We start from the raw sequence: 70,743 nt of genomic DNA on the forward strand, positions 1-70,743 counted from the left end.
GCATTTTGGTCGCCTTAATTTTGCGCTTCGAGATCAAGGTAAATGAACCATCACGAGTCCATCATTGAATGGACCGTGACATTAAATTGGTGTCACGGACAGGATTCTGAGAATACAGAGGAGTGCAGGTGCTGTGTGGTCTGTAATAGGGGAAGAAAGTTTCGCTCCAGCCACACCTGGCCCTACACCCGATAAGGTGATAGGTGTCCAGAAAGTAAGGGGGGCGATTCAGTCTTTTTGCACACCACACATGCCTTGGTGTTGAGCACTCCAAGCTTGAGTTGAGGGCTCTGTCTCTGGGATCTCAAAGTGCAAAAATGGGTGTTGTTCTCATGTTGATGAGAATTGTCCGCTAGGGAGAGTGAAGGGGCAATCCTGTGTGTTTGCGTAACTAAGTTGAGCCTGCCCGTAGCAGATTTTTGTCCCCTCCAACCACTCGGGAAAGAGAAGGGTGACACAGCAGTTGCTGTGCTTTTGTATAACTAACTTGTGCCTTCCCGACGTGGGTTTGGTCCCTTCATAATAAGAATGACTGAAAAGGTTGATAATCAAGATTTTTGGTTAGGGAAAGATCGAGACTCATTCTACACACTTTTAGCAAAGTATGGGGCTCGACCCTCCATACCCAGAGAGGACTGGGCTTGTGATAATAGGGCTAATTTACAGAGTGTAGTTGTGGATAACTTTTTAGGAGACATAACATGTATGTGTGGTAAGCAATCCAGGGCTCCACATGGCCGCGGTTTAGGTTTAGGCTGACGCTTGCCGTCCTCTGCCAGCAGAGACATGGAACGTCACGGCACGTGGACAGTGGCTGATCACCAATAGCAAATGGGGATGGGACGCGTGATCAGCGCATTGTAGCCAATCATTACCGTTTCTTTAGCGCGTGCTCAGGGAAAAAGTTCTATCTAGTCTTTGTTGTTATGTTGAATAAAGGAGAACGATTTAACCCACATTGGGATGCTGTCGTTATTCTGGCCAACTCTTTCCGTCCAACGAGGCTCATCCTAAGGATCCACTCCGACATGTAGTGGACCGAGTGATTTCTCTACAGACTAAGTCTAAGTTCAGATCAGATAAGAACAAAGCTATGGTCTGTGCTGTCCTAGGCCAGCCTAGTAGCAGCGATTGAAGATCACCTCAGGCAACGTAGTAATGAAAGCAAAATTATAGAATCCCTTGAAAATCTGGTGCAGATTTCGCAAAAAACGATCTCCAATTTAGAACAATTAGAAAATTCTTCACAATGATTCGAAAAAGAGAGGGAAGAAAACCGCTCATTAAAAGCTACTCTAAAGGAGGAATGTTTAAAAAGCACAGGAGTGCTGAGGGAGCGGCAGCTAGAGGAGAAAAGTATCTAAGAAATAAATCAAATTTACCCTCAGAAAGAATTGGAGGAGATGAGAAAACGTGATGAGGAATACCCACACGTGAGACCCTTAGTGAAAACAGAATATTTTCATGCAAATGAAGAGGATACTGACCCTCACATTACAACTAAGCAAACACCTGACACTGCCACCGAGCTGGCCAAGCTAAAGAGAGAGTATGGGCGCCTCCCTAAAGAATCTGAAATGGAGCACGTGTGGCACATATCCCTAACTGGGGGAGACCAAATTCAGTGAAGTGAACAGGAAGCTCATGGTTACTGGGGGCATGGAGTTTTCTTAACAACTGGTGACAGACGTGCCCCATGGTCCCTAACCCAGCGAGCTGCTTATTGGGCTGGAGGGCTGAACCCTTTAGATAGAGGAGAGCCCTGGCAATCACTGGCACACCTCATCAATTGCTAGAAAGTGCACACAAAGCAGCCTGCTTGCAAATGGTACATGAAAGAAAATTGATTCCTGAATGCGAATCCTCAATGATGCTGGCAGTGAGTCCTGACATGATGACTCCCTTGATAAGGGGACTTCAGGAATCACTTAAACCTTCAAAGGACAATCGCATTGATGAGCCCAGTAGGTTGGAAGGTTTGATTAGAAGCCAGGGTACCAGAAGTGGGAGCCAGAGAGGTGGACCTGACACTACCATTGATTCACTCTTTACCCCTGCCCCGACTTCCCCCAACCAACTAAATACTAAAAAGGTGTGGACGTGGGGGGAAGCAGCACAAGAATTGATACATTATATAATAGGAAATATGGCCCTGTAAAAATCTTAGATGAAAGGTCAAGAGCAATCCATCATATTGAAGGAAAGAATCTGCCCCTCTCTACTGGTACTGCTGCTGCTACCAGTGCTGCGAGAAAGCAGCATCCGCATATTAAAAGAGGAAAGGGAGAACAACCTAAGATCTGACAACAATGGTGGTTTTTAGGAATTAAAAAGGGAGTTCCCAGAGATATAATAAAGGGCTTACCCCTTGATAAACTGAGTAAACTGGTATCAAGGTGGCGTAATCCAAAAGAACATTCACAGAGCATGAAAGAAGTCCTACCCGTTATACCTTCAGCTCCCTCCTCCACCGAGCATGAAAGTCTCTCCCAGAAACAGGAAAACTAGAACCTCCATTCCCTCCATTCCGCACTCGTACCTGAGGGCAGGATGTGACAGGCTGTGGATATTACAACATAGTCCAGGAGCTTCTCAGTCTCTCTGGGCACCTCCTTTGCTGAGGACCCTGTCAACTGACTGAGGGTCCCACCCCTCCTGCCCCCCAGCTGGTGCAGGTGAAGTCACCCTGCCCGGGGCAGGGGAGGATGTGACTGTCAGCACCTTGGTACCACCCTGGTGTGTACGTGGGGACAGGCACAGTGGGGCACAAAAGGTGCGAAGGAGCCATCGACTGCCCCATTGAAGCCTCTGGATCTCAGGGGGATGTGCAACTGCCACAGTGGGGCATTGTGATGTCACTGGTGATGTCACAAAGGGCCCCACCCAGGCACCCCTTTAAAAGCGGGGCAGGGGCAGCAGAGCTGCACCCTCTGGCAGGACAGGGACGTGGCCACCCCACTGTGGCCCGGTCCTGGTGAAAGAGGAGACGTGGTGGCAGCCAGACACGCTGCCATGGCTGGGACTGCTACCGGAGCCGCTCTCGCTGCTGCTATGTCCCATCCCTGGAAACTGTGAGGCCACTAAGAGCCAAAATCTCCCATCCCTGGACACCTTGGGCCGCTCAGGGTTAAATTTCCTGTCCGTGGACCCATTAGGGCCCCAAAACTTAAAATGTCGCGTCCCTGGACAACTTGGGCCACTGAGAGCCAGAATGTCCCATGCCAGACCCCGGATATCCCATCCCTAGAGACTTTGGGACCAAGACCTAAAATGTCCCATCCCTGGATCCAAGATGTCCCATCCCTAGACACTTTAGGCCACCCAGGCCCAGATATCCCATCTCTGGACCCCATGAAGCCTCCGAGACCCAGGATGACCCATTCCTGGACACTTTGGGCCACCAAGACCTAAAATGTCCCATCCCTGGATCAAAGATGTCTCATGCCTGGAGACTTTGGGCCACCAAGACGCAGGATGTCCCATCCTGGGACCCAAGATGTCCCATCTCCAGCCCCCTTGGACCATCCAGGCCAAGATGTCCCAACCCTAGACACTGTGAGGCCATGAAGACCCAAGAAGTCTCATCCCTGCACCCTTTGGGGACACCAAGTTGTAAGATGTCCCATCTCCAGCCCCCTTGAGCCATCCAGGCCAAGATGTCCCATCTCGGGACCCCTTAGGCCACCAAAAGACCTAAAATGTTCCTTTCCTGGACCCACTGAGCCACCAAAACCCAGGAAGTCCCATCCCAGACTACAGATGTCCCATCCCTGGACACTTTGGGCCAATCAGACCCAAAATGTCCCATCCTTGGAACACCCAGGGAAAGATGTCCCATCCCTGAACACCTTGGGCCACCAAGACCTAAAATGTACCATACCTGGACTCTTTGGAACACCCAGGCCAAGATGTCCCATCCCTGGACAGTTTGGGGCCACCAAGACCCAGGTTGTCCCATCTCAGGACCCAAGATGTCTCATCTGCAGCCATCTTGGGCCACCAAGACCTTAAATGTCCCAACCTTTGGACCCCTTGGAGCACCCAGGCCAAGGTGTCCCATCCCTGAACACTGTGAGGACACCAAGACCCAGGATGTCTCATCCCTAGACCCTTTGGGGACACCAAGTCCTAAGATGTCCCATGTCCAGCCCCCTTGGACCACCCAGACCAAGATTTCCCATCTCTGGACAACTTTGGCCACAAAGACATAAAATGTCCAATCCCAGACCCCGAATGTACCATCCCTGGAGACTTTGGGTGATCAAGACCTAAAATGTCCCATCTCTGGACCCCTCAGACCACCAAGACCAAAAACGTCCTATCCCTGGACCCCTTGGGCCACAGAGAGCAAGGGTGTCTCATCCCAGACCCCGGATGTCCCTTTCCTGGACATTTGGGCGAACCAGAGCCAAGATGTCCCATCCCTGGACCCCTTAGGCCAAAGAGACCGAGATGTCTCATCCCTGGACACTTTGGGCCAACAAGACCAAGGATGTCCCATCTCTGGACACAATATGTCCCATCTCCAGCCCCCTTGAGCCACCAATACCTAAATGCCCTAAACCATGGACCACCCAGGCCAAGATGCCAATTCCCTGGACACTTTGAACCACCAAGACCCAGGATGTCCCTTTTCTGGACCCCTTAGGCCACCAAGATAAAAAATGTCCAATCCCAGACCCCTGGACACATTTGGCCACCAAGACCTAAAACGTCCCATCCCTGGACACTTTGGGACACCCAGGCATAGATGTCCCATCCCTGGACACTGTGAGGCCACCAAGACCCAGGATGTCTCATCCCTAGACCCTTTGGGGACACCAAGTCCTAAGATGTCCCACGTCCAGCCATCTTGGGCAACCAAGACCAAGATGTCCCATCTTTGGATTCCTTGGGCCACTGTGAACCAAAATGACCCATCTTGGAGCTCCGATGCCCCATCTCTGGAAACTTTGGGCCACTGAGACCAAGATGTCCCATCCCTAGATCCAAGACGTCCCATCTCTGGACACAAAATGTCCTATCCCTGGACACTTTGGGCCATCAAGATGCAGAATGTCCCATCTCTGGAACTTTTAAGCCACCAAGACCCAAAATGTCCCATCTCCAGGCATCTTGGGCCACCAAGTCCTACAGTGTCCCAACCCTTGGGCCCATTGGACCACCCAGGCCAAGATGTCCCATTCCTGAACACAAGAAGTCCCATCCCTGCACACTTTGGGCCACCAAGACGAGGATGTACCACCTCCAGTCATCTTGGTCCACCAAGACCAAGATATCGCATCACTGGACCCCTTGGGTCACCGAGACCAAGATGTCCCTTTCCTGGAGCGAAGATGTCCCATCTCTGGACCCCAAATGTCCCATCCCTGGACTCTTGGGGCCACCAAGACCCAGGATGTCCCAACCCTTGGACCCCTGGAGCTCCCGGGCCAAGATGTCCAAATCTTGCACCGAAGATTTCCCATCGCTGGACACTTTGGGCCACCAAGATGCAGAATGCCCAATCTCCAGCCCCCTTGGTCCACCAAGACCAAGGTTGTGCCATCTCTGGACCCAAAATGTCCCATCTCCAGCGCCCTTGGGCCGTCAAGAGCCAAAATTTCCCATCCCTGGATATCTTGGGCAACTCAGCGCAAGATGTGCCATCCCTGGAACCCTTAGGCCACCGGGACATAAAATGTCCCATATCTGGACACTTTGGGCCACCAATACAGAAAATGTTCTATCCTGGGACCCCTTAGACCACCAAGACCCAAGATGTCCCATCCTTGGACAATTTGGGGACAATAAGACCAAGGACGTCCCTTCTCTGTACTCAAGATGTCCCATTTGCAGCCATCTTGAGCCATCGAGATGTTAAATGCACCAACCCATGGACCACCCAGGCCAGGATGTCCCATCCCTGGACACTTTGGGCCACCAAGACCTAAACTGTCCCATCCCTGGACACTTTGGGACACCCAGGCCTAGATGTCCCATCCCTGGACACTGTGAGGCCACCAAGACCCAGGATATCCCGTCTCTGGACCCTTTCGGCTACCGAGATCAGGATGTCCCATGTCCAACCATCTTCGGACATCAAGACCAAGATGTCCCACCCTGGACCACCTGGGACACCCAGACCCAGAATATCTCATCCCTGGACTCAAATTATCCCATCTCCAGCCCCCTTGGGCCATCAAGAGCCAAAATTTCCCATCCCTGTATCCTCTGGGCTACGCAGAGCAGGATGTCCCATCTCTGGACCCCTTAGGCCAAAAAGACCTAGAATGTCCCATCCTCAGACACTTCGGGCCACCCAGGCCAAGATGTCCCATCCCTGGACCCTGTGAAGCCATCAAGACTCAGGATGTCCTATTCGTGGACACTTTGGGGACACTAAGACTTATGATGTCCCATCTCCAGCTCCATTGTGCCACCCAGGCCCCGATGTCCCATGTCTGGACCCCTTGGGCCAACCAGAACCTCAACATCTCCCCTAACTTCATCCCACCTTACGTGGAGAGTATTGAACTCCAAGACCTCAAAACTTCTCCCCAAACTTACCCCCTCCTCACCTGGGGATGTTCAACCCCAACCATCTCCCTAACTTCACCGCACCTCATCTAGAGGATGTTGGACCCCCAGACCAAACATCTCCCCCAACTTCACCCCACCTCACATGGAGGAGGTTGAACTCCAGCTGAGACCAAACATCTCCTCCAATGTTGTCCCATCTGGGGAATAGTGAACCCAAGACCCCAAACACCTCTCCAACTTTGTCCTACCTCATCTAGCCGGTGGAGAATCTCAAGACCCCAACCACCTCCCCAAATTCACCCCACCTCATATGGAGCATGTTGAACCCCAACCAAGACCCCAAACATCTCTCCAACATTGTCCCACCTCATCTAGAGGGTGGAGAACCCCAAGACAACAAACGTCTCCCACGGTGTTGTCCCACGTCATCCAGAGGATGTTGAACCCCAGCATCTCACTCAATTTTGTCCCACCTGGAGGATATTGAACCCCAAGACCCCAAACACCTCCCCAACTTCATGCCTTCTTCACCTGGAGGATGTTGAACCCCAACCAAGACTCCAAACATCTTTGCCAATTTTGTCCTACCTCATCTGGAATGTGGAGAACCCAGGACTCCAAAACATCTCCCGCAGTGTTGTCCCACCTGGGGGATGGAGTACCCAAGACCCAACCATCTCCCCCAACTTCATCTCTCCTCATCTAGCCGGTGGAGAACTCCAAGACCCCCAACATCTCCCTCAGTGTTGTCCCACCCAGAGGATGTTGAACCCCAACTAAGACCCGCAAACATCTCCCCAACTTCATCCATCTTCCCCTGGGAGGATGGAGAACCCAAGACATGAACCATCTCCCCCAATGTTGTCCCACCTCACGCTGACAATGTTGAACTCCAAGACTCCAAGATCTCCCCAACTTTGTCCCACCTGGAGGATGTTGAATCCCAACTGAGACCCCCAAACATCTTCCCAACTTCATCCAATCTCATCTGGTGGATGGAAAACACAAGACCCTAACATCTCCCACGAAATCCTCCTGATTGGTGAGTGGAGGGGGTGGGGCCTGTGGGTGGGGTCTGTGGGCAGGGCCTGCCAGGGGCAGTGGCCACTGCTGCTCTCCCAGGGAAGTTCATCTGGATCCATTTTGGGGCCACCAGGAAGTTGGTGTCACCCAACAAGACGTGTGAGTGGGCGGAGGGCCCAGCAGGGGCCATCTAGTTGGCCGGCGTCTACTTGTCCATCATCCATCTGTCCATCCATCCGTCCCTCCACATGGCCATCCCTCCATCTCCTCATCCCACCACCCACCTGACCCTCATTCTCCATCTCCTGGTGTCTCCACCCTCATCTGTCCATATGTCCATCCCCATCTTCTCACCCATCTCCTGGTCCCTCCGTCTCCATCCCCTGGTGTCTCCATCACCTCATGTCTCTGTCCATCTGTCCATCCCGAGCTCCTCACCCACCACCCACCCGACCCTCCCTCTCTTGGTGTGTCTATCTCCTCATCCATCCATCTCCTCACATCTCCCTCTCCTGGCCCCTCCATCTCACAGAATCACAGAAATCAGGGATTGGAAGGTATAAGAGTCGGTCCGAAGAACAGTACTTGCCTGAACATCACCATCAGGGACTTGGAGAACAGATGTCCTGATAGAAAGAATTGGACAACGACTTGGAGAGAGGCCTGACGAAAAAGGTTCTGTTATACAGGTCTCTCTGACCCGGGGGCTACAGGTAACAATGGCTGCTGTACGGATTCCACCTGCTGCCGCAGCCAGACTTGCCCCCACCTCCTAAAAGGAATGGTGTTCTACAGGTCTCTCCCACCTGGGGACAATAACTGCTGTCCAGAAGATGGATTTTCACCTGCTGCCTCAGCCAAACTTGCCCCCACCTCCTCCCTGCTACTAAGGCCAGTGAAGAAGAGCATGCGCAGAGGCTTGACAAAGGTCTTGAGGTCACCCAGCGGACCAGTAAGAGACCCCTGAACCGAGGTGATGCAGGCACAGACGGGTTCTGGCAAGCGAAGCGGGGACTCTTCAGGCCTGCGCAGTTCAGCCTGGATTGCGAAACAAAGGCAGAGATTGGCCTCAATCCATGGGAGCAAAGCGGGGTGAAGAAGCATGAAAGACGATTCCCGACGGGACATCGCTGAGCTCTCCCCACCAAAGGATCATGGATCACAACGGAGAACCGGCAGGACTCTTCTCACGACACCTGAGACCAGAGGGACGCCTTTGGATCTCGTAGTGGTAGCCAACCCTTTTTTTTCCCCCTTTCTTTCCTTTCCTTTTTCTCCACTCTCTCTATCACGTGCCGCTTTACGGGCAAAATAAATAAAGAAATATTGATGATTGAATTACAACCTCTTGGCTTTTTGATTGCCTTAATTTTGCGCTTCAAGATCAAGGTAAATGAAGCATCACGAGTCCATCACCAAATGGACAGTGACAGGCCTGGATCACAAGTCTTATGAGGAGCAGCTGGGGGACATGAGGCTGTTTAGCCTGGAAAAAAAGAGACTGAGGGGAGACCTTATTGGTCTCTACAACTACCTGACAGGAGGTTGTAGCGTGGTGGGTGTTGGTCTCTTCTCCCAAGTAGCAAGTGATAGGACGAGAGGAAATGGTCTCAAGTTGTGCCAGGGAAGGTTCAGGTTGGATATTAGGAGACATTTCTTCATGGAAAAAGTTGTGAAGCAGTGGAACAGGCTGCCCAGGGAAGTGGTGGAGTCACCATTCCTGGAGGTGTTTAGAAGACATTTAATTGGGTTTCTTAGGGACATGGTTTAGTGCTAGAGTTGGGTTATGGTTGGACTCGATGATCCTGAGGGTCTCTTCCAGCTGAAATTTTTCTATAATTCTATTGACAAATCAAATTCAGGGCAGTTATTCCCTTTAATGCCAGTTACAGGCCTGCAGTGTTACGTGAGGTGCCAAGGCTCTCACACACCCCTACATGCACTGGGCAGGGACAGCGATGGTCCTGTCCAGGGCAGCCATCCCCATCCACAGAGAGTGTGGGACAGACACCCCAGACAGCATTGCAGACAGATTCGGTGCCTTTGTGCAAGAAACTCATTCCCACCTCTGAAGCATCGCAAGATCTGTCCCTTCTCTATCCAGTAGATGTAGGTCAGCCCAGGAAGAGGAAGAGCTTCACACCGCGGTTTCCATGCGTATATCAACACTTCCAAATCTCCTTTTTTTCTTTTCACCACCCTGTTCTCACCCCCTTGATAACACAATCAAGGAACAGACAAACCGTTGTCACATTGGGCCTGTCAGCAGCACCTTGTCATTCCTAGAGGTCAGTGACACGTCTGCCCAAGTACCTCAGGGGCAGCAGAGACGCCACTGACAAAACACACGTTTCCTTCCAGGTCTGTCATTGCCAGCCCTGTTTCTCTCTGGCCTTGGGGACAGCAGGGCTTGCTCACTCTCCTGTTGCCCAATTTCAGCCCTAACTTTCCATCTGCCCACCACTGTGACATTGCTCTGCTCTGAAGTCAAAACTTTGCACACATGGGGACCTGGATTCTTGAGACCAACCAGATTTCCCTAAGACTCTCAGAGCTTGGCCGGGTGCTACAGCTGAGGTGCCACAGCCCAACCGTGCACTGATGCCCTGAGCCAAGGGCACAGCCAGGACAAGCTGCAGCCTGTGCTGTTTGACACCCATGGAGTCACCGCCAGGCGTGGTGGGACAAGTCACACAGCTTGGGGTGCTGCAATGGCTGGGTAAGGGCGTTTCAGGAGAGACGGGCTGGAAGGGTCAGCAGTGGGATTCCCTCAGAGTGAAGAAGTTGCTTGGATGTATGGAGCTCCTCTATGTGGAGAGTGACCAGATGGGTTTTCCCTTGTGAGTGAGGGCACCAATGACAAAGCCCTGGGGCTGTGGGGGCACATGGCCATGGCCCCCAACAATCTGGTGCCACCGAAAGTGGGGCACAGCAGTCAGGGAGAGGCACCAGCATAAGGAGGAGAAAGCAGCACTGCAAGACTCTGCTAGGGAAATTGGAAATTATTTCTTTTTGCTTGAATAAACTCTGGATGGAACCCTGCTACTGCTGCCATTTTAGTGGCCACTTTCTGGGCTCAGGAGAGTCCTGGAGGCTGAGGCCCCTTTTCTTTAGGGGGCACCGGGGGCTCCCCGGGCGGGTGGTCCCTGCACTGGCTGGAATTGGAGGGACTGCGGCTGCAGCAGCCCAGGGAGAGTCCAGACCTGGAGAAACTTTGGGGTTCTACCACCAGGAATCTCCTGAGTTTCAAAAGGAGAAGCGGCCAGTCCTGTATCGGGGCAGGAGAATAACCCCATCCATCAGGACAGAGCAGGACCTGACATGCTGAGCAGGGACCCTGAGGAGAAGGGCCTGGGCACTACAAGGGCCGCCACACAAGCCCGTGCTGCACGCTCACCATGAACAAGGCAGCTGCACACGGGGCTGCATGAGGAGGAGCGTGGGCACCCAGACACCTGGAGTTCTCATCCCATTCGGTTCAGCACTGGTGTGACCCCACACACACGGGTGTGTGCCAGTGTGCGGCTCCCAGTTTGGAGAAGCAGGGAGGAACTGGAGAGTGCAGGGCTGTGCCAAGGCAGGGGTCAGGACCTTGTGCACATGGTGTGGGATGCTGAGGGACCTGGGCTGCTCTGGCCCAGCAGCGCTGGGGAGGCTGCAGCAGTGTAGGAGTAGCCTGAGAGTGCTGGAAGGGTGGTTTCAGAGATGGTGGAGGTTTTCTTCATAGTGGGAAAGCGCATGAGAAAGAGATAATGGCACACAGTGCAGGTGGGGAGGTCCAGGCTGGACATGAGCAGGAAGGAATGTGAGTGGAAGGGCAGTGCTGTGCTGGAGCAGGTCACCCAGAGGCAGTCTGCATCAGCCCAAGGCTTTGTGCTTCAAGGAACAGCTGGGGAGGATGGAGAGAGATCAGCAAAGGAAGGAAGATGCTCAGACAAGAGCAAGGTGGGGCAGCAGGGGGGATGTCTCCAGCCTGCAGGGAAAGAGGTGCAGGGGATGCCACAGCATAGGACAGGCTGTCGTGGAGATGACCAAGGGATGTAAAAAGGCTGAAAGCCCCCAACAGACATGAGCTCCTTCTCCCCTTGGCTGTGGCTGTTGTCTCCAGCTCTGATGCCTGTGAGGAGACACCTTGTCCTTACAGCACAGGAGCCTCATGGCCTCCTTGTCCCCAGCCAGGAACCTGGGAGGTGTGGGACCATAGTCCTGCCCTTGGCCTGGCACAGCCCCACATCACACTGTCCCAGGAAGGGCCCTGGGCAACGTGGGAGGGACAGGATCTGCCTTCCCAGGGCTGGGGGTCAGGGCTTGGCCCTTTGATTAATGAAACACATCCAGCTTTACTCAGCATCAGAGAGACCTTCACCTTGCTTGTCCTGACCTGCCATCTCTGCCTCCAGTTTTCTTCTCTAACCAGACCCTGGGATCCGTTCCTCAGTAGTGTTCCTCAGTGGGACCCATTAACATTACAAGAAACTTTGGAGTTTGAATCTGACTTTTGACTTCTTGAGAGGTTTCTTCTACTTCCCCTCAGGGTTGATGTTCATGGACTCAGCAGAAAACCCACCAGAGGGGTCATTAAAGCGCCTTGGGCTGCTCCTGTGCTGCTGAGCTGGGCTGGGCTCCTGGGACAGAGGGAGCTCATGGCAAGCGGCAGCGCTGCAGAGAGACAGCTCTGCCCAGGAGCAGCTCCTCTGCAAAGCGCAGCAGGGCTGAGGGCTCTGCCTGGGGATCTCAGGGAGACGAGCAAGGCAGAGAGAGATGAAAGGTGGTCAGGATTGGGAGGATGACTGAGAGCTCACTGGAGGAGAAATCTTTGCAGCCCTTGACCCGGTAAGTCTCTGGGTGCAGGGCAATGCAGCTGTAGCTCCTGGAGGCATCTCCTCAAGTTAGTACAGGCACAGCTTGAGGGATCTGTAAGGAGGGGGCTGTTAATAGGCAATTTTGAACAGCTGTGAAGCTGGGTGAGCACCCAGGGGTGCCCAGGGCTGTCCTGCAGAGCAGGGTCCCTGCACCCCAGGGCTGTGCCGGGGCAGGGACTCTGCCGCCTGCCAGGGTCAGCGCTCAGCCTGCCCGGGGAGATCCCCACGGTGCTGTGGGGAGAAGCTGTGGGGGGAAGGAGCAAGATCTGGTTGGTCAGGATTCTGCTATGGAGAGGGTGCTGCCTGGGTCAGGGCTGCTCCCAGCTCCAGATCACCAAAGGAGATTCCAAGGGGACCTTTTAAAAAGTACAGCAAGGCAGTGGGTACCTGAAAGGGAAAGAATCTGTTATTTCAGTCTCTTACTCTGGGTTGTTAGGGTGGGCACTGGGACATAGCAACTCATCTCTTGGCTCAGGAGGAGGCACTGAAATTCCAGGTCCATTTCTCTTAGACGTGAATAAACCTGGGAGTATAAGAAATCAACACACTGTGGCTTACAAACAGCATCAGGATGACCTTTCCAGCCTCATCAGGGCTGGTCTGATGTTCTGATCAGAGCCGGCCCACACAGAGCTGCCCCTGGGCAGTGCCGGCTGCTGGGAGGGGTCTGCAGGGCAGAGCTGAGCACACAGCGGCTGGGATGGGGTCTGTGACACTGACAGGAGGAGACCTGGGCACAGAGACACAGCTTCAGGCAGGGACAGCTCCAGGCAGCAGAGCAGGGGCTGGTCAGGAGCTCTTCTGCTCCTGCTCTGCAGGTGGCTGCTGGGGGTTGTCTGCTGGGCAATGATCGGACTGTCCCTTTAGCACATCCCATCTCCAGGAGCCCTGACTCTGCTCTGCCTGTCCTGCTGGGCTCACCAGCTGCCCCCAGAAAGGCCCAGCTCTGCTGTAGGATGCCAGGAGTGCTGAGCCTTTCCTTGGGTCCGCACTCTCCTGCCAGAGTCCTTTGCTTCTCTGGGTGAGGGGTCGTGTCCTGCTCTCTCCATCACATCTCCACCTCTGGGATGGCACAGAATTTGCAGATCTGCCCTTTCTAAAAGGCTCTCCTGCTCCAGTGTAAGTCCAATTGTTTGGATTAATGTGTTATAATTTGAATTTGAAGTCATTTTCATGGCAGCACAAAATGAAGCACAGGACAGATGAGTAAAATCCTGATGGCCACTTCTGCTGTCTGACTCTGCACTGAGCCAGACAAAGCTGAGCCTTTTTGCCTGTCCTGTCTCAAGACTCGTCACATTTTAAATCACAGAATAGAGGATTTCTCCCCCTAAAAAACCCCTGCTCACCTGATGTGGTGGTGGAAAATAAAAAAGCACAGATAAAATATTTGAAAAGACATGGTAATTGTCTCCTCTGCAGCCCAAGCCCTTGACAGTCATGAGCACGGATATTAAACTTTTTCATTGAAGGTGGATTACATCTGTCCATGTGAACATGGGAGCTGTCACAATCCAGCTCCCCTGTCTCCCCTGCAGCAGATCAAAGCTGGCTGCTTGCAGCACACAGGCAGAGGTCCCGCTGCGCACAGCACACTCAGCCAGCACACAACAGAGAAAGGAAATGCATTTCAGTTGGGCTGATATCAATGAAAAATGGTGTGGCTTTGCTAAGAGGAGTCTGTCCTAATTTAAAGTTGCTTTTTCTTTTTTTGAACAGAGCCCACATGCCAACAAACAGCAAATGTCCAACAGCAGCTCCATCACCCAGTTCCTCCTCCTGGCATTCACAGACACACGGGAGCTGCAGCTCTTGCACTTCTGGCTCTTCCTGGGCATCTACCTGGCTGCCCTCCTGGGCAACGGCCTCATCATCACCACCATAGCCTGTGACCAGCACCTCCACACCCCCATGTACTTCTTCCTGCTCAACCTCTCCCTCCTTGACCTGGGCTCCATCTCCATCACTGTCCCCAAATCCATGGCCAGCTCACTCTGGGATACCAGCGTCATTTCCTTTGCAGGATGTGCTGCCCAGGTCTTCTTTGTATGTTTCTTGTTTGGTGCAGAGTATTCTCTTCTCACCATCATGTCCTACGACCGCTACGTTGCCATCTGCAAACCCCTGCACTACGGGACCCTCCTGGGCAGCAGAGCTTGTGTCCACATGGCAGCAGCTGCCTGGGCCACTGGGTTTCTCACTGCTCTGCTGCACACGGCCAATACATTTTCACTGCCACTCTGCCATGGTAATACTGTGGATCAGTTCTTCTGTGAAATCCCCCAGATCCTCAAGCTCTCCTGCTTGAACTCCTACCTCAGCGAACTTGGGCTTCTTGTGGTTACTCTCTTAGCAGTATTTGGGTGTTTTATTTTCATTCTTTTCTCCTATGTGCAGATCTTGAGGGCCGTGCTGAGGATCCCCTCTGAGCAGGGACGGCACAAAGCCTTTTCCACGTGCCTCCCTCACCTGGCCGTGGTTTCCCTCTATGTCAGCACTGGCATGTTTGCCTACCTGAAACCCCCCTCCATCTCCTCCCCATCCCTGGACCTGGTGGTGTCTGTTCTGTACTCAGTGGTGCCTCCAGCAGTGAACCCCCTCATCTACAGCATGAGGAACCAGGAGCTCAAGGATGCCCTGTGGAAACTCATACCTTAGTGTTTTCTGAAGCAGGAAACTACCCATCTGCTACTACATAGCAGTTTTAATGTAACTAGTTACAGGTCCAGTCTCTCATCTGTATTTTCTGTTGTTATTGATGTTTTCTTTATTGTGATAATGTCATCCCCTCTCTAAATCACTTTCTGCTTTTCTTTTATAACTAATGGCTGTGTAAATGAGGAGCCGTGATCTGTGTGTATTTAAATAAAATAAAGGGTCCTGTAGTGACCTTTTTTTCACTATATCCTTCCTGCAAAGCCTATTTGGAGCTGCAGGGACAGTTCCTGTGTGCATGGGAGGAGGGGAAAAGAGTCCAGCCTGGCAGCCCTGCCAGGGAGTACCAGCGCTTGGCCTTCCAGAGCTGTTCTCGTTCCACTCCCACACTCTCCTTCTCATCCCTTGTGTTGGTGCAAGGCCTGAGTGCTCTGGCAGCCTGGTCACCGTCCTGCTGTGTGTCAGTCCTGTGAGCGCAGGCAGGGACAGGCAATGGGCACTGCTGTGACAGAGCTGGCCTCACAACAGCCTTTCCAGAAAGAAAGGTGATCTGCTATGGGCAGGCCCTCAAGGTTTAGGTCTTTTTACAAATATTCTCTCTAAAAACTTGCCCACGAAAGTGGCCACAGATGCAAACACCAGGTTACAGCTGCACAGTGTGTGTGTGCAGGGCTGGGCACACAGCAGTGTCCTCTCACAGCCAGGCCTCCTGCCAGAGACCTGCAGGACCAGCAGAGCAGGGGCTGGGCTGTGCCCCTGTGCACTGGACACCCCGCCAAAGTTGCCCCAGGGCATCGTCATTGACTGGCCCCTCACAACCACCATTGCCAGCCCTGTCCTCTCTCCCCAGCTCACAGAGGTTGTCTTCCCTCCATGGAGGGACACTGAATGAGTAGCTCAGCAGTCCAAGTTTGCATTGTACAGATGAGATGTGAGCATGCACATAATGTACACGAGTTGACATGAACCCAAGTGAGCACAAACGCCATCAGTTATTCCAGGGGGTTCCATAAAGGCCCATGGGACAGACAGTGTCTCGAGGTCACTTCATGTTGAGAGTAACATCCCATGGGAAACCACCAGAATGCAGCACTGGGATGTGCTTCCTTGAACTAAGATCCCTCCCTGTGTCCATTCCACGTGACATGGGACATCTCAGACGAATACAGAGCAGGGGGACACACCTTAGGGCTGAGGTACCTCCCATCCCTTCGGAGTGGCAACAGGAGGTTTTCATTGAACAGATGAGCTGTGAGCATGTACGTCATGTATGTGAGGTGAGAGGAACCTCAGGTGAGATGAGCCCAGGTGAAAACAAACAGCCATTCCTTGAGGTTCCATGAAGGCCTGTGGGGCAGACAGTGTCTAGAGCTCGCTTCATGTTGGATGTTACATACCAGAGAAATCAGCCTAGATGCAGCACTGGGATATTTCCCCACTTAAATCGTTAGTAGGAAATATATTTGATAAGTTTAATAGAAGAGACATACATTCATCTGGTCAGGTCCTGGGCCATAGGCGTTTTACGGATGGGTATGGTGTGTTATGACATCAGCTGTGCCTCAGACACTCATAATCCAGTAAGCAGTATGTGACTGTGAAGGGGACAGTGAGGTTAGTTCTGTCTCTGGAGGTGACAGCCCGGCAGCAGGAACGTGGCTGGGAATGAACCTCTGCATAAGTACCCACAGCCCCTACCCAGGAAGAGGCCTTGGAGACAGGTTGTCATGTCCATCCCACCTGAGAACATGATGGGACAGAAACAGGGACATGCTCATGTCTATCAGAGAAGCTGAAGGTCCAGCAGCAGTCATGGTGAGGTTACTTCTCTCTGGTCTAGTGGAAGACCACAAGAAGACTAACAGGTAGGGTTCCCTGCTTGATGGGCAGTTTCTGAGGTGGTATAGCTTTCCCAAGTAGTAGGAACAACCAGGAGAGGAAAAAAAAGCTACCAAGTGCAGACTGGGAAGTGGAGACTGGATATCAGGAGGAAAGGTCACTGGAAGGGCAGTGCTGTGGTGCAAGAGGTCACCCAGAGGGAGCTGGATCAGCCCATGGTTTGTGTTCCAAAGAACAGGCAGGGAGGGTGCAGACACATCAGTGAAGGGACAGAAATGCTGGGGTGAGAGCAGGTGGGGAAGCAGATGGGTGTGTGCAGCCTGCAGGGAAAGAGGGGCAGGTGTAGGACTGTGTAGAACAGCCTGTGATGGAGATGGGAAAGGGCACTGGAGGGGCTCAAGGCATCAAGAGAACCCAGGTCTCTGTCCCCTTGGCCATGGCAGTTGTCTCTGCCACTGAGGCCCAGGAGAAGACATGTTGTCCTCATGGCACTGGGGCCTCGTTGCCTCCTTGCAGCCCCATGGGGAAGCTGGAAGTTGCTGTACCAGTGTTGTCCTTCCCTCGGCCTTGCACACCCACATCCCATGGTCTCAGGAAGAGCCCTGAGCCGTGTGTGAGGGGCAGGATCCCCCTTCCCATTGCCTGGAGGTCGTGGCTTCTCCTTTCTGCTCCAGAAAGCAAACCAAGGGGTTTCTCAGCATCAGAGCTGAGGAAAACACTAAAAGGAGACCGCATGGTGGGTACAGCTTCCTCACAAGGGGAGAAGGAAGAATAGGTACTGATCTCTTCTCTCTGGTGACCAGTGACAGAACCCAAGGGAATGGCAGGAGGATGTGCTAGGGGAGGGTCAGTTGGACATGAGGAAAAGGTTCTTCACCCAAAGGGTGCTGGGCACTGGAACAGGCTCCCCAGGGAGGTGTCACAGCCCCAACCTGACAGTGTTCAAGAAGAGACTGGCCAGCGTCCTCAGACACACGGTGTGGACTGTGGGGTGTGCAGTGCAGGGACAGCAGTTGGACTCGATGATCCATGTTGGTCCCTTCCAGCTCAGGACATTCTATGATTCTATGAAATACTAGGTTAAAAATCCATGTTTTCATTGTGCAGATGAGTTGTAAACATACACATCATGTGCATGTCCACTGCGCGCATGTGGTGAGATGAACCCAAGGGAGCACAAATGCTATCAGCTATTCATTAGAGTGCCATAAATGACAGTTGGACAGAGGTGGTGTTCAGGGATCTCTTCTAACCTGTGTTATTGTAGGATTCCATGAATCTTTTCCTTGGAGAGCTCTTTCATGTCAGAATAGACAGAGGAAGAGGAAGAATGGAAAAAAAGAGGCAGAAGCAGAGATATAAAATGCCCCAGTGCAAATACAGCAGCTCCTCTGAGGAACGTTTCTCTACTCAAACCCTTGATAGGAAATCTATTAGATAAATTTGATGAAACCAGCTTAGTTTTACCTGCTCACACACTGGAGCGCAAGGAGGGCGATGGCTGGGTACGATGTCATGTGCTCAGCTGTGTCTCAGGAACTCACAGTCCAGTAGGAAGCCAATGGCTGTGGAGGGGACTGTGAGTCACTTGTGCCCCTGCAGGGGACAGGCCAACAGCAGGAACAGGGCTGGGAAAGGGACTGGGAGGTCACACATACGAGACGAGCAATCGGGCCCAATCAGCATGGCTTTATGAAAGGCAGGTCCTGCTTGACCAACCTGATCTCCTCCTGTGACAAGGTGACTTAGCAGATGAGGGAAAGTCTGTCGTGGGGGAGTGAATCCGCCACAGAGGCTGTGGATGTTGTGCACTTAGACTTCAGTAAAGCCTTTGACACCGTATCCCACAGCATCTCCTGGAGAAGCTGCAGCTCATGGCCTGGATGGTGTATCTGCGATGGATAAAGAACTGGCTGGAGGGCCGGGCCCAAAGAGTTGTGGTGAACAGAAACAAACTCAGTTGGTGGTCGGTCACGAGTGGTGTCCCCAGGGCTCAGTATTGGGGCCAGTTCTGTTTAATCTCTTTACCAATGATCGGTATGAAGGGATCAAGTGCACCCTCAGTAAGTCTGCAGATGACACCAAACTGGGTGGGAGTGTTGATCTGCTGGAGGGTGGGAAGGCCACACAGAGGGACGTTGGCTGACTGAGGCCAATTGTCTGAGATTCAACAAGGCCAAGTGCCGGGTCCTGCACTTGGTTTATAACAATCCCCCGCAACAATACAGGCTTGGGGAAGAGTGGCTGGAAAGCTGCCTGGCGGAAAAAGACCTGGGGGTGTTGATCGACAGCAGCTGAACGTGAGCCAGCGTGTGCCCAGGTGGCCAAAAAGGCCAATGGACTCCTGGTGTGCATCAAGAATAGTGTAGTGGGCAGAACCAGGGCAGCAATCATTCCCTTGTACTCAGCGCTGGTGAGGCCACAACTCGAATCCTCAGTTCGTTTTTGGGTTCCTCACTGTAGGAAAGACCTTGAGGTGCTGGAGTGAGTGCAGAGGACGGGACAAGGCTGTTGAGGGTCTGGAGCACAAGTCTTCTGAGGAGCAGCTGAGGGACCTGGGGGTGTTTAGCCTGGAGAAAAGGAGACTGAAGGGAGACCTTTTCACTCTCTACAACTACCTGAAAAGAGGTTGTAGCATGGAGGGTGTTGTTGTTCTCCTGAGTAGCAAGTGATAGGGTGAGAGGAAATGGCCTCAGCTTGTGCCAGGGAAGGTTCAGAATTGATATTAGGAGACATTTCTTCATGGGAAAGGTTGTGAAGCAGTGGAACAGGCTGCCCAGAGAACTGGTTGAGTCACCATTCCTTGTTCCTTAGCCGAGCTTCTAGGAGGATCTGTTCCATGATCTTCCCAGGCACAGGTCAGAGGCTGACAGGTCAGTAGTTTTCAGGATCCTCCTTTCTCCAGCAGAGAGAAACACGGCCACACAGCGCAGCTTGGAATGGACATGAGGAGGAAGAAATGTCACTCAAAGGGTGGTGCTGCGATATGAGAAATCATCCAGAAGGAGCATGAGATCAGTCCACCTCCTTGTGTTTCAAGGAACAGAGCATGAGAGTGGAGACACATCAGCCAATGTATGGAAATACCAGGGTGAGAGCAAGGGGAGGGAGCGAGATGGGTGTCTACAGCCTGCAGGGAAACAGAAGCAGCTGTGGGACAGTGGAGGACAACCCGTGGTGGAGATGGCAAAGGGCACTGGCAAGGCTGGATGTCGCCAAGAGAACCCAAGTCTTTGTCCCCTTGCCTATGGCAATCGTCTCTGCCACCAAGGCCTATGAGGAGCCATGTTGTCCTCAGGCACTGGGGCACCCCATGGCCTCCTTGCACACCCCAGTAAGGCTGGGAACTGTCACACCATTGTCCTTCACTCAGCATCACACAGCCCACATCCCCCTGCCCCAGGAGGAGCCCTGAGCAACGGGTGAGGGACAGGATCTGCCTTCCCAGGGGCTGGGGGTCAGGCCTTGGCCTCTCTGCTTCGTCCAACAAAACCAGGGTTTTCTCAGCACCTCAGCTGCCTGCACATGACCCTTTGTTTATCTGCCAGCATGGCCTCCAGTTCTCTGCTCTAACGAGCCCCTGGGGAGGCTTTGCTGGTACTTGCCCTCAGTGGAACTCATTAATACTTCAAGGGACTTTGTACTTTTTTCCTCTGACTTCTAGAAAGGTTTGTGCAATCTCCTCTCAGCACCTGAGGTTCAAGGATTTAGCACCAAATGCACCATGGGGCTCATCACACTGAAGAAAGCTCTAAGAAACCATGTCTCGTAATATTCTTCTAGTCTAGTACAATTAATTAGAGACATTTCCTACTGTAGTTATGGAGAGTGATTTCAAAAACATTCTAATAAAACTGACTTTTTTTTTTAATTTCATAAAGGATATAGTTTATTGTATTTCAGTGTGGAGAAGAGGTGATTGCAGCATTATCTGATATTGACCCAGGGTCTCTCCTAAGGAGGTCTGGACTGGTTGGAGAAGCTGTCCCTTGAGCTCTGACACCGTGTGGACAACCTTGCTCCTCACCTCCCCAACCCCATCATTTCTCTCATTGGCCACCTGGCACTTGCATCCCTTTTCCTTACCCCAGACTTCTCCACTGCAGCCTGCAGCTGGATGTTCCAGCTCCTTTGCACCAACTCCCACCTGCTCTCCTTGGAGACCTGGCTGCACACAGGCAAAGAGGGACTTTTCTTTACTTTTGAACAAACAAAATAAACTGATAAGAATCATGGTTAAAAAAACCCACACTCCTCAACTGTATGCCAAGGAAAAACTGCCACCAATGAGGTTCGCCTTCTCCAAGGCATAACCTTGCAAGAAATGTTTTAGAGAGAAAGAGAATTGTAAAATAAACACAATAAAAGAGTTGGCTAAAGACAGAATTAGACAGACTACTGAAAGACAATGAAGCTTTTAACTCCTTGAAGCTGAAAGCAGCAACTGGATTGTTGACAAGTGTCTGAGTGATCAAACAGTAAGGGCAAGGGAAATCCAGAGAGCAATTCCAAGTGCTTGTGTGCAGATTGGCTGCTTGAAATTGTACTTCAGACATGGTCAGTTTAGTTAGGGCAGGAGGAAATACCTGAAGGATGAGGGAGATCAGATGCACAGCCTAACAGGGAGTGCTGAGAAGGCAAATCTTGTGGAAGATCTGACGTTCTCCTCTTGCTCTTAATGCACATCCAAAATAGTGTCATTTTGATGTCATGGGAAAACACTGGTATTTAAAGTATCAAAACAAAGAAAGGAGAATTACAACACCAACAACGTTTGATGCTTAAAGTTGCAAGAAGACATTTCCTTCACTCTACATCTTTCATTTTGTTTCTTTTTCCCTCCATTTTTAGAAAATGTTCTCTAGACTTCTGTCCTACCAAAGCCTACAGCATTAAGAAAGATAATCCTTGTGTCTTGCACAGAGTCGAAGGCACCAAAAAATCCACTGCCCTGGACTGTCAATGCCACTTTTTACTCTTGGCACAGCGTGAGTCATGCTCGAAGCTGTTGGCCACTCTTGCCTGATGGAGGAAAAATGGATGAAAAGGTTAATTGAACTGTTCTCTTTGTAGATGGTCATGTTGACAGTGATCTCAACAGACCTGTGTTATCTGTCTTTCTGTGTGAGTATAAGGAAAAAGAAATATTTATGTAGAGGTAAATGTATAGTAAAATGCATAGGTGCATCCAGTTACTCAGCAAAATACATTTCCTACCAGCACTCTCAAAGGAAGAATCTTTCTTCTGAGAAATTGCTGTTTCGATACTGTCTTTGTCACTCCGTCCCCTGCCCCACTGGCCAGTGGGACCAGGGTTCCCTCAGCTGCCTTCCTTGTGCTGACAATATCTTTGGAGAAGCCCTCCTGGGTGCGCTCCCCTTGCATGGCCATTTCAGCCACTGCTCAGCGCTGGCTTTGCTGGCTCCATCCCTGCATCCCCAAGCCAGCTGTTTGTCTGTCTGTCTCCTGGGCAGCCTGTTCCCCTCCAGCCTCCCTGCACGTCCTTCTGCTGTTTGATCTCCTAAGGCAGGGGGTCGCTGTGCACCCATGCTGACCTCTTGCCAGGCCCTGCTCAACTCCCTGACCATCAGATTAGTTTCTTCCTGGGATTTGAGGATGCTGTCCCTGAATATCCAAGAGAGTTTAACAGCCCCTTTGTTCTCTAGGACAGCCCAAGGAGATCCTCCGGTAACTGAAATCAGTTCTCCTGCAGGACTGCACTGTTGTTCTGCAGTTGTCCTGCTTCTCCACCATCTCACGGTCACTGCAGCCATGGCCGCACTCATCCTTAGATCCCCAGCCTGATCCACCTTGTCTGTCAGTAAGAGACCAGCCCTAGCCAGCTCGTCCAGTGTTTGTCTCAAAATGCTGTCTTCCACATCCTGCAGGAACCTCCTGGGTTGCTTGTGCCCAGCTCTGCTGCCCTCCCAGCAGACCAAGAGATGGTCCAGCTTGCCATGTAGTCAAGGACCTGTGACCATGAAGCTCCCTCCAAGGCAAGGGCTGTGCACGCCAGGCTCCTCTCTGCACAGAGCTCATCTCCACCTCCTCATCCACCCGCCTGCCTTCCTGAGGAGCCCTGCCCACCCATGGCTGCCCTCCCACCACCGAGCTGTCCCACCAGGGCTCTGCAGTCCCCATGGGGAGCACGTTGCTGCCTGCCCAGCAGAAACGACAGTGCTGGGTAGCAAAGAGGAGAGGCAGGTAAAGGGGCAGTGTGTGGGAGGTTGGCTGGGAGGTGACCCCTGGTGCCAGAAGAGGATGATGCAAGGTGGGGCATCATGGGAGGGAGGTGCATTTTGAGGTCACATCTTTGGAAACAACCCAACTGGGCACGTGGTGAGACAGGCCTGGTGATGTCACCTGGATGCTGGGAAACACCCCCAGCAGTGCTGAGAGCTTGGGAGACGGGAGATGCAGGAGAAGGGGAAGATGACACGGCTGGAGGTGGGTTGTGATGCCGCTTCTATTGCAGTTACCTGGGGTAGACGTAGGCAAAGCCAACATGCCTGGATTATTACTTGTGAGGTCACCTCATGACAGCAATGTGATTGGCCAGAGGTAGGCAGGTATCATGAGGTCATCAAGGACACCAGACGGGAAGGCTGCAGAAAGATGAGTGAGCCCCTGGGGAGGCCCTGCCCTGGGCTGAAACCACCTGTACGTGCCACGGGAAACTGTGGCACATGCATGAGAAGCTGAGGGATGTGAGAAGGGACCAGCAGTATGGGCAGCTCCGTGTGTGCCAGCTGGGCCTCACAGGTGGCTGCAGATGTGACCAGGTTGGCCAGACTGCACAGAGGGGAGCACTGGGGACTGTCTGGGCAGTCAAGTCTTGCAAGGCCATCAGTGCCTGGAGGAGCCACCAGTGATGCCACTGAAGTCCCAGAGGACCAAGGCAATGGAATCCAAACTATCAAATTTGAGTGCAAGTGGAGAAAACCTGAGCCCATTGGGGAAAAAGTAACTGATGATGGTTATGAATTGTGAGGAGATCGGGGCAGAGAAATTTGGATCGTGGAAGAAGCAGCCTGTGGAAGAGTGGGGAGGAGGGGGGTTCAAGAAACAAGCTGCCCGTGGGGAGGTGGCTGGTCAGTGCTGTTCTGGCCAAACTCCCTGTCTGATCACCATGGCCTGTCCTGCTTATCATACTGGTTTCAGTTGGGACAGAGTTACTTCTCTTCATAGCAATTTGTATGAGTCCATTTTACATTTGTGATGGAAACAGTGTTGGTCCCACCCCAATGTTTCAGTCATTGCTGAGCAGTGCTTGCACAGTATCAAGGGGATTTCCACTTCTCACACCAACCCCACTAGCATGGGGGCTGGGGTGCGCAAGAAATTGGGAGGGGACATGGCTGGGACAGCTGAACCAAACTGACCAAAGGGATGTTCCACAACATATGATACCGTGGTCAACAATAAAATCCGGGAGAAGAAGGGAAGGGAGGACATTCGGTGTGATGGTGTTTATCTTCCCAAGTAACCATTACATGTGATGGAGCCTGGCTTTTCTGAAGATGGCTGAAAACCCTCCTGCCGATGATGCAGTGAATGAATTCCTTAGTTTTCTTTGATTACATGCATAGATTTTGCTTTGCCTGTAAAACCGTCTTTATCTCAACCCACGAGTTTTCTTTTGTGTTTCCAGTCCTCCGCCTCATCCTGCTGTGGGGCAGTGAGTGACAGACTATGTGGTGCTGAGCTGTCTGTCAGCGTTAAACTACAAAACTAATTAAACTCTGCTCCTGGCTCTTTGCTGTGTGAGTGGGCTCACTACTGTGTGTGCGTTTGGGTGTGATGGCACGTACACACCTTCTTGGTCAATTCTAAGTGAGGCTAGCAAGGAGGAGGAGGACACCAGGATCTGGAGAACCCCAGGGTTGGAATCGCTCAGTGGGTAATATCTCTGAGTCTGGGCTGACCCAAACCCCGGGTCCACACAGGAGGGACCACAGGGGTGTGTGAAACTGCAGGTAGGTTCTACCCAGGATGTACAGACCACTCGTGCAACTTTCACACCAGATCAGTCTGAGAGGGGCAACAGGACAGGGTCAGTTCTGTTGCTCATGGTTGTGTAAGTGCTGCTGTTGGTGTGGTGGCTGTGAGGGCGCTGTTGCCTGTTGGAGTTGGTCTGTGTCGGATTGTCTGTGCCCATCTTTGTTTCCCTGCAGATACCTGCATTTAGTGCTTTCCCTTTGATGACTCCACCTTGGGCCATGTCTCACTCTGTGGGGTCCTGTCACTGCCCACCTCAGGCACAGCCGGTCCGTGTGTATCTCACGGGCTCTCCGGGCAGCTCCAGATTCCTCTCCAGGAGGATTGTCCTCTGCCTCATCATGCACTGGGACAGCCCAGTGTGGCTGTATCTCATGACCACTCCCCATCTCCACTGCCAACAGACAGCAAGGGTTGTGTCTTAAATCACAACTCTGTTGTGAATCAGCTTCCAAGGTGACATCGAGCTTTTTCCTCAGGCCCTTTTGAGGGAAATTCCTGGGCCTGTTGTTGAAAACAACTTTGGAAGAACAACCAAATCTTGAGGAACTGCACTCTGGAGGTGTCATTTTGTTACAGAGATGCTATGGGAGACTAAGCTCTGACACAGTGTTAGAAAAACATTTACACAGGTTTCAGGTGTTTTAAAACTATTTATAATGGGTCCATTATTCAGGATAGTGAGCTAAACATGAACAGTTATGTACAAACATAATAACCATAAATAAAAATATGGGTAATGCTAACGAAGTAAAAGGGATAAAACAGGGTACAGGCCTGCATTGGGATACAATTAGACATCATTTGTGGACAGTGATGGAAAGATGATCAGTATTGACAAACACCCATGAAATCACTTTCCTAATGGACTCCTTGAGCTCCTGTTTCCTCATGCTGTAGATGAGGGGGTTCACTGCTGGAGGCACCAATGCGTATAGACCAGACACCACCAGGTCCAGGGATGGGGAAGAGATGGAGGGGGGCTTCAGGTGGGCAAACATGCCAGTGCTGAGGAACAGGGAGACCACGGCCAGGTGAGGGAGGCACGTGGCAAAGGCTTTGTGCCGTCCCTGCTCAGAGGGGATCCTCAGCACGGCCCTCAAGATCTGCACATAGGACAGCACAATGAACACAAAACACCCAAATCCTAAACAGACAGTAACCACAAGAAGCCCAGCTTCCCTAAAGTAGGAGTGTGAGCAGGAGAGCTTGAGGATCTGGGGGATTTCACAGAAGAACTGGTCCAGGGCATTGCCCTTGCACAGTGGCAGTGAAAATGTATTGGCCGCGTGCAGCAGAGCACTGAGAAACCCAGTGGCCCAGGCAGCTGCTGCCATGTGGACACAAGCTCTGCTGCCCAGGAGGGTCCCGTAGTGCAGGGGTTTGCAGATGGCAACGTAGCGGTCGTAGGACATGATGGTGAGAAGAGAATACTCTGCACCAAACAAGAAACATACAAAGAAGACCTGGGCAGCACACCCTGCAAAGGAAATGACCCTGGTATCCCACAGAGAGTTGGCCATGGATTTGGGGACAGTGATGGAGATGGAGCCCAGGTCGAGGAGGGCGAGGTTGAGCAGGAAGAAGTACATGGGGGTGTGGAGGTGCTGGTCACAGGCTATGGTGGTGATGATGAGGCCGTTGCCCAGGAGGGCAGCCAGGTAGATGCCCAGGAAGAGCCAGAAGTGCAAGAGCTGCAGCTCCCGTGTGTCTGTGAACGCCAGGAGGAGGAACTGGGTGATGGAGCTGCTGTTGGACATTTGCTGTATCTGGGCGTGGACACTGTCATACGCGAAAAGAAAATGAAAAGATAGGGGACACTTCTCTGAGCAAAATCAAAGCCATTTCTCACACACCCTCCCCTGCTCCACACCCCTTGTCCTTTTCCAGACCTTCCTTCGGGTCCGTGGCTGAGCCCTGGGTGGTGCTGGCTGGAGGTGCCGTGAGGAGCAGGGCCTGTGCCCGCTGGCTGCCCAGGAGTCAGCCCTGCTCTGCAGCAGGGGTCATGGGAATGGGGGACAGGGGACGGACCTGGGGTTCAAAGTTGTCATCTGAAACTGCTGCTGGTGCAGAAGGGCCTGTCAGCATCTGCACTGTCACAGGGAATGAAACAGGATGGTAAAATGAAGTTTGAAATGCTTGGGGTTTTGACAGCTTCACAGAATCACAGAAAATTAGGGATTGGAAGGGACCTCGAAAGATCATGTAGTCCAATCCTGCAACTCCCCTGGAGAGTGTTGTTGGGTGTTAGAAACCCTCAGCATTTCTGCTGCACTCAGGGAGAACAGAGCGAGTCCTGCAAGACCAGAGGATGCCTGTGGGTCAGTGCAGAGTGAGGGCAGCTGCTCTGTCCCTCTGTCTTGCTCCAGCTGCCCTGGGCTGGCACCTTTCTGAGATGGTGATCACACTGCCATGTTACCCTGAAAAGCCACCAGGCACTGCTGAGAGCAGAGGTTTGCAGGCTGCAAAAAAGGACAGGTGAACCTAAGGCTGATGTGTCCAGCCAAGGTGATGCTGCTGCTGTCCATGGGCAGAGGGGTGGCTGAAGGGATGTTACAAGGCCTCTGGCAGATCGGCTGATCACTCAGAGTTGCAGTTCAGGAGTCTCAGTGACTTGTTAAAATTGGAGAGCTCCTTTTGCATTTATCCCTTCCTCCATCTCCCCACCCTCCAAGTCTTGGAATAGGAGACTGAAAGGACAGACTCGGGAAAGCTCCTTATCTTTATAGTAATACCTGTATAGATCTTCTCCTTGAAACCTCCAATTGGAAGCAGTCTGGAGTGATCTGGAGCTGTGAGCAGCCCTGACCCACGGAGAACCCAGAGGCAGAATGACCCTGCCCTGCTGGGGGTCGCTCCTTCCCCCCACAGCTTCTCCCCTCAGTGTTGTTGGGATCTCCCCGGGCAGGTTGAGCGCTGACCCTGGCAAGCGGCAGAGTCCCTGCCCCGGCACAGCCCTGTGGTGCAGGGACCCTGCTCTGCAGGACAGCCCTGGCCACCCCTGCCTGCACATTTACATTTACACCCCACCGCCATCCTTGGCAGAACACAGCATTCATGTCCTGTCACTCTGACGGTGCAGAAGGCAATCCCTGCTCTGCAGCACATCCTCTTCCTTTGCATCAGAGAATCTCTGAGAGTTTTACTTACGTCTCTTGTAGGCTCTGCAATGTGACAGCTTTCTGAGATCCTACCATGATTTGCAGATGCAATGCCCTACAGCCACAGGCATCATATCTGCGAAGATTTCATTTCTAGTGATCTCTCAGCATCCTCCCACCCCAGACTGCGTTGCCCTTTCTCTCCCTGGCTCCTCTGTCCTTGGTGCTGCAGGCAGAGCCCTCAGCCCTGCTGTGCTTTGCAGAGGAGCTGCTCCTGGGCAGAGCTGTCTCTCTGCAGCGCTGCCGCTTGCCATGAGCTCCCTCTGTCCCAGGAGCCCAGCCCAGCTCAGCAGCACAGGAGCAGCCCACGATGTCCCTTTCTCTGTCCCCTCTGGGCTCCCTCCAGGTGTCCCTGGGGCTCCAGGGGCACATCCTTTGAGACAACCTGAAGTAATCAGACATGTTGATTCTCTCTCTTCAGGAGAGACACTTCTTGCCAGCATTGTGTTCTTTGTACTAAAAAATAAATTGGTATGAGAATCATCTTTTCTTGTCCCATTATTAGGCAGGACAAAAAGAAAGTTACAGGAAAGGATCTAATTTCTAAAAACTGGAGGAGGAATATGTTCACCTGAATGAATTTAGGCATTATATTTTGGTTTTATACTCATAGGTCTAGAGAGATATCCAGCCATCTTTTGGCCACGTCATGTCTGTGCTCTGAGGCAAAGCCTTTGCACACATGGGCTCTTGGACACTTGGTACCAGGTTTCCATGGGGCGACTCAGAGGTTTCCTGGTGCCACAGCTGGGGTGGTTCAGCCCAGATGTGAGGCAATGGCCTCAGCCAGGGACCTGACTGGCTGAGCTGGAGCTGTCAGTGTTGCAGACAGAGCTGTGACACGGATGGAATAAACTGCCAAGGCAGAGTGGCAGAAGGTAGTTCATCTGGTCTTCAAGCACAGCAGCCTCCAAGTACAGCAACAGTCCAGAGCAAAACTCAGTCTAGACCTCTAAGGCAATTCAAGGGCCCCATAATGAGCTGTTCCTACTGCAGGAACAGTTAAAGGAGAAACAAAGACACCTTGTGGCCACTCATTGATTTAATAATGGAAAGAAGTGATATTCTCTGTGTCTCTAGTCCTCCATCTTCACCAGCAAGGTCTCCCAGGCCTCTGTGACTGGAGGCAGAACAACCAGCAGTGGATGGGGATCAAGCCAGGGGTCCCTGGAACTAACACAATCCTTTCCAGTCTATGGGGCAGGAGGGGCAGCATCCCAGGAGCTGAGACAGCAGGACCATGTCACAGTGAGGACACTCTCCACCTTCTTGGAAAGCTCATGGAGACTGGGGGGACTCCCTGACCACTGGCAGCTCTCACACAGTGTGCGCACTTTTCAAAAATGGCCAATGGGTGAGCAGGGGAACTAAGGGCTGTGCCCCAGAACATGTCCACTGGGACCCCATTTCTGGGTGTGTGAAAGAGAAGGTGACGGGGTTTACCCAGGGCAGGTTGTGTCTGTCCATCCTCTTTGCTTTCTGTGAGGAAAGGACAGGGTTGCTGGACGTGGGGAGAGCAGTGGTCGTCTGTTACCTGGCAGTCAGCAAGGCATTCAGCATCATCCCCCACAATATTCTTGTGTCCAAGGTAGGATATTATGGTTTGTGTCAGTGTGTAAGTAGACGGGTAAAAAATAATCTGGATGGTCAGGCTTGGAAAGCTGCTATAGAAAGGGAGAAACTTTCCAATCCTGAGGACAGTCAAGCACTGGAAGCTGTTTCCCAGGGGTGCGCATCCACTCTACCCCAGAAAGTGACCAAGATGTGTTTGGATAAAGCCCTGAGTAATCTGGTCCGACCGTGCTTTGAGCAGGAGGTTGGTCAAGACACCTCCCGAGGTCCCATCCAGCCTGAATGATGCTGTCCTTTCATCCCCTTCATGTTTTCAATTTAGGGACGGCTTTCAAGTTCTCCCTGGCCACAGGAATAATTCACATGAGGTGCAGGGCTGCTTTACAAGTGCCCCCAAACAGCCCTGACCACATCTTGTGCATCCCTTTTCATTTGCCCCCACCCAAGTTCTTCTGTTTTGCTGTCCTCATGCCCACCTTGTTCATCCTTACAGAGCAGGTTGCTCAACAGGTGTCAGCATCCATGTACAGAGTCTGCACACCAGCCAGGCAGCAAAGCCATCGTTACAGAAATGGAGACGAGGCTCTTGACCAGCTCCTTGCACCCAGGTATCGGCATTTCTTGTCTGCAGAGATTCCTGGGAACACCTGAAATTTAAGTGCAGAGCATGTGAGTCCTCATTGGGTATCCTGGCTTGTCTCCTGACCCGTGTGGGGCTTCAGGCTGTGAAGAGAATCAAAACCAACTCTTTGGCTGGGGTAGTTTCATTTTACATGTGTCACACAGGGCAGATGAAGGGAGCTCAGAACTCCAGTCTCTGCTGCACCGTTGGAACTTCAGAGACTGGAAATGCAGGTGACGGTGTGTGTCAGTGCACACCACATAAACATTCTGGATTCCTTTTTGCTTTTGCACTGACCTGGGATCTGTTCCTTGGCCTTCTTTGGCTAAAAAAGAAATAAAACTGCCCTATGTCACCTCCTCTCACACCAGAAAAAAAGGGGGAAAAATTATGAAAGAGGGGTGATTTAAGAGCAATTCTGTCCTAGGAAGTACTTTTTAAATCATAAATCTGGTAGAAGTGAGAGAAAAAGCTCTTAAAAAAACTCCATGCAAGAGGTTAGCTACTGAGATGTAGCAGCTCTTTTGAGAAGCAAGATTGACTGATAGGAATGAAATTAAAAAACTTTAGTTCATCATCATCATCATCATCAAGAATAAGGAACTCCCTGTTATTCTTATTAGTGATTGTACCACTTTTCAGAAACATCCTTGAGATTGTCTCTATTTTTTGCTGGCTCCAAAACTGAGGCTGCTCAGATTTTGAAACGATTGCTTGCAATCTCTGCAACTCAGATCTCTACATCTGTCTCTCATCGAAGATCTTTTACCCCAGAAAGGGGAAAACTCCCAACACAGGCACCAAACCAGTGTCCAACCTGCCCGGAGAGCCAGGCCAGTTGTGCCACACGACAGCCGACCTCGGGGGAAGCTGGAGGTGATGGGAATTGAAATGGTTTTATCTCAAATCATAATTTAGGTTGGAAAAGACCCTTAAGGTCATAAAGTCCAATCGTAAATATGACACTGCCAAGCCCACCCATTACACCATATCCCTAAGTGCCATGTCTACACATCTTTTCAATACCTTCAGGGATGGAAGCTCCAATCCTGAGCTGGCAGGACAACACTGTCTGCAGTTACACATAAGATACCTGTCATGGCTGTGACTTCAGAGTTTCTCACACCCTTCACTGGGCAGGGCAGGTGTTGGGAGATGGGCGCACACTTCAGTTTCCAGATCCCAGGACAGACCCCAACCCATCCTGCCCTTGGCCTCTGGCATCCCATTTCTTGAGATGCAAAGCTGCTGGGCCTTCTGTGGATAATCATGTTAAGAGGCATCAATAATCATTCAAGTCTTTGTGTAATTTCTCTAAGAGTGTCAGTATTAAAAATAATAATAATTAAAAAAATAGAAAAGGGTTCATCTGCCTACATATAAATACCTGCAACACAGCAGTCTGCATCTGTGGTTACCCCACTGGCAGTGTACTGGCAGTATAAGGCATGACACCCCATCCATAAGTACGTATCTAAGTGGTTCAGATGAACGGTGGTCTGGCAAAAATCACCCTGTTCCTCCCCAGGTGCACGGACACTGCTCATGTGCCTCTCCAGAGCGGCAGAAGCCGGATGCCCTTCTTGGGACAGACTCCTTCCAGGAAAGACACAGCAATGGGAGTAACTCCTCAGGTCTTCATGGCATTTCACTTGGCATCAGTTTTTATATATTTGTTTTTTTCCTGAGACTACTCTTTCTGCACAAATGCTCACAAAATGACACCCATTTAGTAAAACATGGTCATCAAGGTGCTGTTATGGACAAGAAATCTCACCATGAGCTCTGGAGGGAGTGAGGAAGATTATAACAAGCACCAGGAAGAACCAAGAATCTCAAGGCCTCTTCTGAAGAGTGAGAGGCCCTGAGCACAGTGAGCGGCCATGTGTGGTGTGGGAGGGTCAGGGGATGTGAGGTAGAGAAGGGTGATGGCTGATGAATTCAGCAAATCCTTACGACCATGTTTAACCCCGCAAGTGGGATGTGGTTGATGTTTGTGGGTGGAGGAGGAATAGGAGGAAGTTTTTTGGGAGTTTATGGAAAGAAGGCAGCCTTCTCTTGGACTAATCATACATGGCAGTGACATTTGCATGCTGTGGGCATGGCTGTGCCTCGGAGATGGGGAATGGCTGCTGCTGGGGGGGCTGTGCTCAGGCATGGCCCATGAGCTGACCTTGCTCTGCTCCTCTCTTACACTCCCCATGCTTGGATGGTCCTCAGGAATCATCCATGAGCCCGGAGGAAGCACCAGCCTCCTGGAGTGTTGCCCCATTACTGGAGGACAAGAGTGAAAGTTCTGAGAGACACATGGGAGTGCAGGAAGAGAGGGGTCTATGCGTAGCAGTAAGTGTGTTAAAGGCAAGAGGAAGACCTGAAGAGCATGAGCTGGTCATGCTAATGTGGAATAGATTGATTTTTCTTTTTTATTTTAGGGCAGCAGAAGAAGGAACGTGTGCATGTCAGTGCTGGGACATGGATCCAAAGAGCGGATTCAAGCAAGTTTGGGACTAGGAGAGCTCAGGTGATTGGTGACCATTGCAGGTCTATGAAAGAAGCTGCATGGGCTTGGGGAACCTCATAGGCATTGCCAAACCCTCAGAAAACTAGAGCCCTGTGGATAAAGCAACAGCACTTGGCACCAAACCCACACCCAAACCACAAATACCCTCCCAGTGACCACAGGCAGAGCCTTGAGAAACATTTGACTGAAAGGGTCTCCTTTGCCAGGCCCTGGGGGTCAGGGCTTGGCCATTCTGATGCTAAACAACCATGAAGGGCTGACAGGGCACCAGAGCCACCTCCACATCGCCTTTACCACCTCTGACCATCGTCTCCAGGCTTTTCCTTCAGCAGCCTCCAGGGACAGGGACTGCTTGTGTCAGCAATGGCCCCTTGTGGGGTCCCAAACACCCTCAGAAACTTGGGGTTTGTTTCTGCCTTTCACTTCATTAGGGGTTTGTTAATTCTTTCACTAGCTGCAGTTCAGGACCATGGCAGCAGAGGGCTCATTAACAGCCAAAATGCTCTTACAAGCCAAGGCTCTCTGCAGCACTTGCCTAAAGGCTTCGAGTCTGGTGTGGATGATTAGAGACATTTCAGAACAGTAGCCAAACAGTGAGAATTTCCATAACAAATACTAATTAAGTCAAATTTCTTCTATTTCCATCCCCCTCCCAATGCCCTCGTTTCCAGAACAGCTGGTATCAACAATCTCCAATAAATATTGATCTAGAGAATCTCCTGATAAAGACTGAATGTGTCAGAAAATTGGGTGCCTGACGCACCACTTGAGCGAGGAGACAGGCCAGGACACCTCAAGAGGAATCACACACCTCTGGACCCAGAGGTGGGTGTTCCTGGGAATCTCAGGTGCCACAGCACAGCGATACTTGTGTTCAGGGAGCTGGTCAAGTGACCCATCTCCTTTTCTGTAATGGTGTCTGAGTTTGCTCAGGTAACTCCTGACTTGAGCCCCATCCACTCCTGGCTGTTCTCCAGACTCCTGCCTTCAGGAACAAAGTCCCAGGAGACCTTGCTGATGAAGATGGAGGCAAAGAAGCCATGAAGTACCTCAGTCCTGTCTGATACTACTCTCACGAAGTTCAGCAGCAGGCCCACGTTCACCCTGTCTATTCTTTTACTGTAAGGAAGCAATGTCAGCTCATCTTGCTGCCCTCAGCCTCCCCTGCAGGTATCAAGTCCAGGGCAGCTTTGGCATCATCCCCACATCCATGGACAAGGTTTCTAAATTCTTCCTTTACAGCTTGACCTGATCCACCTCCCATGTGCTGCCTTTTTGCCCTGGAGCTCTGTCAGTTCAGACAAGCAGCCTCATGATGTAAAGTCTTCTTTTCATGGGTACTTGGAGAGATCATTCTTGTGCTTGGAGCAGGCTGTCCTGTAAAGCTTCTTGGGTTTCCTGAGCTCCTTCACCCTTCAGACCTACTTCCATGTCACCATCTTTATTGGCCGCCATCCCCCAGTATGTCCGTGTCTTCTCCTCTGGAGCCCACCAGCCTGTGCTCTGCTGATGGCCTTCCTCCCTCCCCTCTGGTGCCTGGAATCCCACTGTTACCTGGTCACCACAGCCAAGGTGGACACTGATGTTCACATCCCTCACCAGCTCTTCTTTGTCTCCCAGTTCCAGATCCAGGTGAGCATCACCCTTGGTGGCCCAGCAGGCAGCCACGTAAAGAAGTTGGCCCAAGATCCTCTGGACTGTTGGCACCTGCCACTTTGCCTGGCCAGTGCAATTAATTGCCAGGGCAATTACAGTTCCCCATAGGAACCTGCTCATTGACTTGTGACTTCCTCAGGTTACTAACAGAAGATCTTTTCCATTTCTTCTCCATGATCAAGAAGTTTGTAACATCCGACACTTTATCACCCTGTGTTGGGTTTACATGGCAAAGTCTTGGAACTGGGGGTGAGTGTGGGTGTGCCACAGTCGTCACGTCTCTGAGAAGACAACAGGAGTTTGATGTCAGACAGAGCCGATATGAGCTGGCTCCAAGATGGACCCACTCTTTGCCAAATCTGAGTCCCTCAGGGATGCTGGCAGCACCTCTGTGATATTGTATTTGAGAAAGGGTAAAAAATGCTGCACAACAGCAGTTGGGAGAGAGAAGGGAGGAACTGTGAGAGAAAAATTGCTGCAAACACCAAGGTCATATCCCATGGGACCCAAGCAGGTCCCTCAGCAGGCCAAAGGCTGCTCTCCTGAAATCCTGCTCTTTGCCTTGTTAGCATCTTCCAGGAGCCTCAACTCCACTTTCCCATCCCTGACTGTTCCATCCCTGACCATCCCTTTCTGGTTTGTAAGTGTGAAGTCCCACAGGGCACCTCACCTCACTGACTCCTCAGTCACCCATGTCAGGAAGATGTTGTCCATGAGCTCCAAACCCCTCCTGGATGGCTGGTACCTTGCAGATATTGGGATATCTTAGGTCTGCCATGAGGACACTGCCTGAAAACATGAGGCTTCTTTCATTTGTCTGAAGGAGGCCTCATCTAATTCCTCTTCCTCATCAGTGAGTCAGTAGCTGATGTCCAGTCACCACAACATTGTCCATGTTGTACTGCCCTCTCACGCTGACTCCTCAGCCTTCAGCTGACATTGTCTGTCCCCAGACAGAGCTCCACACCTTCCTGATGTTCTCCCACATGAAGGGAAACTTCCCCTCTAAGTCCAGAGCTCTGGCATTATGAGTACCAGACCCCCAAGATGCCACAGTTTCTCCAGGAGGGGCTATTTGTAGTGTCCTGTAACTCCTCCTGCTGTTAACTTGGGAGAGACACCTTTATCAGGTTAAACCATCTGCATGCAAAGATTAACAGCTGAGCTAATTGTGCTTGAGAAACTTTGGAATTCACCCATCAAAGAGCTCTGAAGTTGTACAAGGAGAAGCGGCCAGTCCTGTATCGGGGCAGGAGAATAACCCCATCCATCAGGACAGAGCAGGACCTGACATGCTGAGCAGGGACCCTGAGGAGAAGGGCCTGGGCACTACAAGGGCCGCCACACAAGCCCGTGCTGCACACTCACCATGACCAAGGCAGCTGCACACGGGGCTGCATGAGGAGGAGCGTGGGGACCCAGACACCTGGAGTTCTCATCCCATTCGGTTCAGCACTGGTGTGACCCCACACACACGGGTGTTGTGCCAGTGTGCGGCTCCCAGTTTGGAGAAGCAGGGAGGAACTGGAGAGTGCAGGGCTGTGCCAAGGCAGGGTTCAGGACCTTGCGCACATGGTGTGGGATGCTGAGGGACCTGGGCTGCTCTGGCCCAGCAGCGCTGGGGAGGCTGCAGCAGTGTAGGAGTAGCCTGAGAGTGCTGGAAGGGTGGTTTCAGAGATGGTGGAGGTTTTCTTCATAGTGGGAAAGAGCATGAGAAAGAAATAATGGCACAAAGTGCAGCTGGGGAGGTCCAGGCTGGACATGAGCAGCAAGGAATGTGAGTGGAAGGGCAGTGCTGTGGTGGAGCAGGTCACCCAGAGGCAGTCTGCATCAGCCCAAGGCTTTGTGCTTCAAGGAACAGCTGGGGAGGATGGAGAGAGATCAGCAAAGGAAGGAAGATGCTCAGACAAGAGCAAGGTGGGCAGCAGGGGGGATGTCTCCAGCCTGCAGGGCAAGAGGTGCAGGGGATGCCACAGCATAGGACAGGCTGTCGTGGAGATGATCAAGGGATGTAAAGAGGCTGAAAGCCCCCAACAGACATAAGCTCCTTCTCCCCTTGGCTGTGGCTGTTGTCTCCAGCTCTGATGCCTGTGAGGAGACACCTTGTCCTTACAGCACAGGGGCCTCATGGCCTCCTTGTCCCCAGCCAGGAACCTGGGAGGTGTGGGACCATAGTCCTGCCCTTGGCCTTGCACAGCCCCACATCACACTGTCCCAGGAAGGGCCCTGGGCAATGTGGGAGGGACAGGATCTGCCTTCCCAGGGCTGGGGGTCAGGGCTTGGCCCTTTGGTTAATGAAACACATCCAGGTTTACTCAGCATCAGAGAGACCTTCACCTTGCTTGTCCTGACCTGCCATCTCTGCCTCCAGTTTTCTTCTCTAACCAGACCCTGGGGTCAGTTCCTCAGTAGTGTTCCTCAGTGGGACCCATTAACATTACAAGAAACTTTGGAGTTTGAATCTGACTTTTGACTTCTTGAGAGGTTTTATTCAACTTCCTCCAGGGTCTGAGGTCCATGGACTCAGCACCAAAGCCACCAGAGGGGTCATTAAAGCGCCTTGGGCTGCTCCTGTGCTGCTGAGCTGGGCTGGGCTCCTGGGACAGAGGGAGCTCATGGCAAGCGGCAGCACTGCAGAGAGACAGCTCTGCCCAGGAGCAGCTCCTCTGCAAAGCGCAGCAGGGCTGAGGGCTCTGCCTGGGGATCTCAGGGAGACGAGCAAGGCAGAGAGAGATGAAAGGTGGTCAGGATGGGGAGGATGACTGAGAGCTCACTGGAGGAGAAATCTTTGCAGGCCTTGCCATGGTAAGTCTCTGGGTGCAGGGCAATGCAGCTGTAACTCGTGGAGGCGTTTCCTAAAACTGGCACAGACACAGCTTGAGGGATCTGTAAGGAGGGGGCTCTTGTCAGGCGATTTTGAACAGCTGTGAAGCTGGGTGAGCACCCAGGGGTGCCCAGGGCTGTCCTGCAGAGCAGGGTCCCTGCATTCCAGGGCTGTGCCAGGGCAGGGACTCTGCCGCCTGCCAGGGTCAGCGCTCAGCCTGCCCGGGGAGATCCCCACGGTGCTGTGGGGAGAAGCTGTGGGGGGAAGGAGCGACCCCTATCAGGGCAGGAGAGGTTCTTCTGCTGTGGAGAGGATGCTGTGTGGGTCAGTTCTGCTCACAGCTCCAGATCACTCCCAGGATTTTTCCAAGTGGATGCCTCAAGCAGAAGATCAATGCAAGGATTACCAGACAGATAGGGAGCTTTCCTGAGGCTGTCTTTTCAGTTTCCTATCCCAAGGGTTGGGGGGTTCAGGAAAGGAGAAAAGGAAAATGAGCTCTCCTGCTTGAACAAGTCACTGAGACTCCTGAACTGCAACTTTAGGTGATCAGTATGTCTGCCAGAAGCCTTATACCATCCCTTCAGCCGCTGCTCTGCCTGTGCACAGCACCAGCATCACATCTGCTGAACCCGACAGCCTTAGTCTGACCTGTCCTGTTTTCCAACCTGCAAACAGGAAGATGCCCCCAGCCAGTGCCCTGTGAAAAGGCAGAGTCTGTAGGGCCAGGGTGAGTGCACAGAGGGTGGGATGGGGTCTGTGAGTGCTGACAGGGAAAAGACATGGACAGGGAAACACCTCCCAGGAGGAAAATCTCCAAGCAGCAGGGAAATAATCCGAAATGAGGGGAAACTAAACCTGTAATTCTTATGGGAGAGACAAGAGAGAACAGAGGACAGTGCAGATCCCTCCTGTGAGCAGCCCCCTCGCCTCCTCTCCCACCCAGCAAAGCCTCTGCCCTCAGGGCCGGGGGCTCCAAGGCATGAAGCAGCTCCTGTGCAGCCAGAGCTCCAGTTCCCTCTGCAGAGCACAGGGGCTGAGAGCAGCTGCCCGGCAATGCTGGTGTGTGGGAGGTGGCTGCACAGCTGGGGAAGGGTGACGCTGTCTGAGTGCCCGGCTGCCTCTGCCCTGGCCTCTCTCACACCCACCCTCACCGCAGTTTCCTTCTTGCTCCACTGCTCTGGGTCACTGTTGGTGTGATCTGGTTCTTGCTGTCAGGCTCTCTGGGGATGGGAGTTTCAGCTGCACAGTCACAGCCTGATCTTGTGGGTCCTTTCCTGCAGCTGTGTCCATGGGAACACGTGTCCCAGCTTTGCTCTGAGCTGTGGGGCTGTGGGCAATGCAGTCTGTGGGGCAGGGGAATGAGCATTATCTGAATTCCCCACAGAGAAGTGCAGAGATGCTATGATGGAGGAAGTGCTGCTGGGTTTGTGAAATGAGCCGTGTGTGTCTTGGGATAGAAGTGGGGTGCTGAGACCTTAGGAAAGGGTGGGACATGTCATGGTCTGAGATGGATCCCTCTGCTCTCAGCAGTGCCTGGTGGCTTTTCAGGGTAACATGGCAGTGTGATCACCATCTCAGAAAGGTGCCAGCCCAGGGCAGCTGGAGCAAGACAGAGGGACAGAGCAGCTACCCTCACTCTGCACTGACCCACAGGCATCCTCTGGTCTCGCAGGACTCGCTCTGTTCTCCCTGAGTGCAGCAGAAATGCTGAGGGTTTCTGACACCCAACAACACTTCCCAGAGTGGGAGGGGATAAGGAGCTGTAGAAACGCCAAACCTCTCAAACACAGTTTCTCAGGTCGGGGGGTACAGATGCTGACAGTCCCTTCTGCAGCAGGAGCGGTTCCATCTGACAAAGCTGAACCCCAGGACTGGCCCCGGCCCCACCCCATCACACAGGGTCAGGCTGACTCCTCATGAGCCCCTGGGCAGAGACCCTGCTCTTCATTGCACACTCATCAAGCACCGACAAGGGCTCCAGCCAGGATGTTCTCCTGGAAAAAGAAGAGAGTCTCTTTGTGTGATGGGGTGGAGGGTCTGTGGGAAATGGCTTTGGTTTTTCCCAGACAAGTCTCATCTGAACCGTCACTGTCTTTTCCTCCTTGCACAGGTCCTCATGCCCACAGGCAGCAAATGTCCAACAGCAGCTCCATCAGCCAGTTCCTCCTCCTGGCGTTCACAGACACACGGGAGCTGCAGCTCTTGCACTTCTGGCTCTTCCTGGGCATCTACCTGGCTGCCCTCCTGGGCAACGGCCTCATCATCACCACCATAGCCTGTGACCAGCACCTCCACACCCCCATGTACTTCTTCCTGCTCAACCTCGCCCTCCTCGACCTGGGCTCCATCTCCATCACTGTCCCCAAATCCATGGCCAATTCCCTCTGGGACACCAGGGCTATCTCATATATAGGATGTGCTGCACAGATGCTTTTGTTTCTCTTTTTCATTTCAGCAGAATATTTTCTTCTCACCATCATGTCCTATGACCGCTACGTTGCCATCTGCAAACCCCTGCACTACGGGACCCTCCTGGGCAGCAGAGCTTGTGTCCACATGGCAGCAGCTGCCTGGGCCACTGGGTTTCTCAATGCTCTGCTGCACACGGCCAATACATTTTCACTGCCACTGTGCAAGGGCAATGCCCTGGACCAGTTCTTCTGTGAAATCCCCCAGATCCTCAAGCTCTCCTGCTCAAACTCCTACCTCAGGGAACTTGGGCTTCTTGTGATTAATCTCTTAGCAGTATTTGGGTGTTTTATTTTCATTCTTTTCTCCTACGTGCAGATCTTCAGGGCCGTGCTGAGGATCCCCTCTGAGCAGGGACGGCACAAAGCCTTTGCCACGTGCCTCCCTCACCTGGCCGTGGTCTCCCTGTTTGTCAGCACTGCCATGTTTGCCTATGTGAAACCCCCCTCCATCTTGTCCCCATCCATGGACCTGGTGGTGTCTGTTCTGTACTCGGTGGTGCCTCCAGCAGTGAACCCCCTCATCTACAGCATGAGGAACCAGGAGCTCAAGGATGCCCTGTGGAAACTGATGACTGGATTTCTTCCGAAGCTATAAACTGTCTCTGTCTTCTTCTACATACGAGTTATAGTCTAACTCATTGCAGGTTCATCCTGTGTGCAGTATTTTTTGTCTCTAGTTGTGTTTTTCTCTTATGATAATACTGTAATTCCATTTTTAGTTCACTGCCTGCTTTTGTTTTCTCACTGAGTGTCTGTGTCCATGAGGAATCATGCTCCCTGTGTTTAAGCAAAATAAAGGGCTCTCCGGCAAACTGTTTTCTGCTGACATCCAAACTCCAAGACCTTTTTCAAGCTTCAGGGACAGTTCCTGTGTGCATGGGAGGAGGGGAAAAGAGTCCAGCCTGGCAGCCCTGCCAGGGAGCACCAGCGCTTGGCCTTCCAGAGCTGTTCTCGTTCCACTCCCACACTCTCCTTCTCATCCCTTGTGTTGGTGCAAGGCCTGAGTGCTCTGGCAGCCTGGTCACCGTCCTGCTGTGTGTGAGTCCTGTGAGCGCAGGCAGGGACAGGCCATGGGCGCTGCTGTGACAGAGCTGGCCTCCGTAACAGTACTTCTATAAAGAAGAGTGATCTCCTCAGGGCAGTGCTGGAAGGCTTAGGTCTTCTTACAAACCTTCTCTCAAAAACTTGCCCACAAAAGTGGCCACAGATGAAACACCAGTGTCCAGCTGCACAGTGTGTGTGTGCAGGGCTGGGCACACAGCAGTGTCCTCGCACAGCCAGGCCTCCTGCCAGAGACCTGCAGGACCAGCAGAGCAGGGGCTGGGCTGTGCCCCTGTGCACTGGACACCCCACGGAAGCTGCCCCAGGGCATCGTCATGGACTGGCCCCTCACAACCAACATTTCCAGCCCTGGCCTCTCTCCCCAGCTCACAGAGGTTGTTCTTCCCTCCATGGAGGGACACTGAATGAGTAGGTCAGCAGTCCAAGTTTGTATTGTACAGATGAGATGTGAGCACGCACATCGTGTATGTGAGGTGACATGAACGCGAGTGAGCACAAACACCATCAACTATTCCTTGGGGTTCCCTGAAGGCCTGTGGCACAGACAAGATCATGAGGTCACCGCATGTTGGGAGGAACACCCCATGGGAAACCACCTGAATGCAGCATTGGGTTGTGCTTCCTTGAACTGAGGTCCCGTGTCCATTCCTCATGACGTGGGACATCTCAGATGAGTGCAGAGCAGGGTGACACACCACAGGGCTGAGGTGCCTCCTGTCCTTTGGGAGTGGCAACAGGAGGCCAGATGGACACTGTGACTCCTGCCTCTGTGTGTAAAATGGAGAGACTCTGTCTCTGAACATCCCTGGGTGCAGAAGGAGCCCATGAGGCCAGCTCAGATGTCAATGCTTGACGGAACCCTGTTATTTCTGTGTGTGACTCCAGGAACAAACCCCAGTGGCCCAGTGAGATTGATCTCAGCTGCCTTGGACAGGCTCATTGCAAGTGCTCCAGTCTGCTATGTCGCCCTTGCCCGTGATTCTGGATTGTGCTCTCAAATGTGCCACAGAAACCAGAATGATTCTGGGGTCCTTAGGAAACGCAGACCTCAAAGCCATCTTCAAGAAGAGCTGCACTAAGAACTGGGAGAATAACAGGCTGGCCACCCTACCTCCCTCCCTGGGAAGGGGATGGGACATGTCCTCCTGCAGCCATTTCCAGGACTGTGAAGGAGAAGGAAGGGATTGCTGAACCCGAATGGACAGGGGCAAGAAAGGCATGTTGTGTGCAGGGCGTTTGCAAGGCCTCAGCCATGGTGTGCTTCTGGGCAGAGTGGTGCTGATGGGGCTCCAGAAGTGGATGCTGGGTGGGAAGTTGGCTGAACCATCAAGCCCAAATATCATCAGTGGTACAAAGTCCTCTGTGCAGCCAGTTACCAGTGTCATCTCTCAGTGACCGGCACTTGGGCCAACACTGTTGAACATCTTTATTCTCCCCTTCCATGATGTAACAGAGTGCACTTTCAGCTCCTTTGTGGATGATGCAAACTTGGGTGGGCGCCGTGAGCAACCTCCCCTGGTTCACCCTGCCCTGAGCAGGAGAGTGAGACAAGATGAGTGAGACAAGGGCTCTCTTCAAACCTGAGGTATTCTGTGATTTGAAATAATAATTGCTTTGGAGAGGTTTCTGGAGAGAGAATAGGTAGAGGAATCGTAAAAAAAAAAAAAAGGCAGAAGAGGAGATATAGAAGTTATTAACATAAATACAGCAGTTCCAGTGAGGAGTGCTTTTCACTTCACATTGTTACTAAAAAAGATATTTGACAAATTTGAACAAGGAGAGGAAGCGAGATGGGTGTGTGCAGCCTGCAGGGGAAGAGGGGCAGGTGTAGGACCGTGTAGAACAGCCTGTGATGGGGATGGCAAAGGGCGCTGGTGAGGCTGGAAGGGACCAACAGAACCCAGGTCTCTGTTCCCTTGGCCATGGCAGTTGTCTCTGCCACTGAGGCCCAGGAGAAGACATGTTGTCCTCACGGCACTGGGGCCTCGTTCCCTCCTTGCAGCCCCATGGGGAAGCTGGAAGTTGTTGTACCAGTGTTGTCCTTCCCTCGGCCTTGCACACCCACATCCCACGGTCCCAGGAAGAGCCCTGAGCCGTGTGTGAGGGACAGGATCCCCCTTCCCATTGCCTGGAGGTCGTGGCTTCTCCTTTCTGCTTCAGAAAGCAAACCAAGGGGTTTCTCAGCATCAGAGCTGAAGAAAATACTAAAAGGAGACCTCATGGTGGCTACAGCTTCCTCACAAGGGGAGAAGGAAGGGTAGGTACTGATCTCTTCTCTCTGGTGACCAGTGACAGAACCCAAGGGAATGGCAGGAAGATGTGCCGGGGGAGGGTGAATTGGACATGAGGAAAAGGTTCTTCACCCAGAGGTGCTGGACACTGAACAGGCTCCCCAGGGAGGTGTCACGGCCCCAATTCTGACAGTGTTCAAGAAGAAACGGGACAACATCCTCAGACACACGGTGTGGACTGTGAGGTTGTCCTGTGGAAGGACAGGAGTTGGACTCAATGATCCTGGAACACAAGAGGTTCCACTTCAATATGAGAAGAAACTTTTTCAGAATGAGGGTGACAGGGCCTGGAACAGGCTGCCCAGGGAGGTTGTGGAGTCTCCTTCTCTGCAGACATTCAAAACCCGCCTGGTTCCTCTGTAACCTCACGTGGGTGTTCCTGCTCCAGCACGGGGATTGGACTAGATGATCTTTTGAGGTCCCTTTAAATCCCCAACATTCTGTGATTCTGTGATTCTGTGATCCTTGTGGGTCCCTTCCAACTCAGGACATTCTATCGTTCTATGAAATACTAGGTCAAAAGTCTATGTTTTCATTGTACAGATGAGTTGTAAACATGCACATCATGTGCCTGTCCACTGTGTGCATGTGATAAGATGAACCCAAGGGAGCACAAATGCTATCGGCTCTTCCTTGGGGTGCCATAAAGGTCAGTGGGACAGAGATGGTGTTCAGGGGTCTCTTCCAACCTGCGTTATTGTAGGATTCCATGAATCTTTTCTTGGAGAGCTCTTTCATGTCAGAATAGACAGAGGAAGAAGAAAGAAAAAGAGGCAGAAGCAGAGATATAAAATGCCCCAGTGTAAATACAGCAGCTCCTCTGAGGAACGTTTCTCCACTCAAACCCTTGATAGGAAATCTATTAGATACATTTGATGAAACCAGCTTAGTTTTACCTGCTCACACACTGGAGCACAAGGAGGGCGATGGCTGGGTACGATGTCATGTGCTCAGCTGTGTCTCAGGAACTCATAGTCCAGTAGGAAGCCAATGGCTGTGGAGGGGACTGTGAGTCACTTGTGCCCCTGCAGGGGACAGGCCAACAGCAGGAACAGGGCTGGGAAAGGGACTGGGAGGTCACACATACGAGACGAGCAATCGGGCCCAATCAGCATGGCTTTATGAAAGGCAGGTCCTGCCTGACCAACCTGATCTCCTTCTGTGACAAGGTGACCGGCTTAGCAGATGAGGGAAAGTCTGTCGTGGGGGAGTGAATCCACCACACAGGCTGTGGATGTTGTGCACTTAGACTTCAGTAAAGCCTTTGACACCGTATCCCACAGCATCTCCTGGAGCAGCTGCAGCTCATGGCCTGGATGGTGTATCTGCGATGGATAAAGAACTGGCTGGAGGGCTGGGCCCAAAGAGTTGTGGTGAACGGAGCCAAACCCAGTTGGCGGCCGGTCACGAGTGGTGTCCCCAGGGCTCAGTATTGGGGCCAGTTCTGTTTAATCTCTTTGTCAATGATCTGGATGAGGGGATCGAGTGCACCCTTAGTAAGTTTGCAGATGAGACGAAATTGGGAGGGAGTATTGATCTGCTGGAGGACAGGAAGGCCATACAGAGGGATCTTGCCTGACTGAGGTCAATTGTATGAGGTTCAACAAGGCCAAGCGCCGGGTCCTGCACTTGGGTCATAACAATCCCCTGCAACAATACAGGCTTGGGGAAGAGTGGCTGGAAAGCTGCCTGGCGGAAAAAGACCTGGAGGTGTTGATTGGCAGGTGCTGAACATGAGCCAGCGTGTGCCCAGGTGGCCAAAAGGCCAATGGCCTCCTGGTGTGCATCAAGAATAGTGTAGTGGGCAGAACCGGGGCAGCGATCATTCCCTTGTACTCAGTGCTGGTGAGGACACAACTCGAATCCTCAGTTCGGTTTTGGGTTCCTCACTGTAGGAAAGACCTTGAGGTGCTGGAGTGAGTGCAGAGGAGGGGACAAGGCTGTTGAGAGTCTGGAGCACAAGTCTTCTGAGGAGTAGCTGAGGGACCCGGGGGTGTTTAGCCTGGAGAAAAGGAGACGGAGGGGAGACCTTTTTGCTCTCTACAACTACCTGAAAGGAGGTTGCAGCATGGAGGGTGTTGGTCTTCTCCTGGGTAGCAAGTGATAGGATGAGAGGAAATGGCCTCAGCTTGTGCCAGAGAAGGTTCAGAATTGATATTGGGAAACATTTCTTCATGGAAAAGGTTGTGAAGCAGTGGAACAGGCTGTCCGGGGAAGTGGTTGAGTCACCATTGCTGGAGGTGTCTAAAAGATGTATAGATGCGGTTCTTAGGGTTTAGTGCAAGAGTTGGGTTATGGTTGGACTCGATGATCTCAATGGACTCTTCCACCGGAAATGATTCTATGATTCTATGATCCTTTCTGGAATATTAATAGCTGATAGTTCAGCTCATGACTTGTTTCTGGGATGTGTGCTTTTAAGCTCACAACTTCCAGTGTCTCTGACAGGGCAGCGGAAGGCACCTAACTGGAACCCTAACTGTGAGATTCCCTCTGCTGAAGGACCTTTTTGGGTTTTGATTTCGCCACCTGGAAGCCCCTGGGAGCCCTTGCGAGAGTGGCTGACGTGGCGTGGGCGTTACCACAGTGATGGCGATCACACTCCCACCCCTCACCTTGAAAAAGCCTCAGGGACAGCAGTTCCTGTGTGAGGAAAGGCTGAGGGAGCTGGGGCTCTTGAGCTTGGAGAAGAGGAGACTGAGGGGTGACCTCATTCATGGGGATCAATATGTGAAGGGTGAGTGTCATGAAGATGGAGCCAGGCTTTTCTGGGTGACAACCAGTGATAGGACAAGGGGCAATGGGTGCAAACTGGAACACAGGAGGTTCCACTTCAATATGAGAAGAAACTTCTTCTCAGTGATGGTAACAGAGCCTGGACCAGGCCGCCCAGGGAGGTTGTGGAGTCTCCTTCTCTGCAGACATTCCAACCCACCTGGACACTTTCCTGTGTAACCTCACCTGGGTGCTCCTGCTCTGGCGGGAGGATTGGACTGGATGAACTTTCAAGGTCCCATCTGTCACAGTCCATCCGGTGATATGCTCGTGATGGTTCATTTACCCTGATCTCGAAGCGCAAAATTAAGGCAACCAAAATGCCAAGCGGTTATAATTCAATCAAACAGTGTTACTTTATTATTTTGCTTGTAAAGCGGCACACGATAGAGAGAGTGGAGAAAAAGGAAAGGAAAGAAAGGGGGAAAAAAAAGGGTTGGCTACCACTACGAGATGCAAAGGCGTCCCTATGGTCTCGGGTGTCGTGAGAAGAGTCCTGCCGGTTCTCCGTTGTGATCCGTGATCCTTTGGTGGGGAGAGCTCAGCGATGTCCCGTCGGGAATCGTCTTTCATGCTTCTTCACCCCGCTTCGCTCCCATGGATTGAGGCCAATCTCTGCCTTTGTTTTGCAATCCAGGCTGAACTGCGCAGGCCCGAAGAGTCCCCGCTTCGCTTGCCAGAACCCGCCTGTGCCTGCATCGCCTCGGTTCAGGGGTCTCTTACTGGTCCATTGGGTGACCTCAAGACCTTTGTCAAGCCTCTGCGCATGCTCTTCTTCACTGGCCTTAGTAGCAGGGAGGAGGTGGGGGCAAGTTTGGCTGAGGCAGCAGGTGAAAATCCATCTTCTGCACAGCAGCTGTAGTCCCCAGGTGGGAGAGACCTGTAGAACGCAATTCCTTTTAGGAGGTGGGGGCAAGTCTGGCTGCGGCAGCAGGTGGAATCCGTACAGCAGCCATTGTTACCTGTAGCCCCCAGGTTGGAGAGACCTGTACAAGACAATTTTTTTCGTCAGGCCTCTCTCCAAGTCATTGTCCAATTCTTTCTATCAGGGCATCTGTTCTCCAAGTCCCTGATGGCGATGTTCAGGCAAGTACTGTTCTTCGGACCGACTCTTATACCTTCCAATCCCTGATTTCTGTGATTCTGTGAGATGGAGGGGCCAGGAGAGGGAGATGTGAGGAGATGGATGGATTAGGAAATAGACACACCAAGAGAGGGATGGTCGGGTGGGTGGTGTGTGGAGAGCTCGGGATGGACAGATGGACAGAGACACGAGGTGATGGAGACACCAGGAGATGGAGATGGAGGGACCAGGAGGTGGGTGAGAAGATGGGGATGGACAGATGGACAGATGAAGGTGGAGACACCAGGAGATGGAGAATGAGGGTCAGGTGAGTGGTGGGATGAGGAGATGGAGGGATGTCCATGTGGAGGGACGGACGGATGGACAGATGGATGATGGACAAGTAGACTCCGGACAACTAGATGCCCCCTGCTGGGCCCTCCGCTCACTCACACGTCTTGTTGGGTGACACCAACTTCCTGGTGGCCCCAAAATGGATCCAGATGAACTTCCCTGGGAGAGCAGCAGTGGCCACTGCCCCTGGCAGGCCCCACACACAGACCCCACCCACAGGCCCCACCCCCTCCACTCACCAATCCGGAGGAGTTCGCGGGAGATGTTAGGGTCTTGTGTTTTCCATCCTCCAGATGAGGTTGAATGAAGTTGGGAAGATGTTTGGGGGTCTCAGTCGGGGTTCAACATCCTCCAGGTGGGACAAAGTTGGGGAGATCTTGGAGTCTTGGAGTTCAACGTTGTCAGCGTGAGGTGGGACAACATTGAGGGAGATGGTTCATGTCTTGGGTTCTCCATCCTTCTAGGGGAAGAGGGATGAAGTTGGGGAGATGTTTGCGGGTCTTGGTTGGGGTTCAACATCCTCTGGGTGGGACAACACTGGGGGAGATGTTGGGGGTCTTGGAGATCTCCACCGGCTAGATGAGGAGAGATGAAGTTGGGGGAGATGGTTGGGTCTTGGGTACTCCATCCCCCAGGTGGGACAACACTGCGGGAGATGTTTTGGAGTCCTGGGTTCTCCACATTCCAGATGAGGTAGGACAAAGTTGGCAAAGATGTTTGGAGTCTTGGTTGGGGTTCAACATCCTCCAGGTGAAGAAGGCATGAAGTTGGGGAGGTGTTTGGGGTCTTGGGGTTCAATATCCTCCAGGTGGGACAAAATTGAGTGAGATGCTGGGGTTCAACATCCTCTGGATGACGTGGGACAACACCGCGGGAGACGTTTGGTGTCTTCGGGTTCTCCACCCTCTAGATGAGGTGGAACAATGTTGGAGAGATGTTTGGGGTCTTGGTTGGGGTTCAACATCCTCCATATGAGGTGGGGTGAATTTGGGGAGATGGTTGGGGTCTTGGGATTCTCCACCGGCTAGATGAGGTAGGACAAAGTTGGAGAGGTGTTTGGGGTCTTGGGTTCACTATTCCCCAGATGGGACAACATTGGAGGAGATGTTTGGTCTCAGCTGGAGTTCAACCTCCTCCATGTGAGGTGGGGTGAAGTTGGGGGAGATGTTTGGTCTTGGGTTCCAACATCCTCTAGATGAGGTGCGGTGAAGTTAGGGAGATGGTTGGGGTTGAACATCCCCAGGTGAGGAGGGGGTAAGTTTGGGGAGAAGTTTTGAGGTCTTGGAGTTCAATACTCTCCACGTAAGGTGGGATGAAGTTAGGGGAGATGTTGAGGTTCTGGTTGGCCCAAGGGGTCCAGACATGGGACATCGGGGCCTGGGTGGCACAATGGAGCTGGAGATGGGACATCATAAGACTTGGTGTCCCCAAAGTGTCCACGAATAGGACATCCTGAGTCTTGATGGCTTCACAGGGTCCAGGGATGTGACATCTTGGCCTGGGTGGCCCGAAGTGTCTGAGGATGGGACATTCTAGGTCTTGTTGGCCTAAGGGGTCCAGGGATGGGACATCCTGCTCTGCGTAGCCCAGAGGATACAGGGATGGGAAATTTTGGCTCTTGATGGCCCAAGGGGGCTGGAGATGGGACAATTTGAGTCCAGGGATGAGATATCCTGGGTCTGGGTGGCCCAGGTGGTCCAGGGTGGGACATCTTGGTCTTGGTGTCCCAAGATGGTTGGACATGGGACATCCTGATCTCGGTAGCCGAAAGGGTCCAGAGACCGGATATCCTGGGTCTTGGTGGCCTCACAGGGTCCAGGGATGGGACATCTAGGCCTGGGTGTCCCAAAGTGTCCAGGGATGGGACATCCTGGCCTGGGTGGTCCATGGGTTGGGGCATTTAACATCTTGATGGCTCAAGATGGCTGCAAATGGGACATCTTGAGTCCAGAGAAGGGATGTCCTTGGTCTTATTGTCCCCAAAGTGTCCAAGGATGGGACATCTTGGGTCTTGGTGGTCTAAGGGGTCCCAGGATAGAACATTTTCTGTATTGGTGGACCAAAGTGTCCAGATATGGGACATTTTATGTCCTGGTGGCCTAAGGGTTCCAGGGATGGCACATCTTGCGCTGAGTTGCCCAAGATATCCAGGGATGGGAAATTTTGGCTCTTGACGGCCCAAGGGCGCTGGAGATGGGACATTTTGGGTCCAGAGATGGCACAACCTTGGTCTTGGTGGAGCAAGGGGGCTGGAGATTGGACATTCTGCATCTTGGTGGCCCAAAGTGTCCAGCGATGGGAAATCTTCGGTGCAAGATTTGGACATCTTGGCCCGGGAGCTCCAGGGGTCCAAGGGTTGGGACATCCTGGGTCTTGGTGGCCCCAAGAGTCCAGGGATGGGACATTTGGGGTCCAGAGATGGGACATCTTCACTCCAGGAAAGGGACATGTTGGTCTCGGTGACCCAAGGGGTCCAGTGATGCGATATCTTGGTCTTGGTGGACCAAGATGACTGGAGGTGGTACATCCTCGTCTTGGTGGCCCAAAGTGTGCAGGGATGGGACTTCTTGTGTTCAGGAATGGGACATCTTGGCCTGGGTGGTCCAATGGTCCCAAGGGTTGGGACACTGTAGGACTTGGTGGCCCAAGATGCCTGGAGATGGGACATTTTGGGTCTTGGTGGCTTAAAAGTTCCAGAGATGGGACATCCTGGGTCTTGGTGGCCCGAAGTGTCCAGGGATGGAACATTTTGGGTCCAGAGATGGGACGTCTTGGATCTAGGGATGGGACATCTTGGTCTCAGTGGCCTAAAGTTTCCAGAGATGGGGCATCGGAGCTCCGAGATGGGTCATTTTGGTTCACAGTGGCCCAAGGAGTCCAAAGATGGGACATCTTGGTCTTGGTTGCCCAAGATGGCTGGACATGGGACATCTTAGGACTTGGTGTCCCCAAAGGGTCTAGGGATGAGACATCCAGGGTCTTGGTGTCCTCACAGTGTCCAGGGATGGGACACCTTGGCCTGGGTGCTCCAAGGGGTCCAGATATGGGACATTTAAGGTCTTGGTGGCCCAAGATGGCTGCGGATGAGACATCTTGGGTCCTGAGATGGGACAACCTGGGTCTTGGTGGCCCCAAACTGTCCAGGGATGGGACATCTTGGCCTGGGTGTTCCAAAGAGTCCAGATATGGGACATTTTAGGTCTTGGTGGCCCAAGGTGTTCAGGGATGGGACACCTTGGCCTGGGTGTTCCAGGGATGGGACATTTTGGGTCTGATTGGCCCAAAGTGTCCATGGATGTGACATCTGTAGTCTGGGATGGGACATCTTGGGTTTTGGTGGCTCAGTGGGTCCAGGAAAGGAACATTTTAGGTCTTTTGGTGGCCTAAGGGGTCCAAAGTTGGGACATCTTGGCCTGGCTGGCTCAAGGGGGCTGGAAATGGGACATCTTAGGACTTGGTGTCCCCAAAGGGTGCAGGGATGGGACATCCCGGGTCTTCGTGGCCTCACAGTGTCCAGGGATGTGACATCTTGGCCTGAGTGGTCCAAGGGGTGCAAGGGTTGGGACATTTTAGGTCTTGGTGGCCCAAGATGGCTGCAAATGGGACATTTTTAGTCCAGGGATGAGATATCCTGGGTTTTGGTGGCCCAAAGTGTCCAGGGATGAGACATTTTAGGTCTTGGTAGCCCTAGGGGCCCAAGCATAGGATATTTTAGGTCTTGGTCACCAAATGTGTCCAGGCATGGGGCATCCTCTGTCTTGGTGACCTCATAGTTTTCAGGGATGAGACAACTTAGTCTTGGTCACCTAAAGGATCCAAGGATGGGGCATTTTGGCACCTGATGGCCTCACAGAGTCCAGGCATGGGACATCTTGTTGGCCTAAGGGGTCCAGGGATTCGACATCAGGGGTCTGGTTGGCCCAAAGTGTCCAGGGATGGGACATCTTGGGTCCAGAGATGGGACATCTTGGTCTCGTTGGCCCAAGGGGTCCAGTGATGCGACATCTTCATCTTGGTGGCCCAAAGTGTCCAGGGATGGGACATTTTAGTTCTTCGTGGGCTAAGGGATCCAAAGATGGGACATCTTGGGTCTTGGTGGCCCAAAGTTTCCAGGGATGGGACATCTTGGCCTGGGTAGCCCAAGGGGGCTGAAGATGGGACATCTTGGGTCCCAGGATGGGACATCCTGCATCTTGGTGGCCCAAAGTCTCCAGGCATGAGACATCTTTGATCCAGGGATGCGATATTTTAGGTCTTGGTGGCCCAAAGTGTCCAGGTATGGGACATATTGATCTTGGTGGCCCAAGGTGGCTGGAGATGGGACGTCTTAGGACTTGGTGTCCCCAGAGTTTCCAAGGATGGGTCATCCTGGGTCTTGGTGGCTTCATGGGGTCCAGAGATGGGATATCTGGGCCTGGGTGGCCTAAAGTGTCTAGAGATGGGACATCCTGGATCCAGGGATGGGACATTTTAGGTCTTGGTCCCAGAGTCTCCAGGGAGGGGATATCCGGGGTCTGGCATGGGACATTCTGGCTCTCAGTGGCCCAAGGAGTCCAGGGACGTGACATTTAAGTTTTGGGGCCCTAATGGGTCCAGGGACAGGAAATTTAACCCTGAGCAGCCCAAGGTGTCCAGGGATGGGAGATTTTGGCTCTTAGTGGCCTCACAGTTTCCAGGGCTGGGACATAGTGGCAGCGAGAGCGGCTCCGGTAGCAGTGCCGGCCATGGCAGCGTGTCTGGCTGCCACCCCGTCTCCTCTTTCACCAGGACCGGGCCACAGTGGAGTGGCCACCTCCCTGTCCTGCCAGAGGATGCAGCTCTGCACCCCCGGCCCTGCTTTTAAAGGGGTGCCCGGATGGGGCCCTTTATGACATCACCAGTGACATCACAATGCCCCACTGTGGCAGTTGCACATCCCCCTGAGATCCAGAGGCTTCAATAGGGCAGTCAATGGCTCCTTCGCACCTTTTGTGCCCCGCTGTGCCTGTCCCCACGTACACACCAGGGTGGTACCAAGGTGCTGACAGTCACATCCTCCCCTGCCCCGGGCAGGGTGACTTCACCTGCACCAGCTGGGGGGCAGGAGGGGTGGGACCCTCAGTCAGTTGACAGGGTCCTCAACAAAGGAGGTGCCCAGAGAGACTGAGAAACTCCTGGACTATGTTGTAATGCCCACAGCCTGTCACGTCCTGCCCTCAGGTACGAGTGCGGAATGGAGGGAATGCAGGTTCTCGTTTTCCTGTTTCTGGGAGAGACTTTCATGCTCGGTGGAGGAGGGAGCTGAAGTTATAATGGGTAGGACTTCTTTCATGCTCTGTGAATGTTCTTTTGGATTACGCCACCTTGATACCAGTTTACTCAGTTTATCAAGGGGTAAGCCCTTTATTATATCTCTGGGAACTCCCTTTTTAATTCCTAAAAACTACCGTTGTTGTCAGATCTTAGGTTTTTCTCCCTTTCCTCTTTTAATATGCGGATGCTGCTTTCTCACAGCACTGGTAGCAGCAGCAGTACCAGTAGAAAGGGGCAGATTCTTTCCTTCAATATGATGGATTGCTCTTGACATTTCATCTAGGATTTTTACAGGGCCATATTTCCTATTATATAATGTATCAATTCTTGTGCTACTTCCCCCCACGTCCACACCTTTTTAGTATTTGGTTGGTTGGGGGAAGTCAGGGCAGGGGTGAAGGGTGAATCAATGGTAGTGTCAGGTCCATCCCTCTGGCTCCCACTTCTGGTACCCTGGCTTCTAATCAAACCTTCCAACCTACTGGGCTCATCAATGCGATTGTCCTTTGAAGGTTTAAGTGATTCCTGAAGCCCCCTTATCAAGGGAGTCATCATGTCAGGACTCACTGGCAGCATCATTGAGGATTCACATTCGGGAATCAATTTTCTTTCGTGTACCATTTGCAAGCAGGCTGCTTTGTGTGCACTTTCTAGCAATTGATGAGGTGTGCCAGTGATTGCCAGGGGCTCTCCCCTATCTAAAGGGCTTAGCCCTCCAGCCCAATAAGCAGCTCGCTGGGTTAGGGACCATGGGGCACATCTGTCACCAGTTGTTAAGAAAACTCCATGCCCCCAGTAACCATTAGCTTCCTGTTCACTTAACTGAATTTGGTCTCTCCCAGTTAGGGATATGTGCCACACGTGCTCCATTTCAGATTCTTTAGGGAGGCGCCCATACTCTCTCTTTAGTTTGCCAGCTCGGTGGCAGTGTCAGGTGTTTGCTTAGTTGTAATGTGAGGGTCAGTATCCTCTTCATTTGCATAAAAATATTCTGTTTTCACTAAGGGTCTCACGTGTGGGTATTCCTCGTCACGTTTTCTCGTCTCCTCCAATTCTTTCTGAGGGTAAATTTGATTTATTTCTCAGATATTTTTCTCCTCTAGCTGCCGCTCCCTCAGCACTCTTGTGCTTTTTAAACATTCCTCCTTTACAGTAGCTTTTAATGAGCGGTTTTCTTCCCTCTCTTTTTCGAATCGTTGTGAAGAATTTTCTAATTGTTCTAAATTGGAGATCGTTTTTTGCAAAATCTGCACCAGATTTTCAAGGGATTCTATAATTTTTCTTTCATTACTACGTTGCCTGAGGTGATCTTCAATCGCTGCTACTAGGCTGGCCTAGGACAGCACAGACCATAGCTTTGTTCTTATCTGATCTAAACTTAGACTTAGTCTGTAGAGAAATCACTCAGTCCACTACATGTGGATCCTTAGGATGAGCCTCGTTGGACGGAAAGAGTCAGCCAGAATAACAACAGCATCCCAATGTGGGTTAAATCGTTCTCCTTTATTCAACATAACAACAAAGACTATATAGAACTTTTTCCCTGAGCACGCGCTAAAGAAACGGTAATGATTGGCTACAATGCGCTGATCACACGTCCCATCCCCATTTGCTATTGGTGATCAGCCACTGTCCACGCGCCGTGACGTTCCATGTCTCTGCTGGTAGAGGACGGCAAGCGGCAGCCTAAACCTAAACCGCGGCAATGTGGAGCCCTGGATTGCTTACCACACATACATGTTATGTCTCCTAAAAAGTTATCCACAACTACACTCTGTCACTTAGCCCAATTATCACAAGCCCAGTCCTCTCTGGGTATGGAGGGTCGAGCCCCATACTTTGCTAAAAGTGTGTAGAATGAGTCTCGATCTTTCCATAACCAAAAATCTTGATTATCAACCTTTTCAGTCATTCTTATTATGAAGGGACCAAACCCACGTCGGGAAGGCACAAGTTAGTTATACAAAAGCACAGCAACTGCTGTGTCACCCTTCTCTTTCCCGAGTGGTTGGAGGGGACAAAAATCTGCTACGGGCAGGCTCAACTTAGTTACGCAAACACACAGGATTGCCCCTTCACTCTCTCTAGCAGACAATTCTCATCAACATGAGAACAACACCCATTTTTGCACTTTGAGATCCCAGAGACAGAGCCCTCAACTCAAGTTTGGAGCGCTCAACACCAAGGCGTGTGTGGCGTGCGGGAAATCTGAATCGCCCCCCTTGTTTTCTGGACACCTCTCACCTTATTAGTTAGGGCCAGGTGTGGCTGGAGCGAAACTTTCTTCCCCTATTACAGACCACACAGCACCTGCACTCCTCTGTATTCTCAGAATCCTGTCCGTGACACCAATTTAATGTCACGGTCCATTCAATGATGGACTCGTGATGGTTCATTTACCTTGATCTCGAAGCGCAAAATTAAGGTGACCAAAATGCCAAGGGGTTACAATTCAGTCAAACAGTGTTAACTTTATTATTTTGCACGTAAAGCAGCACGCGATAGAGAAAGTGGAGAAAAGGGAAAGAGAAAAAAAAGGGGAAAAGAGGATTAGCTACCACCACGAGTTCCAAAGGTGTCCCTATGGTCTCAGGTCCCAAAAGCAGCATCCTGCCAGTCCTCCGTCATGATCCATGATCCTTTGGTGGGGACATCTCAATGATGTCCAGTTGCGAATCGTCTTTTACGCTTCTTCACCCCTCCTCTCTCCCGTTGATTGAGGCCAATCACCGCCTTTGTTTTGCAATTCAGGCTGAACTGTGCAGGCCCGAAGAGTCCCCTCTTCACTTGCCAGAACCCATCTGCGCCTGCGTCACCTCGGTTCAGGGGTCTCTTACTGGTCCGCTGGGTGACCTCTAGACCTTCGTCAAGCCTCTGCGCATGCTCTGCTTCGCTGGCCTTAGTAGCAGGGAGGAGGTGGGGGCAAGTTTGGCTGAGGCAGCAGGTGAAATCATCTTCTGGACAGCAGCTATTGTTACCTGTAGCCCCAGGTCAGAGAGACCTGTACAACACAGTTCTTTTCCTCAGGCCTCTCTCCAAGTCCTTGTACAGTTCTTTCTATCAGGGCATCTGTTCTCCAAGTCCCTGATGGTGATGTTTAGGCAAATACTGTTCTTCAAACCAGCTCTTATAGGAGGTCATGGAGAACATGCAGCCAGGCTCTTCACCATGGTGTGTGGTAGAAGAACAAAAGAGAATGGGTGGAAGGTGAGAGAGCTTCAACCAGGACATAAGGAAAAGCTTTTTCCCCAGGAGCTCAGCCAAATGCTGTCTCAGGTCACCCAGAGAGGCTGCACAGGCTCTGTCTTTGCAGGTTTTCAATCTCTGATTGAATCAAGGCTTGAACACCTTGGTCTGACCCAGTTTGTGACAGGTTGGACTGCAGACTCCTGAGGTCCCTTCAACCTCACTTCCCATATGATCCCATTGTGATGCTGGGCTCTGTTTCTAACTGGTCAGAGCAGATGATTATGGGCCATGAATCCAGCTGTGCTGTAGGTGACCATCTAAACCATCATCTCAACCAGTGAACCAGTCAACAGCTCAGTGTGACTCGCTCTGGGCAAAGTGTGAGGAGTCCTGGGCAGGGAAGGTTTAGAGGGCATGGGGCGCTATGCAAGACACAAAATGATCTTGGCTTAATACCTGTAGGCCCATCAGATGTCAGTTAATGTCAATGAAAATTAAAATAAGAAGAACTGAAGACAAAGATCCAAAGCAAAGGAAGGTGTCAACATACTTGTCTTTATTTTTCTTTTTTTCTTTGGGAGGGTTTCTTTTCTTTGAAAAGCAAAGAGTTTTCCAGAACTGGGAATGGATTTAGGACACAAATGTCTTCAGCTCCAGGGACACAGACACCTGGTGCCAGTGTAGATGCCCTGGGAACCCCTGCCCAGGCTCCCCCTGCATTGCAAGGTGCTCTGGTCTTCCCCAGGTCCCCTGTGATAGATGCCAATCCCAGGCCAGCACCTCAGGTGCACTGGGGCCCCGAAAATGGCCCTGGCTGTTTATGGTGAGACACCTGATGACTGATGTCTGCCTGGAAAGGTGCACTTTGTTGTTGGTGGTGGGGTTTTTTTGGTTTGTTTTTTTTTTTGTTTTTGGTTTGTTTGTTTGGTTTGTTTGTTTCTGAGTTTGATTGTTTGTTTGTTTTTAACATATTAAAACAAAAATCCAAAACAAACAAAAAAACCCCCACCACAAACACAAAAAAATGTTAAAAAGTGAATTACCGGGAAGTGTACTAAGGGTACGAAAACAAATATTGGTCTTCCCCTGTACTTCTATTACCAACACTCTATTATTTCATCTCCCTTGTCATTCGGGAGTTTCCACCTCTCCTGATTAAATGTCCATGTCAAAGGACAACTTCCCAGCAGACTGTCTGGACGTTTGCCCTTCCCAGTGCTCTCAGGTTCCTCCTCCACTTGCTCTTTGGTCATTCAGTTGCCTCTCAACTGTCTGCTTTCTGCTTCAGAGCTTCAGGGAGTTCCAAACTTGCCTCATTATTCAGAAGTCTAATTAACATGGTAGTTAACGTGTTAATTGTGTTTATATATATCCTTTACTATCTCTCTGTCTAAAACAGTTCCTGTGTGGATGTCCCGTGTGGATGGTGGACCTCATTAGATCCAGCTCACACACACAGTTGAGGAAAGTGGTTTAGTGTTTATGAAATTGTGTAGTGTTTACACAGGAGAGCAGGTGGGAGCTGGTGTGCAGGAGCTGCAGCATCCACCTGCAGAGCTCAGTGCAGAAGTCTGATGTGAGGAAAAGTGATGCCAGTCCCAGGTGGCCAATGAGGGAACGGGCAGACTGGGGGTGGGTGGTGAGCAGCAAGGGTGTCCATACAGTGTCCAGCCTCAAGGGACTGTTCTCCTGCCTGTCCAGATGGCTTCAGGAGACCCTCTGGATCAATGTCCATTGCAGAATGCTGCTGTCACTTCTTCTACACACTGAAAAATGACAGAAAATACCCTTGAAAGAAAAAACCCTCCTTTATGAAATCTTCTTTGAAATCTTCATCAGTAAGTGTCCCATTGAAACCTCTCCAGTTAGTTCTACAAGTCTTGAAGACTGGAAGAAAATTACAGAAACATCACTCGTTAGAGATTTCTGTGTTTTAATGAGCCCCATGGCGTATTTGGTGCTGAGTCCATGAACCTCAGATACCAAGGACAGACTGAAGAATCTCCTCAAGAAGTCCAAGTCAGAAGCAAAGCCCAAAGTACCTTGAAGCATTAATGGGCCCCACTGAGGGCTGTTACTGACAAAGCCTCCCCAGGGACTCGTTAGAGCAGATAATTGGAGGCAGTGATTGCATCAGGCGAAGGCAAAGTGCAGCAGCTCTGATGCTGAGAAAACCCTTGATTTGTTTGATGAAGGACAATGGCCAAGCCCTGACCCCCTGCCCCTGGGAAGGGAGATCCTGTCCCTCACGTGTGTCTCAGGGCTCTTCCTGGGGATGTGGGGATGATGCCCAGTGCAGGACAAGGGTGTGACACTCCCTGGGGGGTGCAAGGAGGCAATGAGGTGCCATGGCCATGACAACCATGTGTCTCCTCTTTGGCCTCGCTGTCAGGGACATCGGCCATAGCCAAGGGGACAAAGACCTTGGGTCTTTCAGGGACATGCAACCTTGCCAGCACCCTTGGCCATCTCCACCACGGTCCATCCTACACTGTCCCAGGCCTGTGGCTGTTTCCCCACAGGCTGCAGACACCCCATGCGCTTCCCCAGCTTGTTCTCACCCCAGTGTGTCCCCACCTGTGCTGCTGTCTCTCCATCCCCACCAGCTGTTCCTTGAAACACAAAGCCATGGCTGATCCAGAGTCCTTCTGAATGACCACAGCACTGTGCTCAGAATGACATTTCTTTGTCCTGAGGTCCACTCTGGACCTCCAGAGCTGCAGTTTCTGATGGTTTTCCTTTCTCATGCTGTTTCCCATTACCAAAAAAAAACCCAACCAAACAAGCATGCCATCATCTCGGAAAGTGATTTTCAAGATTTCTGAAGCTACTACTACTCTTTCTTGTCATGGTTTTACCACAGCCAACAACTAAGACCATGAGAACTGCTCACATCCTGCTCCCAGTCCCCAAGTGGGATAAGGGAGACAACTGAAAGGGAAGGGAGAAACTTGTGGGTTTAGAGAAAAAAAATAATAAGACAATAAAAATAATAAAAATAATACACTACTACTAATAATATACTTATACTAAAATATGCATAAAGTAAAATATACGCTACTCAGTGCAATCCCAACAGAGCTAACCATAGTAGCCGGAAAACTGAAATGAACTAGCTGGAAAAGGCATCTCCAGCTTTATACCGAGCATGATGCTAATGGTAGAGAATAGCTCGTTGATTGACCTGGGTGTCAATCAAGGTGCTGTCCTGTCTGTGCCCCCTGCTACCAATTTGCACCTGCAGCTGGACTCCAAAGAAGTCCTTGGTTTCACTAATAGTCAAGGTAAATTAAATAGAAATAGATAAATTAAATTAAGAAAACATACTCAGTGCAATCCCTCATGTTACTCCAGTCACACAGAACAGCCAGTCCTGCAGAAGGGAGCACCTTGGTCCTGAACAGCTGATCCCAGCAAGAGAGAGCAAAAAGGCAACAGGCAGAAAGGCCCAAGGGCCAACTGCAAAATGGCAGAACAGCAAAAGGCCGAACTAACATCGAACTCCAGACAGAATGAAACTTCTGAATGGAACTAACCAAACCAGCTGGAAAACCCAAAATAACGGATGTAACAAGCCCTAAAAGCCAGCTCCGGCTTTAGACTGAGCATGACGCTAATCACAGGGAATATTTCATTGATCAACCTGCATGTCAATCCAGGTGCTGTCCTGTCTGTGTCCCCTCCTGCCAATTTGCATCTGCAGCTGGATGGCCAAAGAAGTCCTTGGTTTCCCTGACAACAGCCAAGATATCAGTGAGTTCTGACATTCCTTTCATACCAAATGGGAAACACTGTAAAGCTGCTAAAAGAAAAAATTAACTCTATCCCAGGGAAGAAACAGTGTTATTATTCTCGTAGCAAATCTAAACAAAAGACTATAGTAGCTATGAAGGAGAGAGATTCAAAATGCATGAAGAAAATTAACTCAATCTCAGTAAAAACAGCACGTTTCCTCAGCCTCCACTTCACCAGGCTAAAGAAGTTTGGGTCTCTCAACATCTCCACACATGACCCAGACTTTCTCTGGCCACACGACATCTCCTCCCCGTTCCTCCAGAAGGGGGAACCTCCCACTGGGACACCCCGCTCCAGATGTGACCACACCAGTGCGGAGTCAAGATGGACAATAACTGCCCTTGGCTGGGTGGCCACGCTCCTCCCAGTGCAGCCCAACGTGCTCATGGGCATATTCCTGTTTAGCACCACTGAGAACTGACTGAACAGCCAGGCTCAGAGGGTTGTGACCAGCGGCACAAAGCCCAGCAGGAGGTACCATGAGGAGCACTGAAGGACACCATGTCCCTACCCAACATCTCCTCCCCACAGGTGTCCCTTGGGTCCCTGGAACCACCTCAGTGACAAGGGGGAGAGCACTGCCTGTATGGGGTGGAGGAGGTGGGGTCTGGAATGAGGGTCCTGGGGCAGTTTCTCCTGGTTGTTCGTGCAGCAACAAGCTGGGCTGGATATTTGGAGAGAGGAACTCTTCCTAAGGGCCTCCAATGGGCATGGGGATGGTCTACAGTTTACTGCATGCTGCCTTTTCTGGTGGAGATCAGAGGCTGCCGGCCCTTTAGAGGACCCAGGACAGGCCTTGTCCTTCCCCTGGTCACAGCTGGACCCCAGTTCTCCAGCTCGGCCCCAGCTCAGGAGCCTTGTCTAGGGGTGACTTTTGGGGTAAGGTTGACAAGAGGGGTGCATAAGTTTGTCTTAAGGACATGTGATGAGCACCAGGACTGAAGTACCAGAGCAAAATGATGTGGCTTCTGGGTGAATACTTTCTTCGGTGCAAATCCTGAAACAGAGTCCCAGACTTGCTTTCCATGCCACCCTTCACGAGGGATGATGCACTAAAAGATGGCAAGTGGGGGACACCGATCCTTCTCCAGCTACTTCCCGGGCCTGGTGAAGCACCAGGACAGCAAGGACTTCTGGCCCTGCACCCTGAACTCTGGGTATTATCTTGGGACAGCTGAACACCAGCATTTTTCTCTCCAAGGCAATTTCCAGCCCCGGTCAGCTCCTGTCTGATCTCCCCCCATCCCTCCTCTGATCTGGTCTGGTGCTCCTGGCCCCTTCCCTGTGCTCCCCACAGGGCCCCAACCTGGCACTGATGCTCTACAGAGCAGGTTGGCTGCAGGACCATGGGGTGACTCCACACTGGTTGTGCTGCTCGGTGAGAGACACAGATGCAACTGCATGGGCTGCACGGTCACTGAGCTCTTTCCCGGGGGTCTAAAGCTCTGGAATGGGTTCAGAGCATTTCTTGGGACTCATTGGGTTTTCTGCTCATTTCGGTTCAGCAATCCCTTCCTTGTCCTTCAGGTGCCTGCAGATTGGTGCAGGAAGATGCGGCCTATCCCATTCCCAGGGATGGAGGTAGGCTGACCAGCCTGTAATTATTGAAATTCTCCTTCTTGTCCTTCTTCAAGATGGGTTTGACATCTTCCTTTCCCAAGGACCTCAGAACTCCCGTGTTTCTGCTGTCACTTTTGAAAGCACAGTCCAGAATCATGGGCAAGGGTGATGTAGCAGACAGGAGCACTTGCAATGAGCCTGTCCCAGGTAGCTGAGATGAATCTCACTCAGCCACTGAGGCTTGTTCCTGGAGTCACACACAGAAATGCCAGGATTCCATCAGGCATCCACGTCTGAGCTGGTCTCAGGACTGCTTATGCACCCAGGGATGTTCAGAGACAGAATCTGTCCCTTTCACTCACAGAGGAAGGAGTCACAGTGGGTTTCTGGCCTCCTGTTGCCACTCCAAAGGGACGGGAGGCACCTCAGCCCTGTGGTGTGTCACCCTGCTCTGCACTCATCTGAGAAGTGCCATGTCATGAGGAATGGACACGGGGACCTCAGTTCAAGGAAGAAGATCGCAGTGCTGCATTCAGGTGATTTCCCATGGGATATTCCTCCCAACATCAAGTGACCTCAAGACCTTGTCTGTGCCACAGACCTTAGTGGAAAAACAAGGAATAATTGATGGTGTTTGTGATCACTCGCGTGCGTGTCACCTCACGTACATGATGTGTGCGCCTACATCTCATCTGTACAAAGCCAACATGGACTGCTGAGCTACTCATTCAGTGTCCCACCAAGGAGGGAAGAGCAACCTCTGTGAGCTGGGGAGAGAGGCCAGGGCTGGAAAGGAAGGTTGTGAGGGGCCAGTCCATGATGATTGTCCTGAGACTTCTTCTCAAGGGGTGTCCAGTGCACATGGCACAGCCCAGCCCCTGCTCTGCTGGTCCTGCAGGTCTCTGGCAGGAGGCCTGGCTGTGAGAGGACACTGCTGTGTGCCCAGCCCTGCACACACACGCTGTGCAGCTGTACAATGGTGTTTGCATCTGCATGTCGCTTCAGCATGTTCTACAGGGAAGCTTGGAAGAAGAGCTAAACCTTCAGGCCCTGACCATAGGAGATCACCTTTCTTTCTGGAAAGGCTGTTGTGAGGCCAGCTCTGTCACAGCAGTGCCCATGGCCTGTCCCTGCCTGCGCTCACAGGACTGACACACAGCAGGACGGTGACCAGGCTGCCAGAGCACTCAGGCCTTGCACCAACACAAGGGATGAGAAGGAGAGTGTGGGAGTGGAACGAGAACAGCTCTGGAAGGCCAAGCGCTGGTGTCCCTGGCAGGGCTGCCAGGCTGGACTCTTTTCCCCTCCTCCCATGCACACAGGAACTGTCCCTGCAGCTCCAAACAGGCCTTGCAGGAAGGATATATATTGAAAAACAAGTCACTACAGGATGCTTTATTTTGTTTAAATACACACAGATCATGGCTCCTCATTTACACAGCCAGGGGTTATAAAAGAAAAGCAGACAGTGAATTAGAAAGGGGATGAAAATGTTATCACAATTTAAAAAAAGGCTAATAACAAGAGAAAATACAGATGAGAGGCTAGACCTCTAACTAGTTACATTAAAACTGCTATGTAGAAGGAGATGAGCAGTTTATTGCTTCAGAAAACACTAAGATATGAGTTTCCACAGGGCATCCTTGAGCTCCTGGTTCCTCATGCTGTAGATGAGGGGGTTCACTGCTGGAGGCACCACTGAGTACAGAACAGACACCACCAGGTCCAGGGATGGGGAGGAGATGGAGGGGGGCTTCAGGTGGGAAAACATGGCAGTGCTGACAAACAGGGAGACCACAGCCAGGTGAGGGAGGCACGTGGCAAAGGCTTTGTGCCGTCCCTGCTCAGAGGGGATCCTCAGCACGGCCCTCAAGATCTGCACATAGGACACCACAATGAACACAAAACACCCAAATCCTAAACAGACACTAACCACAAGGAGCCCAGCTTCCCTGAGGTAGGCATCTGAGCAGGAGAGCTTGAGGATCTGGGGGATTTCACAGAAGAACTGGTCCAGGGCATTGCCCTTGCACAGTGGCAGTGAAAATGTATTGGCCGTGTGCAGCAGAGCATCGAGAAACCCAGTGGCCCAGGCAGCTGCTGCCATGTGGACACAAGCTCTGCTGCCCAGGAGGGTCCCGTAGTGCAGGGGTTTGCAGATGGCAACGTAGCGGTCGTAGGACATGACTGTGAGGAGAGAAAACTCTGCACCAATTAAGAAACATACAAAGAAGACCTGGGCAGCACATCCAGCAAAGGAAATGACCCTGGTATCCCACAGAGAGTTGGCCATGGATTTGGGGACAGTGGTGGAGATGCAGCCCAGGTCGAGGAGAGCGAGGTTGAGCAGGAAGAAGTACATGGGGGTGTGGAGGTGCTGGTCACAGGCTATGGTGGTGATGATGAGGCCGTTGCCCAGGAGGGCAGCCAGGTAGATGCCCAGGAAGAGCCAGAAGTGCAAGAGCTGCAGCTCCCGTGTGTCTGTGAACGCCAGGAGGAGGAACTGGGTGATGCAGCTGCTGTTGGACATTTGCTGCCTGTGGGCATGAGGACCTGTGCAAGGAGGAAAAGACAGTGACGGTTTAGATGAGACTTCTCCGGGAAAAAACAAAGCCATTTCCCACAGAACCTCCCACAAAGAGACCCTTTTTTCCATGAGAACATCCTGGCTGGAGCCCTGGTTGGTGCTTGATGAGTGTGCAATGAAGAGCAGGGTCTCTGCCCAGGGGCTCTTGAGGAGTCAGCCTGACCCTGTGTGATGGGTGGGGCAGGGGCCAGTCCTGGGGTTCAGCTTTGTCAGATGGAACCGCTCCTGCTGCAGAAGGGACTGTCAGCATCTGTACCCGCAGGGCTGAGAAACTGAGTTTGAGAGGTTTGGAGTTTCTACAGCTCCTTCTCCTCTCACAGCCTGGGGAGTGTTCTTGGGTGTCAGAAACCCTCAGCATTTCTGCTGCACTCAGGGAGAACAGAGCGAGTCCTGCGAGACCAGAGGATGCCTGTGGGTCAGTGCAGAGTGAGGGCAGCTGCTCTGTCCCTCTGTCTTGCTCCAGCTGCCCTGGGCTGGCACCTTTCTGAGATGGTGATCACACTGCCATGTTACCCTGAAAAGCCACCAGGCATTGCTGAGAGCAGAGGGATCCACCTCAGACCACAACACGTCTCACCCTCTCCTAATGTCTCAGCATCCCACGTTTAGCCAAGAAACTGCTCGTCTCACAAACCCAACAGCATTTTCTCTGTCACAGCATCTCTCTGCTCCTCCATGCGGCTTTCACATAACAAACAGATGCTGTAGGACAGGTTTGCATCCTGGAGGGTAGTTCAAAGCTTCTAAGGAAACCCCCAGGAGATATCCAAGTGTCCTAATGATGGCATTTGATTAAAGGAGACTCAGCTCATTCCCCAGCCCCACACACTGCATTGCCCACAGCCCCACAGCTCAGAGCAAAGCTGGGACACGTGTTCCCATGGACACATCTGCAGGAAAGGACCCACAAGATCAGGCTGTGACTCTGAGCTGAAACTCCCATCCCCAGAGAGCCTGACAGCAAGAACCAGATCACAACAGCAGTGACCCAGAGCAGTGGAGCAAGAAGGAAACTGCGGTGAGGGTGGGTGTGAGAGAGGCCAGGGCAGAGGCAGCCGGGCACTCAGACAGCGTCACCCTTCCCCAGCTGTGCAGCCACCTCCCACACACCAGCATTGCCGGGCAGCTGCTCTCAGCCCCTGTGCTCTGCAGAGGGAACTGGAGCTCTGGCTGCACAGGAGCTGCTTCATGCCTTGGAGCCCCCGGCCCTGAGGGCAGAGGCTTTGCTGGCTGGGAGAGGAGGCGAGGGGGCTGCTCACAGGAGGGATCTGCACTGCAGAGGATCATACGGAGTTTTCTCTCTTCTCTCTCCCATAAGAATTACAGGTTTAGTTTCCTCTCATTACTGATCATTTCCCTGCTGTCTGGAAATTCTCCTCCTGGGAGGTGTTTCCCTGTCCATGTCTCTTCCCTGTCAGTGCTCACAGACCCCATCCCACCCTCTGTGCCCTCACCCTGGATCTGCGATCTTGCCTGTTCACAGGGCACTGCCTGGGGGCATCTTCCTCTTCGCAGGTTGGAAAACAGGACAGGTCAGACTAAGGCTGACGGGTTCAGCAGATGTGATGCTGCTGCTGTGCACAGGCAGAGGAGTGGCTGAAGGGATATTATGAGGCTTCTGGCAGACGTACTGATCACTGAGTTGCAGTTCAGGAGTCTCAGTGACTTGTTTAAGCATGAGAGCTCATTTTCATTTTATACTTTCCTGCACCCCCCACCCCTTGGAATAAGCAACTGAAAAGACAGGCTCAGGAAAGCTCCCTATCTGTCTGGTAATCCTTGCATTGATCTTCTGCTTGAGGCATCCACTTGCAAAAAATCCTGGGGGTGATCTGGAACTGTGAGCAGCCCTGACCCACGCAGCACCTCCTCAACAGCAGAAGCACCTTTCCTGCCCTGATAAGAGTCGCTCCTTCCTCCCACAGCTTCTCCCCACAGCACCGTGGGGATCTCCCCAGGCAGGCTGAGCGCTGACCCTGGCAGGCGGCAGAGTCCCTGTCCCAGCACAGCCCTGGAATGCAGGGACGCTGCTCTGCAGGACAGCCCTGGGCACCCCTGGTTCCTCACCCGGCTTCACAGCTGTTCAAAATTGCCTGACAAGAGCCCCCTCCTTACAGATCCCACAAGCTGTGCCTGTGCTAACTTGAGGAGATGCCTCCAGGAGCTGCAGCTGCGTTGCCCTGCACCCAGAGACTTACCATGGCAAGGGCTGCAAAGATTTCTCCTCCAGTGAGCTCTCAGTCATCCTCCCAGTCCTGACCACCTTTCATCTCTCTCTGCCTTGCTCGTCTCCCTGAGATCCCCAGGCCGAGCCCTCAGCCCTGCTGCGCTTTGCAGAGGAGCTGCTCCTGGGCAGAGCTGTCTCTCTGCAGCGCTGCCGCTTGCCATGAGCTCCCTGTGTCCCAGGAGCCCAGCCCAGCTCAGCAGCACAGGAGCAGCCCAAGGCGCTTTAATGACCCCTCTGGTGGGTTTGCTGCTGAGTCCATGAACTTCAGACCCTGGAGGAAGCTGAAGAAACCTCCCAAGAAGTCCAAGTCAGATTCAAACTCCAAAGTTTCTGGTAATGTTACTGGGTTCCCCTGAGGAACACTACTGAGGAACTGACCCCAGGGTCTGGTTAGAGAAGAAAACTGGAGGCAGAGATGGCAGGTCAGGACAAGCAAGGTGAAGGTCTCTCTGATGATCAGTACACCTGGATGTGTTTCATTAACCAAAGGGCCAAGCCCTGACCCCCAGCCCTGGGAAGGCAGATCCTGTCCCTCCCACGTTGCCCAGGGCCCTTCCTGGGACAGTGTGATGTGGGGCTGTGCAAGGCCAAGGGCAGGACTATGGTCCCACACCTCCCAGGTTCCTGGCTGGGGACAAGGAGGCCATGAGGCCCCTGCACTGTAAGGACAAGGTGTCTCCTCACAGGCATCAGAGCTGGAGAAGAAGAGCTGGAGAAGCAGCTCCAGCTGTTAGTGTTTACATGCAGACGGTTTATCCTGATGAGAGCGTCTATCCCAAGATAACATCATGAGCAGTTACAGGACACTACGAATATCACCTGCAGGAGAAACTTTGCGGTCTTGGGGGGCTAGTGCTCGTAATGCCAGAACTCTGGACTTAGAGGGGAATTTTCCCTTCATGTGGGACGGCAGCAGGAATGTGTGGAGCTCTGCCTGGGGACAGAGAATATCAGCTGAAAGTTGAGGACTCAGCGTGAGAGGGCAGAACAACATGGACAGTGTTGTGGTGGGTGGACATCAGCTGCTGACTCACTGATGAGGAAGAGGAATTAGATGAGGCCTCCTTCAGACAAATGAAAGAAGCCTCATGTTTCCAGGCAGTGTCCTCATGGCAGACCTAAGATATCCCAATATCTGCAAGGTACCAGCCATGCAGGAGGGTTTTGGAGCTCATGGACAACATCTTCCTGACACGGGTGGCTGAGGAGTCAGTGAGGTGAGGTGCCCTGTGGGACTTCACACTTACAAACCAGAAAGGGTTGGTCAGGGATGGAACAGTCAGGGATGGGAAAGTGGAGTTGAGGCTCCTGGAAGATGATAACAAGGCAAAGAGCAGGATTTCAGGAGAGCAGGCTTTGGCCTGCTGAGGGACCTGCTTGGGTCCTATGGGATATGACCTTGGTGTCTGCAGCAATTTTTCTCTCACATTTCCTCCCTGCTCTCTCCCACCTGCTGTTGTGCAGCGTTTTTTACCCTTTCTCTAATACAATATCACAGAGGTGCTGCCAGCATCCCTGAGTGGCTCAGATTTGGCAAGGAGTGGGTCCATCTTGGAGCCAGCTCATATCGGCTCTGTCTGACATCAAACTCCTGTTGTCTTCTCAGAGAGGTGACAACTGTAGCACACCCACACTCATCCCCAGTTACAAGACTTTGCCATGTAAACCCAGTAGATGGTGACAATGTGTTGGGTGTTACAAACTACTTGATCATGGAGAAGAAATGGAAAAGATCTTCTGTCAGCAACCTGAGGAAGTCACCAGGAAATGAGCAGGTTCCTATAGGGAACTGTCATTGCCCTGGCATTCACTGGCCAGGCAAAGCAGTGGGTATCAACAGTCCAGAGGATCTTGAGCCGACTGCTTAACTTGTCTGCCTGGTGGGACAACAAGGGTGATGCTCACCTGGATCTGGAACTGGGAAACAAAGAAGAGCTGGTGAGGGATGTGAACATCAGTGTCCACCTTGACTGTGGTGACCAGGCAACAGTGGGATTCCAGGCACCAGAGGGGAGGGAGGAAGGCCAGCAGCAGAGCACAGGCTGGTGGGCTCCAGAGGAGAAGACACGGACATACTGAGGGACAGCAGCCAATACAGGTGGTGACATGGAAGTCTGTCTGAAGGGTGAAGGAGCTCAGGAAATCTGAGAAGCCTTGCAGGACAGCCTTGTGCTCCAGAGGAGTGTCATTCCTCTTGAGCTGTCCTGGCATGTCTCCTCACTCAAGTGGTGCATCAGGCACCCACTTTCCTACACATATTGTTTTGTCTTCATCAGAAAATGCTCCAGATCAATAAGATACCACCTCTTTGGGAAACGGGGAGGAGGGAGAGGGGCAAAGACAATAGAAGAAATACTGATTTATTCTTCTTTATTATGGAAATGCTCTCTATTTGGCTATTCCTGAAATCTCCCTAATCATCAAGACCAGACTTGAAGCCTTTAGGAAAACGATGCACAGAGCCTTGGCTTGTAAGGGCATTTTGGATGTTAATGAGCCCTCTGCTGCCGTGATCCTGAACTGCAGCTGCTGAAAGAATGAACAAACCTCTGATGAAGTGAAAGGCAGAAGTGGAACTCAAGTTTCTGAGGGTGCTTGGGACCCCATGAAGGGCCAGCACTGACGCAGCTGTGAAGGAAACAACCAGTCGAGGTCCCTGTCCCTGGAGGCTGGTGAAGGAAAGACTTGGAGACACTGGTTACAGGTGGTGAGGGCAATGTGGAGGTGGCTCTGATGCCCTGTCAGCCCTTGATGCTTGTTTATCACCAGAATGGCTGAGACTTGACCCCTGGGACCTGGTAGATTTTTCTCAAATGTTTTTCAAGGCTTTTCGTGTGGTCAGTGTGAGTGTTTGGTGTTTTGGGGGTGGGTTTTATGTCAAGTGCTGTTGCTTTAGCTGCAAGGCTCTGGTTTTCTGTGGAGTTGGAAATGCCTGTGAGTTCTTCACAACTCATCAATCTTCTTTTATACCCCTGGCAATGGTCACCAATCACCTCAATGTCCCAGTCTCAAACTTGCTTGAATCCTCTATTTGGATCCGATATCCCATCACTCCAGGATGTTCATGCATCCACCAGGTTCATGGATATTTCCTGAGGTCCATCCAGGACTGGGCAGTGTAAGAGAGGAGCAGAGCAGGGAAACCTCATGGGCCATGCCTGAGCACAGCCACCCCATCAGCAGCCATTCCCCATCTCCTAGGCACAGCCATGCCCACAAGATGGAAATGTCACTGCCATATATGATTAGCCCAAGAGAGGCCTTTCTTCCTTCCTTCCATATTCCCAGGAAAGTCTTGCTCCTATTCCTCCTCCACCTGCAGACAACAACTGCTTTCCATTCCTGGGCTCAGCCATGGCTGTAAGGGTTCACTAAACCATCAGCCATCTCATTGCTTCTCCCTGACAGGCCCCAACCCTCTCCCACACCACACATGGCCAATCTCTGCTGCTCAGGGCCTCCTGCTCTTCAGAAGAGGCCTTGAGCTCTTTGGTTCTTCCTGGTGCTTATTATAAACTTCCTCGCTCTCCCCAGAGTTCATGGTGAGCTTTCTTGTCCATAACAGCCCCTTTACGACCATGGCTTACTAAATGGGTGTCTTTTTATGATCATTTGTGCAGAAAGGGTAGTCACAGGAAGCACCCAATATGTCAAAACTGATGCTGAGTGAACTGCCATGAAGACCTGATGAGTTACGCCTGTGTCTGTGTCTCCCCTGGAAGGAGTCTGTCCCGAGAAGGGCATCCAGCTTCTGCCACTCTCTGCAGAGGCACATGAGCAGTGTCCGTGCACCTGGGGACACAAAGGGTGACTTTTGCCAAACCAGCCTTCATCTGAACCACTTAGATGTGTACTTGTGGATGAGGTATGGTCTTATAGTGCAAATACCTATTTAATTGTCATTGGAGGGGCTACCACAGACGCAGAGTACTATGTTACAGATATTTAAATGTAAGCATGTTAAACTTTTTTTTTTTCTTTAAAAACTGGCATTCCTAGACAAAGTACACAAACACTTGAAGGATTATTCCCGCCTTTTACACATGACTATCCACAGAAGGCCCACCAACTTTGCATCTCAAGAAACTGGATGGGAGAGTTGAAGGGAAGGATGGTCTGGGTCCTGGGACCTGGGAAACTGAAACGTGCTCCCATCCCCCCAGCACCCTGCTCTCCTCAGTGAGGGCTGTGAGACATTCTGCCAGCGAGGTCTGAACTCACAGGCATGACAAGTATCTTATGTCTAACTGCAGCCAATGGTGTCCCGCCAGCTAAAGATTTGAGCTTCCGTCCCTGGAATTATTTAAAAGATGTGGAGATGTGGCACTTAGGGATATGGTTTAGTGGTGGCCTTGGCAGTGTTTGATTTATGGTTGGACTCCATGTTCTTAAGGGTCTTTTCCAGCCTAAATGATTCTATGATGCCATGATTCTATGATTTGGGGTGAAACCATTTCAATTCCCATCACCTCCAACTCCCCTTGAGTGCGGCTGTTGCTTTGCACAGCTCTCCTGGCTATCCAGGCAGGTTGGGCACTGGTTTGGTGCCTACATTGGAAGTTTTACCCTTCCTGGGGTAAAAGACTGTTGAGGAAAGACTGTTGTAGAGATTTGGGTCACAGGGGTTTGAAGCAATCCTTCCAAAATCTGAGCAGGCTGAGCTTTGGAGCCCAGGAAAAATCGAGATGCTCTGAAGGATGTTTTAGAACAGTGGTACTACCACTAATAACAGTAACAGGGAACTCCTTATTCTCACTGATGATGATGATTAACTAAAAGTCTTTAGTTTCATTCCTAACAGTCATTCTTGCTCTTCAAAACA

At 51.9% G+C, this 70,743-nt stretch overlaps 4 protein-coding genes across 4 annotated transcripts; 2 read left to right on the plus strand and 2 right to left on the minus strand.

Moving 5' to 3' along the window:
* The first annotated feature begins 14,150 nt into the window (after positions 1 to 14,150).
* LOC135999392 (olfactory receptor 14J1-like) lies at positions 14,151 to 15,065 on the plus strand. The gene has a single exon (XM_065652949.1). The coding sequence runs from the start codon at positions 14,151 to 14,153 to the stop codon at positions 15,063 to 15,065; it is 915 nt and encodes a 304-aa protein (XP_065509021.1).
* A 10,634-nt stretch (positions 15,066 to 25,699) lies between these two features.
* LOC135999521 (olfactory receptor 14J1-like) lies at positions 25,700 to 26,659 on the minus strand. Its single transcript, XM_065653092.1, has one exon. It carries the CDS (start codon positions 26,657 to 26,659, stop codon positions 25,700 to 25,702), a length of 960 nt encoding a protein of 319 aa, XP_065509164.1.
* Positions 26,660 to 39,769: 13,110 nt separating this feature from the next.
* LOC135999393 (olfactory receptor 14J1-like) lies at positions 39,770 to 41,809 on the plus strand (the record flags this gene model as incomplete). Its single annotated transcript, XM_065652950.1, has 2 exons — positions 39,770 to 40,234; positions 41,798 to 41,809. Coding segments are annotated over 2 exons (477 nt in total), but the record flags the coding sequence as incomplete, so codon positions are not given.
* Positions 41,810 to 62,767: 20,958 nt separating this feature from the next.
* Positions 62,768 to 63,472, minus strand: LOC135999532 (olfactory receptor 14J1-like; the record flags this gene model as incomplete). Its single annotated transcript, XM_065653102.1, has 1 exon — positions 62,768 to 63,472. A coding segment is annotated over one exon (705 nt), but the record flags the coding sequence as incomplete, so codon positions are not given.
* Positions 63,473 to 70,743: the final 7,271 nt, after the last annotated feature.

The sequence above is a fragment of the Caloenas nicobarica genome, chromosome 28 (genome assembly GCF_036013445.1).
Source record: "Caloenas nicobarica isolate bCalNic1 chromosome 28, bCalNic1.hap1, whole genome shotgun sequence".
Classification (NCBI taxonomy): Eukaryota; Metazoa; Chordata; class Aves; order Columbiformes; family Columbidae; genus Caloenas; species Caloenas nicobarica.

Excerpts from the sequence above, each read along its gene's own strand:
- LOC135999392 (XM_065652949.1), top strand. The coding sequence starts at position 14,151 with ATGTCCAACAGCAGCTCCATCACCCAGTTCCTCCTCCTGGCATTCACA.
- LOC135999521 (XM_065653092.1), bottom strand. The coding sequence starts at position 26,659 with ATGTCCAACAGCAGCTCCATCACCCAGTTCCTCCTCCTGGCGTTCACA.